The 72089-nt window shown below is 39.5% G+C and overlaps 1 protein-coding gene across 2 annotated transcripts; it reads right to left on the minus strand.

Annotated features, from left to right (window-relative positions):
* Positions 1-9230: 9230 nt before the first annotated feature.
* On the minus strand, positions 9231-29038 carry PTGFR (prostaglandin F receptor). 2 transcript variants are annotated; one of them, XM_054286011.1, is made up of 3 exons: positions 28951-29038; positions 27328-27854; positions 9231-11462 (listed from the first exon to the last, which is right to left on the minus strand). In XM_054286011.1, exons 2-3 carry the CDS (start codon positions 27793-27795, stop codon positions 11157-11159), a joined length of 774 nt encoding a protein of 257 aa, XP_054141986.1. In that variant the 5' UTR covers positions 27796-27854; positions 28951-29038; the 3' UTR covers positions 9231-11156. The 2 variants fall into 2 exon arrangements, with proteins under 2 accessions (XP_054141986.1, XP_054141985.1); XM_054286010.1 differs by having other exon boundaries at positions 27007-27854.
* Positions 29039-72089: the final 43051 nt, after the last annotated feature.

The raw sequence follows: 72089 nt of genomic DNA on the forward strand, positions 1-72089 counted from the left end.
TTTTTATTACATACTACTTAGTTGGGACTGAATAGCAATTTGTGCCCGTTACTAATATTTGGGAAAAGGGGGTTTTTTTAAATAATAATGTTAATTTTCATTATTTTTCAAAATCTCTTAAAGCTGCCTAAAGAAAATGTTCATTCTGTCTTGTTTCTTCTACCCACTCCATAATTCTACTTTTTTCCTTCTGCAACACTATTAGCTAGAAAGTTAGTTACAATTCTTATGCAAAGAGGTTTGAATAAATTAGGAAAATATGCAGTCTGTAGGAATGAAGATTTGTATGTTGGCATAACAACATCCAGTTTGGGCACTGAAGAAGGCATCTGTGTTTTGTTGTTGGATGAAAGACAATAAAGTCTTCTAATGGGCTCATTTACAGCCTTGGGATATTTTTAAAGAACCAAGGATCTATTTTCATGTTTTGTCATGGTGTGTCAAGAGGACACTTGTCAGATTAGTCTTTTAATGCATATGGGATTTTGTTATAAAATTAATAATTTTAGAATAATTTCAAAGATTTTGATGAGTATTTGTTGGATCTCTGTAACTGTAGGGAATTTTTAATTAAAAATTATTTTAAATATAAATTAATTGTGCTCTATCCAGCCAAAAAAAAAATGAGCCAAGTCAAAAAAAGGGGCAGAGATGTCCATTTATAATGGTGCACAAACAGCCAGAAAACTGTGGAGTCTGTGTTTTGTGACTGCATTTTTTCCTGCAACCTCCTAATTCTTTTGGTGAAGAGTAAAAGAGTGGCATGTATGTCATACACACAGAGCTATTAGCAAGTACTGAACAAGTTTAGCAAAAATTAATACACTGGGGGGAATGGGGTCGCTCACTCATCTTCCCCGGATAAGGAGCAGCTTCCCTCATAACCATAAGTGAAGAACTTACTCAGACCCTCCTTTCCTCTGGATGACACAATTGGAACATAGTGTCTTCCACACAAGAGACATTACTGAGCATCACTGTCCTAACCCCGCTGGCACATTTATTTCATCCTGGGCAGGCTGTGCAGTTGTGGGCTGTGTTTACTCGAGGCATTAAAGTGAGGCCAGCAGACACAGGGCACTCATGAGAGGCTCTGATGTGAATCATCATGGGCTGGTAGCACTGGAATCCAGCACAGTAAATAGAGCTCATCCCAAATCAGAACAAGCCACTCGAAACTGGTAGCACAGTTTATGACAATTTGAAAAGACTTTGGAAAAGCCATTTTTAGAGCATGACCACTATGACTTTCTCATTTCGTCTGCAAGCAGCAATAAATGTTTGTTAATACTGGAGGGGGAAGAAAAAAAATTAGTTAGCAAGCACAGCTCATAAAAGTCCTTCAATCAGGGGTGCAGTCCTCATTTCCCCTCATGTTCTCACTGTAGTTCCCTGTGGTAAATGCAGAGGAAAATCAGCAAAGCTGTTCCCCTCACTAGAAGGGTCTGCAACTACAGGCACTTTCCATGCTCCCCCAGGTGAGACTTACTTCTGTCCAGCATTTGCCCTCCAAACAGAAATATTCTCCAACAGGTGACAGTCACAATCCCTGTCTTTGTCTCCCTGGTGTGCAGAGCAGACAGGCTGAGAGCACAGCAAATGTGCAAATGTGCAAAGAGCACCCTGCACTGTGTTACACTCACTGCTCTGCATCTCACTGATTGTGGCTCTCAGTCTGTTTATCCTGCTGGAATCAGTGGTTTCACATCACTTCTCATTCTGAAAGACAGTGTGCATTGATCTTGCTGCTCTTATAGACAAAACAGTGAAGATGAGCGTTTCATCATCCCAAAGATAAGCAGTAGAGATGGACAACTGGGGGAAGGAACTAGGGCACAAAAGTGCACCAGAAGGGTAATAGGGTCAGTTCTCATTGCTCCCACCATAAATCCCCACCAGTGACAATGCAAATACAAAGCAATTAAAAAGGAAAAGAGGTATAAAAATAGAGCAAAGATTAAAAATATAAGACAGTTTGGCAATAGGAGTGCTGAACAAACTGCTAGGGGTAGCTTTCCTCTTTCTAATGGATTGCTTTTGTCGTAGTTTCTTCTGCATAAGGCTAAAATTAACAATACTTTTTTTTTTCATGTGAGTAAAAATAATTGATTCAGCCCCAATTGGGCAACATTTGCATTTAATAAATCTTAATTTGAAGGGGCATTGTTACTATATTGTTTTATTGAACCTGAGGTCTCCTCAGAATGGAGTCCCACTTTCATAACAAATGAAATGAAAAAGAATATTTCTCTCCTATCAGGTAGAACATAACAGAAGAAATATCATCCCAAAATCACCCAGACTTTCTTTAATTTACCTTCAAATTCACAAAAGTAGCAGTAGTACTTCCCACAGAAAATGTTAATATCCCTTGAACTGTTGTAGACTTTTTACTCGTGTACTCAGCTCTTTCTGACATTGTTACATTCTAGGTGAATTCCTTGACAAGAAATCACTGACCATATTGCAGGATGATTTTATTCAGTCATCTGGGGCAGGAAAACCAAGTGCCTCAAGTAAATAAGGAATTCCTGATCTGCTCCCAAGAGCTGTCCCTGCCTTCCATACTGGCTTGTTTGAGAAATTTCTTTGTTCTGACTGCACTTACTTGAGGTAAGTAGGAACATTTATAATTAGTTATTACTCTCAAGTGGCCTCAGTCTCCCTGAGGAATGAGTGGTGCTGCCCTCTGGGTAGCAGGTTCTTACAGAACTGTATTTCAAATGAAATGTTTTACTATTTAAAAAAAAAATCTATGAAGTCTTATTGGCTTGGTTTTGCCTGGAAAAATCCAGGATTTTTCCAGATGTTCTGTGATCTCACTTAGAATTAACATATCCAGGATCCAAGTCTCACACTAGCACTGAGGTCTGGCTTAGACATGTATTTTCAATAGTATGACATGATTCTTCATTTGATTTACATTTCCTAGGCCTTTCCCATGTAAAAATAAAAAAGGCATGCAAATAATAACTTTGAATATCACTGGCAACTCCTAATCTATTTCATTGCTAAACCTTTACAAAACAAATGTATTGTAATTCTGTATTTTCTCGGAAAACACATGGTGCACAGACATATACATCCTGGGTTGAGTCTCCTGTTATTCATAGCTCTAAAATTAAAATGGCATTTCTAATTTTTGTATCTGAGAAAGACAAACTAAGTAACACATGCATGATCTTACAACACTAATTACTCACTGGCAGGAGCCACCAGCACTCACAAATGACCTTACCAAGGCTTTGACTCAGGATGTTATTTTTCTGCAGATTACCACCCTAAACTCAGACCATTTATTATGAACTGCTGACATTTCAGCACTAGCAGGACAATACACAGCACAAACTGCTGACCAAAATGAGTACAGCTTTTTGACACAGCAGATGATAGCTCATTATTGGGAGATCCCTGCAACAATAATGCATCTTCCCTTGATAAAAATATCATCATCTAAAATTAGTTAGAGTGAGTTGGATAATCTTAATAAAGAAGAGGGACACAAGTTGGAAGAACCACCCCTGCTCAACTATAGCAAAAAGCAGAGTTCATGCTTGATGACCTGAAGTGTTTCAAGAACAAAAGTAACTTTTTAAGTATGAAGGATGCAAACTTTCACTTGGCAGGGTTTTTTTTACTTTCTTTGAAATCAGAACTTTTTGAAATAGCTTGGAAAGACTCTGGGGAAAAACCTGGTTGTTCTCTATGTGTTTGCAAATCATATAGTGCATTCCCTTCAGATCACTGAAAGCATGTAAACTATTTCCTGGGGAATAAGCTATTTTCCAAGATGACACTTATGGAAGAAGAAACCCACCAACAAAACATGGTGAAATGCGAACATATATCTGGGAGTGCAATGAAGCAGTGAGTGATATTTTGTAGAATTATCTTGTGTCAAGGTGTAAATTATCTGGTAGAAGTAATTTCAAAATGTATCAGTATTTCTTCAAGCAGTGAATGCTTTGCTACAGCAGCTCTGTCAAATCTTCTACAACTGAAAACCATTCCACCAAGGTAAATGTGAACTCTGACAGTGGTTACAAGAGAAACAGGCTTGCAGTAGGCAAACCACACAAAATGTAATACTAAACATAGCAAATACTGAAAAATTGTTTCATTGCTTCCATGGAACTGAACCAGCAAAACACCAGTCCCTCCTTCAAGTGGATTAATGATTCCTTGGAAGAGGGGATTAATATACAAGGACTGATATTTCTGTCCAGCTTTGCAGGTTAAATCATGCAGACCATTTCCTCCTTTCCAGCCGTTAGTTCCTCCCCAGACGCACTGGATGGGTTCCCAGGAGCTGCCAGGGACCTGCGGCTCTGCCACACCAAGCACACCTGGAGCTGCTTGCACTTGGCTCCTCAAACAGGCAGGAGAGAACAATGAGCTGCCATGACCTTACGCAGTTTGTAACTACTTTTTAACAAAGTAATTTTACTTTACTTTTTTTTCTTTCTTGGAGATTTTGCCACATATCTCAAGAATCCTCACCATTAGCACAACACAAGTCCCTGCATGATGGCTGTAAATGAGGGAGGCAGAGGAACAGTAAGGTGCTATACGTAAGATTCAGACACCTTAGACTATTTTCAAAATTACTCAGAAAGAAAATGAGGGGTTTTTCATTTCAGCTTTTCCCAAAAAACTTTTACCATTGTTCTTCCGTATGCTATTAGTCTGCAAGTTTCTCATTCTATGGACTGCAGTAGAGCCATAAAAAGTGTCTCCAGGTTAAAAATATTCACAAAGAATCATGTAACACTTCAGTGCATTTGGAGGAGACAAATCTGAAGGAGATATTTTATTTTACGTTGTTTAAAATTTGATACTGCCCTCACATCCTCATAAAAGTGACCATTCTCTTCTAGGAGATGACGTAAAACAATAAAGGAGCAACGTTAATGTGCTCTGTTAAATGTTTCAGGATGTGCAGTCAAAGAGGTTATTTGGTTCGGACTGCTCAAAGTTAAAACTAAAGGGGATTGTTGCTGAAGTCCCACAGTTGCAGGCAACACAGCTGCAAGAAGAGTAACCACAAAAAACTTACCAGAAATATAGAGTGCGCCAAAGATTTTGTCAGAAGGCACAAGTAATAAAAGTAAGCACTGCAACAATAAGTCAACAAGTAAGCACAGCAACAATAAATTCTGTTATATCAGCCACAAGCACAGATTGGAATTAGCTGCACTGATGACAAGTCTGATTTCGGATGCATGGCTGAGAATTCATGCAAGAAACAGAAAACAACTTTCCACCACACCAAGTGGCTCAGAATCCTACCCAATCTGATCTTGAACATTTCCAGGGATGGGGCACCCACGTTTTCCTTGGGAACTGTGCTAGTTCCTCACCACCCTCACAGGAAAGAATTTCTTCCCAATATCTAATCTAAATCTTCCCTCTTTCAGTTTAAAGACAAAACAGAGTATATTCAACAGAGATTAAAAATCTCAAATTACCATTTTAGAAAGCAGGGGTTGAATTGTTCCAGGCAATCTTGGATTAAAGTTCTGTCTTCTTCATGTTCTTCTTGAGCCTGTGTCACACAGACCAGGAGCAGACAGCATGTAATGTTTCAGGCATCTGGGGAACTTCATGCATAAAAGGTATCCTAGAAATTATTGGAAGTCTCTGCTTTTCAGGAATTATAAAAATAAATCTGAATCCTGAAATTAAATTCAGACTTTCTCACTTGTCCAAGTGTCATTGCAAAGGTTCCACTCCAGGCTACCAGGCTGCTTTGGCATGGACTGTTCCACATTCCCCTGCTGGAGCACTCACTTCACACAGCTCTGCCTTCAGCATGTCTGAAGTGAAAATAGGACTGAAAGATGCAATCCAAAAAATAAATTGATTCAGATTACAAACATCTTTTTTTATGAATTACAACAGAATTCAAAGTATTTTTCTGCTGCTGCCTTCAGAAGAAATTAGATATACACACATAAATGTCCGTGGGAAGGGTAGCTGCTTCATAGAGATGTTATGCTGTAACAATTTTTTGCCTCAAGAATTTTAAATTGCTAACCTCCAACTGAAAGTAAGGTTGTTTAAAAAAAAAACTGAAATGGATTTATTTTTGTAAACTTCTGTAGAAAGTATTTATTTTGCAACCATGGTGCTGAAATTAAACAGCTAGATAGATACATGTTTATATTCCTGCAGACATAGAACTTTTTTTAAAGACTCCATGAATGTGTTGCTAAGAAACCAAGTCTTTCATAGATCTGTCACTCTTTAACTTATCCTAATCATAAACAATTTTTTAAATTGCATCAATTATATTTTGAATATTTAACCATTGTCCAATCACTTCAGACGTCATTTTGTTTACAGGAGGCAGTAGAAAGGGACAAGTGGGTTTGTTCTTAAAGCATCATCACTTGGAGTTCCTGAAGTGTTTACAGGAAGCTTTTCCCCATACGAGGAGGGCCAGATCTATTACAGCAAGCAACTGTCATTGACTCAACCTTTGGCATTTTTGTTATTAATTCTTCCTGTAACTTGCTGCAAATATTGTGTTTATTTGTTTTCTGTTTCTTATGAATAAATTGCACTGAGTAAGACCTAATGGTTTAGGGCTTGCACAATTTTCAGGCTCTGCTCAAATCCCTGTTTGCACCAGCAGATCTGTTCCTCGACTGCACTGCCTACCTCTTCTAAACATAAACCACTTCTGCATTTCCCCAGAGCCAGATGGAACTCCTTCCTATGGCAACCCTTAAGGGAACAAAAAAAAAAAAAAACCCAAACCAACAAACTTTGTACTCAGAGTCAGCATTCAAGATACTTGAGCCAGAAATTGAGGACCACCTATGTGTATTGCATCCATCTGCACAAAAGCTGAGCATCAGCTACAAAAGGGTCAGACTGCAAACATGCTTTGATTGCCCAAACACTGTCAAAGTGAATTGGAAAACAGAAAAAGTATGGATTAGTACTTATCAATAACAGATGATAAAGACATGCAAGTGTCATTGCTTTTCAGCCTTCACCAAAAAAAATTGAGACCTAATGAAATAACCAGGAAAGCTTGGGAAAGCCTGAAGAAAGTATGAGTTAAGGAATCTGTGAGTTACATTCAAGGGTCTCTAATGATAAGCAAGCGTAGGTCCTGCTCACCAGCCTGACCTCCTCCCACCAAGGCCATGAGGTCCCAAAACCAACAGCAAACATTTTGGTGTAGGGAGAGCAGTTTACTTGATAATCTGTATTGCTCTGTTTAGAACATAAGGTGGTCTCCCTCCAAACTATCCCACTGGATGTATTAATGGTCACCAGAAAGCAAGTGGTGATAGTGGCTGTTCCATGCAGAGAAGCAAATGTGATATTTCAACCATTGTTTCCCCAGTTCCAGTGTCCAAGACAACAACCTGTGAGACACACAATACCTGCCACCACCACTCACCACACTGCTGCAGTCACTGGTAAGGGGAAACACACCTATAAACACTCACTTTCATGAGAATAAAAAGCATGTTGTTACTGAACCAATCAGCACAGCTTTAATGGGCAATATTTTCCACCTGAGATACACCCTCAATACAAGTTGATGGCCAAGGGGTGTTGGAACTTATGATTGGGTTTTTTCCTTGCAGCTATTCCTCACCATAGCAGTAAACTTGAGGTTATCACAAGAACACAAAATGCATTTTAAACAGTCCCTCTTTTATCTCACTTTTGAAACAGCATTACACTATTAGCATTTAAAAATTTCCTAGTAAGTATCAAAATTAACTGACATTCAGCAGGAAAACATTGTCTGTTAAAAGAGAAAATACTTTCCTCAATATAATGCAGCAACCCTTAATAGAAAGTTGTTTGCTGAAATGAAAGACCAGTTTTGCCATTTTTTATGGTGGCAGATTGCAGAAGTTAAAACTGAAAAGCAGCTGATTTTTTTTATGGAAGCAATAAAAGTCACCGGAGGCATTGTAAATTCCCTTGGCATTTGAGCATTTTCCCAAGAAAATTAAATCTCATTCCAATCTATGCTGTAATTCAGTAAAGTGCTGAGTTACCTGTAGCATCCTGGAGCAGTGCATTGCCAGGTAAGGCACATCTGAAAGGTCCCAACATCTTGTCCTAAAGGATCACCATGGCTACAGAACTGGTACATATTGCTATTCCTGAAATTGTTGCTCACATATCAGACTGAACTAATAGGAACACTTAATACACAGAAATCTGATAATAAACCCACAAGGTGAACCCTTTGTCTCAAGAATCACATCTAAAGACCTTGAACCTTGCTCTCCATCTTTGTATCCAGGTAACAAACTACAGGTATTTGCATAATCCCTATGATGAGCAACTGGTTACTGATGGTTTCTTTCCTCAGCACGTTGGCTCAGCCCAGGCTAGGACTTCATTTCAGGATAAAGTGCTCCCTTATATAGCCTGCTGTTGCTTAAAACCCCAATTATATTAAAATATTCTCCCACCCTGAGGATTTCCTCGGTCATTAGTCAGAAATGAGATTCACTTTCTTCCCACCAGAGCACTTATTGCCCCTGCCTGCTCTGGAGGCACTAATTATTGCCTGCAGTAATAAACTGCAGTAAACAGGCAGTTCACCACTGCTCGCATCATTAGCCAACTTCTGAAGAGACCTCAGCACATCCCTGAGCACACTGTCCTTTGCTCCCTGCCTGGGCAATGCTCACATCCTAATGTGAAGCCATCCCACTGGTTTTTTAATAATCTCATATTCCATAAAACATATAACTTGCTAATCATACAGCACAGCACATTGCTGGCTGCTCTGTGAGATGAAATGAAATGCAATGACAATCCAATCACTTTCAGGGTAACAGGTTCTTGGGTGACTGTATCCTGAGCTGCCTCTGCAGGCCACCACATCACCGAGCAAGGCAAAACAGAAACAGCAAAACTCACTTTTTTTCAGTATTCATAGTGTATGTGAAACACAGGCAGATACTTGGATAAAACCACTTTCATCCCAAGCACCAAACGGCCTCAGTTCACTTTTATTGCATTTTCTAGGCATGGGTAATCAGAACTGCCTCAGACCACCCTGCCCTGGCCATGTGCAAGCACTGGCACCTCTCACCTGAATTCCCACTGGTCCCCCTCTGCCTTCACACACAGGAATGGTAGTGGTTGGCTTGAGTCCAGCGTGATGTTTTTTGTCATAAGCATTATTTTTGATAACTCAGGATCATCTTTTTGGTTACACAAAAACACCTTAACTCTCAGGATACAGTTTGGTTACTTTAATGAGGCTTTGCAATTTACATTCAATGTGTATCAGTACACAAAATATCAGAAATCACATATACATATAAACTTTGCTCTGTTGTTTTACAAGCCAACCAGAGTGAACAACACAAGCTACATTTATTTGTTCACACAACAAAATGGAACATTTTCAAGCTTCATTCACTAATCAAATATCTCAACAATTTACAGACAAACATTATTTTGCAGCTGCTAAAACAACAATTTTCCATAGGGAACAAATAATTTATGTCAACAGATACACTGACATCACATTCTATGAAATAAAAAAGCTACGTTGAGCACTGACTGAATGCTTCCAGATTTCAGCAGAACTCACATGAAGCAATAGTGCAGAACTTACACCAGCATCAAATCTGTCCACCATTTATCAGCCCTATGACTGAGAAAAAAAAATCACATACAGAAATTTTTTAGGGTAAATAAAGCCACTTTAGTACAGGGTTATTTAACCCACTTATTTTTCAACCTTTTTAAAACAAAAAGGAAATAGCTTTAAAAAATAATTAAAAAAAGAAACATTTAAACCTTTTGGGTTTTTATTTTCTGACTTGCAAACTATTCTCACATACAATATGAATTTGTACTTTGTGAATAGTTTTGGTCCCTCAGACTGTCTTCTTAGTGAATCTGTTTTTAACTACTTTGCTCAAATATACCAACACTTCACTAACGTAGTTATTTGAAGTTAAGTAGGTAAAAATAACACAGACCTATCTTAAAACAATATCTCTCATTTTTGGCTTCTGAACAGCATACAGTCACAAAAACCAAAGCTTCTTTTAGCAGCATTAAAGGTGAAGGGCCTTCTGTGTGAAGCTGTCCTGAAAATTTTCCGGTACCTTCAAGTTATTGAATGCTCTCAGCTCTTCAGACACAGACCCTGCAAAAACTGAGCATTCCGTTTGCTCTCACAAACTAAACCCTGCTCCCAAAGCAGCTCCCTGCAGAGGCGCTTATTTGGTCGCACACATGTTCACGGCACACGTGTGACCTTTGACAAATGGAGCAGATGTACCACATGGGTATTTCAGCACATGCACCAGGGGAACGCTGCCAGAATCATCCTTCAGTTTGGGAGGGAGGGGGAAACCACAGTTTTCACAGACTAACCACTGCTTTATGCCTGCTAGTTTCAACAGAATTGCTGAAAGGACTAAAAGCTCACCAATACACCTCAAAACATAACTGTAAGGAAGCTGAGCTCATCTGCTTCTCTGCTCCCAAAGGGAACCTCAGGTTTTGTCAGTGATTTGAAAGGAACACTAACACTGATGCAGAGTTCACAGCTCTCCCAAAAACTCATGGAACAGTAAATAATTAAGAGATCAAGTCAATGAACCAAGCACAGTGGATCATTTAACAAACTGGGCATAAGCAACATGTCTTTTATATATACAATTGGTAAATTCAATGCCTAGAAGCATAGAATACCCTTATGGAAAGGATGCTTGACTTCATTCTAGAAAAAAGTGACTCTGCAAGGGATTTGAGGGTATCTCTGGTAGGAAAAAATCTACCCCTCTTAAAAATCACCCTGGAGATCACTTCTGCCCTTTTAAAAAGCCTGTTAAGGTGAAAGGCTTGGTGGGGAGTGTTACAAGGAGCCCTCTTCACTTTAGAATACATCCCTTCCAAATCTGGTACTGGAATGTTAAATCATCTATATTTTTCCCTTCCGTTCACTGAAGTGAATTAAAACATTCAAGGGCATCTTTTGGAGTAGCAATATCAAACTGGTGAGCAACAATAGCAAACCACTGACAATTTAAAACAAATGCCAGACCACTGAGCCTTGGAACCCATTTTAAGGTACTGCCCATGTAGGAGCGTTGCCTCCATCATCTCTTCATAGTTAAAACTTTAGTTTAACTTTCAGTTACACTTCATTGTCCCATGGAGCTGAGAGGCTGGAGGTTTATCTGTTTGGAGCTCCCTGGTGACTCGGATATCGCTGCGACCTTCAGAGAATTCTTGATGGAGCTGAGCTCCCACATGTGCAGGTTCACGCCGTGCCCGCCGCAGCAGCCGCTGGTGATCTTGTAGAGGTTCCTGAGGACAGCCTTGCGCAGCAGGATGTACACCCAGGGGTCCAGGATCTGGTTCCACGTGGCCATGCGCAGCGCGAACAGCAGCGTCTCACACGTGTCCTCCGAGCGGCCCTCCCTGAGCCCGATCCTGGCCATGGCCACCTGGCAAAGGGCAGGGGTTTACAATTATGCATCAAAAAACACACATTTAAACACACATTTAAATCTGAAAATCAAGTATTTTAGATTTACATTAAAAAACATACAAAGAGAGCATGTAAATGAGTAAAATCTTTTCAGCATTGTGTCTAATCTTCACACCTTCACAGCATCAGCGCATCCCAAACCGCAACGTAAATACTTTCAGCTATACAGGATTCATCATCCTAGAAATCCTCTAATGTTTCACAAAGGACATACACGTGCCTCTCCTGAATTACTTTTGCTGAACTTTAAGCAGAGGATGGCAACCAGCCAGGGAACATCCTCCAAAACAAGGGATTGATCTAAGCAACAAGCAAAAACTTAATCCAGAATTTGATCTAACAAAGCGTGCCAAGACTGTTCCAGAAATGGATTTTCTCAAGGACAGAATCCACTTGTAGGTCAGCGCATTTTTGTAACAGCTATTTATTTTTTCACATTTTCCTAATTAAAGGCTGCGTAAGGAACACAGTACCTTGACTTCAACAAGAAGATTCACGTTTTTTATGCTGCAGCAGAACACAATTTATTGACACCAGAGGATTTAGAGGTCTGCAGGAAAATTTAAGCCATGGTGACAAAAGCCACTTGTCAGTGGAGACACAGGAGGTTTCATTCACCTCTGGAAATGCTACACATGGACAGACCTCCACCAGCAACAACACCACCAGAGCTAATAATTCCACATGGAGGAATTCCAGACCAGCTCAGCAGGGCAGCATCTGGCAGAGGATACCCAAGGGCCACACCAGCCCAGCAAGGTGTGGCTCTGGCCCCTCTGTTCTGCAGGGAAACCGCCCCAGGGAAACCCAGGCCACTGGGACTCCTGCCCCGCAGACACCTCCTTTACAGGCTGGCTGCCCCTGGGCGTTTGCAACCTGAGTTCTGTGTGAGGAAAGCCTGATCTGCCAAGCCAGGAATCTGCCAGAAGGTGGTAAATTATCTCTCCCTCTTAGTAATGTTAAAACCGCACGAAGACTTTTTTGGTAGAACGATGAAACACTGTAAGGCTTTTTGTTCCAAAGCCTTTAAAGCACTGCAGTTATTTAACTAAGAAAAAGGATATTTTACAACTGATGCTCTGAGTACTCTAATTTATTGGGCAATGAGAAGAAGGGTCAGGCTGTCCACGCGCAGGGCTGTAGTTTCAAAAAGATGCACTGAAAAGAGACTCAACAGAAAAACTAAAAAATAATAATGAACGAGGAGAGAAACCTAAAGCTCAACATGCCAGCAAACCTACTTTACTTCTTTTAAATGCTTCTCTCTATTTCCAGACCTATATTTCCTATAGCTTGCAAGTCACCACATCTGAGTATAAGCTTGAATGGCACAAAGTGAACACATAAAAGGACACTGGGACTTGTTTGATGAAGCATCTGATGGAGTGTTTCTGCGTGGCTTCCATGGGAGCGGCAAAGGAAGCCCCAGGAACATTGCTGGGGGAGCTGGTAGGACTGGCAGGAACACAGCTGGGAACTGGTATGGGGAGCAGGAGGAATGTCTGAGCACCAGGCCAACACAAACACAAGCCAGTTCCCTGAATCTGCTGCTCACCCACAACCGCTGGGCACATTCCTCTCTGACATCAGCAGCCCACCCAAACTTGAACAGCTCCCCTGGCTTCACATGGCATGCTTGTCCAGGGCAGTCTACATTCTATTTATTAGAGGTCCAATACCACAAGGCAAACTCAGACAGAATACTCCTTACTCTGCAAACAGGACTGGGCAGAAATGACAGCTCACAGACCAATGTCCTTATCCCACTCAGCATGTCTGACTTAATACAGACACACAAGCCACTAATCTGATGTACTTAAAAATTCATTTGTTGTTCTTCTCTCACATCCTCTGAAGTTAATAAATGCCAAATCCAATGCAATTTCATGTCCAGACAAAAAAAGCACTAAATGTAGCTAATAAGGAAAAATAGCTCCATCCAGACTTTGTAAAACTTACTTTCTCATGACACCTAGAACACTTGTGAGAAGTGTTTGCATTTAGAAGTAATCTGCATTTAGAAGTAATCACCTCTAAGTGAATCTATTAATTTCCTGTTCAAAATAAATGACTTCTGCTTTGATAATGAATTTGCAGGAAGTAAATCAGGACAACAAAGAAAACTGATACATAACGATGGATTCTGACTTGGAGAAGGCTTCATCCAGAATATTTCAGTTGCCTCTTCTGAACATCAGACATACAAAAAATAATCCATCTAAATTCACAAGAGCAAGTAGAGCTTATGTACACAGACACTTGTTTAAACAACTCAGCTGTAGGTCCCTGGATCAGAAATAATAAGATAAAATATAATTATCTAAAAATTTTGTTTTATAAGATTTTCCTAACCATATTACTAACATTATTTGGGAGTATTATACAGAAATTAAAAAAACATTTTCTTTCCTATATCTCTAAAACTAATATAAAAGCTTTCTGAAGTTTTGAGAGGCCAAGATTTCCATAAGAAATAGAATAAGACAGAGAATCTCACTGCAGCCCCGAGCAGAAGCATTTTTATGTTTAAGCACTTGTGGCAGAGCAGCAGGACATGTTGCCATCAGTGAGTATGAAGTGAGAGAGATTCTCACTCCTCCAAAGAGACTGCTCTGTTCTGGGGGCTCATCACATCTTCAGAAAAATCATGTAAGAAAACTGCAAGCAGCTGTGCAATGAGGAGATTTTGTTCTGGAGCCTTTCTAAAATCATCCACTGATTTCTAGAACAAGACTTAAACTTCAGCAGAAGAGGGGTGGAATGGAATGAAGTTAATATAAATTATTATTTCTCTCACATTTTCATAGTCTATTTATTTAAATTTGAATTCTTGAAATACTGTTCCAAAGTCAAGTTTGAAACCATAGCTGATAAAAAGGAAAATACACTACCAGCTGTTTAATAAAGGATTTCATTGAAGCAAAACACACAGACAGTCTGGATTTTCTCCCTGGGTGTGAGAAATTCATGTCACTGAAATGGTTCAAAGTCATCAGCTCAGAAATTGCCACCAGAACTTGGTGCAGCGCCAAGTGGACTTTTGAAAGTGGGACCACCTCTACAGGCACAAAAAGAACACTTCAATTATTCTTATTTGAGTATTAGAGGTCAATAATTGGTTCAAAGTCAGGGAACCAATTCAAACCCTTTTTTCCTTTCCCTGCAGGTCCACCAGGCTGGTATGACAAAGGAATTCTGTTCTCTGCAGGCAGCAGCACCCAAGTGGGGAAGAGGCAACACTATTGCATCATATCTAATCACCTTTGATCTCCACAACTGAAGTTAACATTCATGCACATTCAGCAGCATGACTCAAAAAATTAATCCCCAGCTGGTAAATAATACATGTAACTCATGGCATTTTCTAAGATATTTAGAAATGTAAGAGTCCAAGTAGCACTCTGCTGATTTATACAGTGTTTACATGAAGACAGCTGTAGTATGTCTCCCTGGTTTGCAAAAAAAAAAAAAAAATCACATGATGTAACTATGACAATTGAAACTTTCTTTATAAAAGGTACTAAAAAAAGTACAACTTTAAAAGCAATTTTTTAAACCAAGGGTACCTGCTTGAAAGATATAAAGTTATTCTGACTCATACCAGTCCTTAATGGTTTAAGAAAGGACCTGAGAATTCAGTGTTCCTAAAAATACAGAAAATCAGATTTGTGTTAAGGAAGGACTTGGCACAACACATTAAACTTCTACATCCTTTTTGTCCAATTTTAAACTTCATTAAAACCAAAGCTCACTTTGCAAGATCCAGAAAGTCTGATGGAAAATTTTTTTTTAGACATTTTGAAATTGTTGACTTCTTCAATTCCGTACCTAGCAGACAGCATCAGAGAATTCCCATTTCCCTTAAGGGCAAAGCTCAGGGCAATAAACAAAAAAATTGCTTCAAGGCTTCACACCACTCTCCAAACATAAACAGCACTAATTTAATTTTCCTTCCAATTGGATCTACATGAGAACAACCAATAAGCTCAAAGGCTGTGCTGCTTAGTCACATTCCTGTCAGTACCCAAGGACAGCCAGTCAAAACAAGCAGCTGACTTCAGAGCTAGTTAAGAAATAAGACAAAAATGAGACTTTGATGCATTTCTCCTCACAGGCTCTAAATCCAGGTTCTATCCTTGACTTCAGGAAACTGGGTAAATCCCAGTCACCAAGAGATTGACATGGAAAGCAGAACAGACAAATATCGGAAATTCTTGTCTTCTGCAGCTCAGCCCTCAGACTCCCCTGTGGGAATCCTGCAGACCCTCCCAAGCCTCTTCCTTGGGATTTCCTCACAAGCCATTCCGAGGATTTCCATTAATGGAAGGAAGTCCATGGATTTTTCAGTATTTGCAGAACACTTCTATTTTGTCACTATTGTCAATGTCAACCCCTGAGGTGCAAATCCCCTTTATCTAAACCACAGAGGTTTCAAGGCAGAACTTTACTGATTATGTCCCAATCCACTGAAACAAAAAATATACACTTATTTTGAATTCCTAGAGTTTTTGAACTTTTACTTCTCATTTTACAAAAGCAGCTTCAGTCTAACAGGCAAGGGATCTTACAGGATGACATTTAGTAGTACTCTATAAACACAGACCTTAAGAAAATAAATTTACAAAATAGTGTGAAAAAGAAATAAAAATGCATATATCTTCACGTTTTATGTACCATTTTATATCTCCCAAGCAGAGCTGTTAAAAAAGAAACACTGACAGCAAATTGCCTGTACCATTGCTACACTGATCTTGCAGTATAGAAGCCAAGCATTTGTTGCAACAAAGCTGAGCATGCTTCGTTTTATTTTTTATGTGATTCTGTAAGTCAGTTCAAAAACAAGAGCTTCCAAGAACAATATGCAGTGCACCACTTCTGCCATCAAAATATTAGTACACACACTGTTCTACTTATGCCACATAATGCTTTTTATGTTCTAGATCTGCAAGGTTTTCTCCTAATGTTTTCCTTTCCTTTTCTGAAAAAAACCATTAACTATATCTTCAACTTTTATATACCAGATGATCACTTAGCTTAGCAATTAAATTCTAACTGAACATAGTGATTTTCTTAAAAAATGCCAATTTTAAAAGGTATTGTAGACAACAAAACATATGAGCCAGCTTTCCACCTCATAGGAGTCCAGAGGGTACTTTTAAGAGCTTATGTGGTAATTCCTTATTTGGCACGATCAGCTCTTGAGAAGCAGCAGGAGAAAAGGGGAGTCTCCTTTTCTCTCATGTATATTTCTGTGATAAAATAATAATGCCACTAAAAATTAAGAGTGGATCCACTGGCTCACTATTTGCCCCCCTTAAAAAGGAACTGCATACACATATGGAAGGTATTGTTACACCTACAGAGGTGTGAAAGAGGTGGGAAAAGTCCAAAAAGTAGAGAGAAAATCGGAAAAGACAAAATTTTTCACAAAGCAAATGAAAATATTTTCTCATATTCCTCTCTCAGACACAGCCTAGTCTGTGACCAGGCAATTTCTCACTGAAGTTGGCAGGAAAGAAATTATGAAGTAAGCCTCATAACCAGAGGGCAGGGGCAGGTCTGTGTGCAAGAACTTGCAAACATTAAGTTAAAGTGAAGTTTTTATTTTCTGTCAACTTTCCCCTTAGACATTACCTATCTTGCATCAGTTTTTCAGCAGGATAAATTCATGTTGGGCTTGAATAAAGCATTCAGGGTCACCTCTTTGTTTGCCCTAAATAATCCAAATATTTCTATCTTGGACTGGCAATCCTTGATCTTTATTTCCTTTCCCTGCCATCAAAGTAAGAAATACTTCAGTTCAACCAGCTAGCAATGTAATTACTCTCACAGCTTAATTGATAACTCATTTGAAAGGAAAGCATTGTGGGTATGGATAGAAAAGATTCCAGCATTGGAAACAGAAGATGACTCACTTCATAATGAAAAGACATAGCGTCCATACCAAAGTCAAATAAACAACCTGTTTCCTGAGCTACATGCTTTAAAGCTGCAAGAAAGGCTGTTTCCACAGCAGGAGGAATGTATTCCTGCCTAAGAACAAAGCCTATATCAAAAAACCTCTTGCACAAAAAAAATTATTTTATAGATAGAATTAAAATATTCTTTACCCAGCAATGCCAGAGAAGTTTTACACAACAATTTTAAGGACCAGAAAACAACAGAGTATTTCTAATATCTATAATAAGGACCGTCCTTAAGCATTTAGGAAGGCAAGGTCCATAAGTATTTGGGATTTATTTATTCTTCCATTAGTGTCAGTTGGACAAAGCTTCAGACCCTAGAAATTGTCTATTACTTCTGTGTTGTCGCTTTGCTTTTCCAGGTTTTCACAATCATTTGGGAAAAAAAATCATATTTTTAATGCTTAAATAAATATTTTAATTTGTTCAGGAGTGACAGAACTTCTCCCACTAATACCCTACAAATATCCCAAGAAAGAATCACAAATAACATACGATACTGGGGAGGAAGAGAACTGTCTGAATGAATAAAAAAGTGACAATATACAGACAGCCTGGGGGAAGAGGAGCTGCAGAGGTCCATAACCATAGAACAGGCTGGAAAAGTTGGAAGAGACCTCTACAATCATCAGTTCCAACCATTACCCCAGCACCACCACACCCACGACAAAACTTTTTCCATCTGCCCAAATACCACATCCACATGGCTTTTGAACACTTCCAGGGATGGTGATCCCAGCACTTCCCTGGGCAGCCTATTCCAGTGCCCCATCACCCTCTCAATGAAGAGATGTGTTCCTAGTTTCTGTTTAAACCTCCACTGGTGATCCTGTCCTTGTTGGAGATGGACTGGAGTCACAGTCACCCAATCACTCAGTACCGTCTGATCTGCAGTGTCTGAAGGAGTCTGACTGGAGGCAAAAGAAGACACAATGCATTGCTTTTGTGACATTCTTTCTAGATCACCTTTGTTAAAGTGACTTATTCTGTGTATCACTCTGAAGGAGTAAACTAAACAGCTCTGATCAGAAATATCAAAACAAATGAATTAGCAATATATCTACCAAGTTGAAATATACAATTTGCAATTACCTTTTTCTTTTATGCTGGCAAATAAATTGCAAGGGCCTATTGTGTTCAACCCCCTTTCAGGAGGAGGATGGAAGAGAAAAATCAAGTCTCCATTTTATTTCTCATTACTTCTGCAAATGCACGCCTCTGGTAAAAGGTGGATTCAATCTTATTTCCAATTCACTAATGAACTGTAAATACTAAAACAAACTGCTACCACTTACTCCATCCTGCTTCTCTTTCTCTCTTTCCATGCAGTGAAGCAGATGGGAATACAGCTGGCCACATCTCTCCAGCACAAGAGTCTTCCTCCCCTCATACTCATGTCCTGATTTCAGTCATCACCAGGTAACCCCTGAGCAGATTCACCACATCCTTTCCATCCTACCCCACTCCTGTAACTTTGGGAGCCCAAACCTCCTGAGGGGCAGCACACAGGCCCAGGAGAGCAGGAGATGGTGCAGAACCTCCAAAGCATCTCCAGTTCATTCCACTGTTCACCTATTTCACCTCACCCAATTCCAAAATGAATCCCAAAGAGTCACCACTGCTAAAACTTCACTGTCAGCCCTGTTGTTACTCCTCTCTGCAGAGCTCTGCTCCCTGAGCTCTGCTGTTTCCAAAAACACACCCAGAGAATCTGTGCTGGGCTCCGCACTGTGGGCACACAGGGAACCTCCATCCTCAGGGAGCCTCAACCCAAACTGCAACTCAGCAATTCCTCTCAGACGTGCACCAATCCTACAGCACCAGAGACACAAGCAACTTGTGCTACAAAGCACCATGCCACACTTCAGATTGTGAATTTACACCATAATAATTATAATAATAAACATTCTCTCACAGAACACATGAATGTGTGTTACACCCTCATGTCTGTCATTAAAAATGGGGAGGATGAAGGACCTTCTGGAGTTTTTCCATGTGAGTGTATTACTCCCTGAGATTTTTCAGCAACAACTTTACCATTTAAAGTGTTTAGATAGCCAGGAAAGACAGCTTTCCTAAAATAACCATCCAAAAATGGTTATGCCATGTATGACATTTTCCAAAGATGGTTATGCAGTGTATGATATTTTCAAGTAAGAAATGCCTGAATAAGTGTAATATCTAGGAAACAGGAAGAATTCTCTTATCTCAAACAATGGAATGAATGTCAAACTGACTTACTTTTTAGTATCATACACAGAATCTAAAAACTTAACCAAGTAAAAAAACAAGGAAAGGTTATGAATGGCAAATTTATTTTGGTGAAGTTTTCAGAATTTGATTTCTTGAGATGGCAACTTCAAAATTGAAAAAAAATAAAACCAATCCACATTTTCTATGAAAGTCACTGATACCTATTTGAAACAAAATATTGTGTTTCACAGTTTAATTCTGTATGTAACATCTAAATTTAAAAATCAAGAAGCAAATAATTATGAGAGAAAACCAGAAAGTCATTATTCTGAAAATGCCATTTTCTCACATGACTGGAAACCTGCCTTCCTTACTTTTTCTCTCCAAAACAAACAATCTTATTGTCTTCTGATGGCACTGCATTAATAGAAAAGCCTTTACGCAAATTTTTCCAAACAGCACAAGTAAACATAGATAACAAAAACTCTATTTATGCTTCCCCTGAAGCCTCTGGTAAAGGGTAATATGTCAATCTCAGCTCTCTGCCTTCCTTCCCTGGTTCCTACCATTACTGCCCATTTCTTCTCCAGGACTTTCCTGTTGAGAGTATCTCAGCTCCCTGACTTCTGAGAGGGGGAGGCAAACACTTGAATTACAAATATAGCCACAATTACTATAGACTCTCTAAGCCCTCTCTGATGTGCTGGCCCATGCTTATAAACATTTTTGTTAAAATGATTCATGTTTCTCAGAAAGAAGAAGGCCTGTAAGATCTCTGTGTACTGCAAAAAGATGACAATAGGAAGAGACCAATTCTGAACACCAAAATAGTACTTCTAAAATCTAAATTCAGTATCATTTTAGGTAGGTATAGTCTAAAATTAATGTCATTCCAGTTCTCATGTAACCTGGTGGAATTAGGCAGCTGTGCCACTTAATACAAAATTAAAGAAAGTTCTCTACCATCAATACTAAGAACATCTTACCCAAAGGTTTCATAGAAACACATCTGAACAGGTGGGTTGGACTTTCAAACACATTGTATTAAACTTTGTTACTCTCTCTGCCCACACGTGCAAATTCTTTCGAGGACTATTTTCTGGGGGACAATCAGCACACTCAAATTATCTGAGCTGCTAAATAATCCTTATTCCATGGGAAACTAAGCTGGAAAGAAACTTCTGTCTTGAGACTAACAAAAGCTTCCATCAAAATGAGTGTTCTCTTTCCTCTTAACCTGTAAAATGAGTTATGTATTTCAAAATACTGTTTGGATCATAATATTAGCAAAGACAGTTTTCAGCAATTTAACTGTGAGTTATCAGATGCTAAGAGAAACTCAAGCAAGAACAGCAATTGAATTTGCACAGAGTCAATGCATCTACTGAGAAACTCAGCAAGCAATCAAAGGATCATGATAGGAGTGGGAGCCCTTCCTCTAATTTGGCTCAACAAGACAATCAGACTCGAGAATTCTTTTTTGGAGGAACCTAAGGAGCATTTTATTCATTCAAACTGGCACTCCTGATCTCCTCTGACACAGCAAGGTCTGGAAGAGAAATAACCACCTACAGTCAACAACAGCTATCCCTGCATCATTGCTGCAGGCAGAGGTATGGAGGTGTATCCAGCAGGCCTGCTGCTGGCAAAAAGCTGTTTTTCCTTTCCCCACGACACTGGTTCATTTATTAAAAGCATTGTGACAGCAGTGGGCTCCTGACATGGGTCTGCACCCAGCCTCAGAGATGCACTGACAGTGCCCAAGAGTTCTCTCTCCCACCGGAGACCTGCCCTACCCCAGGCAGGTGAGAGGTGTTCCCACACCCCACATCAACCTCTCCTGCTGACAAGGCATCCTGTCTTTGTGTGGTGTCAGCACACAAACCTTCCAGCAAGAACTCAATGACAAAAGCCAGCACAAGCACAGTAATTATCACTGATTATCTTCTTTAAAATCTGAGCCTTGAAAAGGACAGGTAAGTGTTGTTTTCCCCTCTGAAAGCCTTGAAACGGCACTGAAAGCTGCAAGGTTAGCTGAACATATTTAAGTGTATCTCCTTCTTCACTCTTCAGAAACACATCTGTGGAAACTGAAAGCCTAATTTAATCTTTTTCAAAAGAAAAGATCACTCTCCCTGTTGACAGTGCCTGTGCAGGCACAACAAGTTCACAGCTACAGCTATAGCTTTGACTAATAAATAGTAAGGTAATAACACACTTCTACAGCTTTGACTAATAAATAGTAAAGTAGCACACCTCTGCAGAGCAGCCCCACATGACAAGCGAATCCTCACATGGACCTGCATCTTGGGACATCTCCCTGCTTCTCCTCAGCTGCACTTTTTGATTCTGAGAAATCACCAGTCACAAGAGCACAAGGGATAAATTTTTAGTAACTCTTAAGCTGTAGGGACACTACAACAGCAATGAAGGCATACAAACAGCATTAATAAAGCAACAAGTTCATATCTATGATGTCCATTGCACATATAAGGCAGCGCAAAAGAAATTAAACTGCCACCTTAATAAAGAAGACAGAAAACAGGAATGGAGGGAGAGACTTCAAGAGTAACACAGGTATAAACGCCTGACAAAGTGTATACAAGGCTATACATGCAAAACCAAAGGAGATGTAGAGGATTGCCTTGTACATCCAACTACCTTATACTGGACACAAGGACGTGGCCCAGGAGTTACTTTGTGTAAAACCTGCAACAAACTGACCTCCCTCAGCAGATGCAGCCCTGAGCCTGGCTCTGCACCCAAACAGCTGGTGGAGCAGCCAGGCTGGGATGGGGTAAGGGCATTCCAGTGAAAACCTCCCTGTTAGTACATCAGCTTCTCACCAGCTCCAGAGCACACTGGAAGGACCACTCTGAGCAGCTCCTGCAGCCTCTGAGTTGCAGTGATTCAATAAATCACAAGCTGAACACAGCCCTAGGTGCACAAAAAGCAGCCATCAAGCCCCACTGCATGAGACAGTCTGAGGACAAGAAAAAGTCAGAGCGAGTTCAGGGAGACACAATTAGCATAACAAATTGGAAAGAGAAGAGATTACATGGGAAGGGGCTGATAAAAATTAATCTCAGCAGTAAAAAAAGCAACTGAATAACAGTTGATTTATTCCTATGAAATAAACAGAGTTCTTTCCAATAAAAACAGGAATGGCTATTTCCAGCAGTAGAGGGGAGGTAAAACTGGAATGAAATTAATCAGTTAACTGCATGGAAAAAAGATCTTAACAAGAATAATTTGAATGTAAAAGTATTTTTCTCAGGCTGTGTTTCACACATGAAAAAGATTAGAAATTTCTCCGTATCATAATAAATTCACTCTGTAAATAAATTCACTCTGAAATAAATCTCTCCTGTCCATAGTTACAGACAGTTCTCTTTGCTACTCCAAAAAAACAAATTTTATAATATGTTTATCCCTTGAGCCCTACAGAATACGACACAGGGATCTCAGAATTTGCTCATACAAGCACAGCTCCAAACCAAGCTGTTTCATGACACGCCAGACGTCAAGTGACAGCCAAAAAACAGCTTTATATAACAATGTATTTCATCAGAGGTGTAGTCACAAAATGCTCCTGCCAGCTATTTGCTTTGGGAATCCAACCCCTAGGGACCAAATTCATCCAGCAAAATTGGCATACCCTTAGCAAATGAATGAAGAAAGCTGAGAAGTTGAAGTTAGTATCTTCAGAACATATTTACCTGGAATTATCCACCACAAAACAAAATTATTTGGACTGTCAGAAAAAATGTGCCTCTGCAAACCACTGATTACATATATTATTATAAAACTCATGAATTTTACTTTTGGGGTGGTTTTTTTTTGTGAATTTTCTCCTCCTCTCACTCCTCAAAAGCCATCAGTGCTCCCCCATAAGGGAAGAAGCAGGGAACACCTCTCATCCTTCATTAGGGGAAGATTGTCACAGTGGCAGAAAATGTGAAAAAGCTGCTTATTTTTGAAAAACAGATGAGAAGAAGCTTTGGAAAAGAAATCCAAAGGAAAAAAAGAAATCAGAAGGAGGTCCCTGGCCAAGAGCCATGGGGAGAGCTCCACATTGCCATGCCATGGGCTCTGCTTTTGAAAAATGCTCCATGCATGTCTTCAGGAATCTTAAGACAGAGGTGGTGATTGATTAGAATACTATATATTATTTATAATATTAAGTGTTAGCTATTTAAACATTTACACACATATATAAGCAGGCATCTAAACTTCACTGTCACTGAGCAGATGCAGAAGTCAAGTTCAGCTCCACACCAGACACCATAAAGGACAATCCAGGGTCTCATCATCTGAAAATGATTTTATCACAGGACAGTGACAATGTCTGAATATTAACTCCACTTGAAAAAAAAATAAAATTAATTTAAAATCTAATAGTGAAATAAATCTGCAGTTGGATTACAGCATTGGACAGACTCAGTCATGGTAGCCCTACACATATGTCAATGGACATACCAGACTAGATTGAAAACAGAAGGGAAATAAATAAATTAAACCCCCCCCAACACCAAATGAATCCAAACTCTTGTATCTGCAAACCACATGTGCTATAAAACGCATTGCCTTCCTCCACTTTCTCTTCCAGAAGTTTGTTTGGTTTCTAGTAACTCTGGTTTACTTTGAGGCAATTGACTCTCATGAAACATTTTGTTCTGTATACTCTTTGGGACAGAGAACATAGGTAGAATTCACAATTCAAACACTAGACTTCAAATTCTGACTTTTAGATTTAGCTTGGAGAAAGAAAATGAAAGAAGCAAATCACAGAACAAGAACGTATTTACGTCCTCTTCCAGAGAACTTCACCTATGAACATCTACTCATATTTATGTCAAGAAATACTTATTTTGGTATATGCTGATTATATTATAGAATGTAAACCACTCTTTTCACAAATTAAAAGCCCTGAGACCTTTCAGAATCAGAAGGTTTGAATCAGCAGTTAATCATAAAGCATGTAACTTGATAAACCCTGGATCACTTCAATGTAGCACATGAGCAGTATGCTCCTGACAAAACTTTATTCTACTGCAGGCCAAAAAACTTGCTAAATTAACACCACACGTGTAATTCTGTTTGTAGTCTGTTGCTATCAAAACAAGCAATGGGTAAATAAATCAGCAAATTAACTGGTATAAACTCTATGATCCTAACAGCTACAAAAGGAAATACCCACAAAGGACCCTGTCCCATTGCATTTCCCACTGAAACTCTCTGGCTAAAACACTGACTGTTCACTTCCTTGAAACTTTGTTCCAAGAATCTAATCCCACACTACATCTACTTTTTTTATTTTTTCAAACCTTCCTTTCTAACCTAAATTTGTCCACATGGCAGAACTATTTTTCATAATGCCAGGCTGAGTTTGGCTCACCTCATTTCAAAAGAAATGCAGAGGCAAAGCATCACAAGCCCAGCAGGCACAAAAGGCACCAGTAGATTTGCCACCCAATGAATCAGAATTCCTTGTGAACCAACTTCCCTCTGCAACACAGTCCCACAAAATACCAAGGCCAAAATTAAGCAAGACCTCGTTCACTGGCCTGCATCAGCTGATGCAAACACCAACTCCAAAAAGGGTCTGAAGAAAAAAATTCCTGCTAAACCAATAATTCATCTTCAACAACCACTTACATGAAGTTAAATATTTTAACAAAAGTAGTGCTGTGATTTCATTAGATTGCCACAATTTCTAAAACTATAATTTTATATACTTTTAATATATATCATAATTAAAACTGAATGGCATAACAAAATCAACCATAGTAGTTGCAATTTAGTGTTCCTTAATGTGTTGAATAAATGAAGTGTCTCTTTTGTAAAAAAGTTTATAGCTTTTCTGATACTCAAGGGTTTTTCAAAACCAAATTAATCTCTGCTTTTAAGAACAATTAATAAAAATTAAAATAAGCGTCACCAGAGGATACTAATGCTGCTTTTTCATGGAAATTAAAGTCATCATATGAGATCCTTTTTTTGAAAACCATTCTGTGGCATGCCCCAAACTTCAGATGGTGTCTGAAATAACTGTAAAGAAGTTCCCCACGAAACTTGCTCTGCTGCTCTGATAACTTTGTTTATGCTCCACACACTACAGGCACAACACTGACAGAAGTCAACATGAATTTAAACTATGCTGCAGAGCAAGACTAGAAAAATTCTCCATGATTTGAACAAAATTGAAAGAGTTTTTGTGCATTTCAGTGATTGCAGACATTCATACATATACTCACCTTGAGGCCGGTGATACTGGATTAATTAAATGCTACCTGCCAGACACCAAACTGCTGCAGCCAGGCCAGTGTCAGTATCTAATTTTAACTAACTCAGGTAACTTCAGACTGTACCATAGGCAGTGAGCAGATGGAATACAGCTGGATATGATACAGATCTTAGACTTAAATGTCAGTATTTGTTAGTTCAATCCAGAATTCCTCATTTATATAATTGGAAAAGTAAAGGACCCTGCTTCTAGGGAAGAAATTAAGATTCCATGTTACTTGTGATTTAAACCCTCTAGCAAAAAACCTAAATTTCTTCAGACAAGTTTGCTATACTAAAAGCTAACACCAGCTTTCTAGTGCTATGATAGAGCTGGAGCTGTCAAATTCCTTCCCATACCACAATCCCACCTCCTGGGACCCTGCTCACTGACAGAGCAGGCACTACCAGCACTGCTCCATCTCACAGCAGGGACACTCCCATACCAGCTCTGCTGCTCCTCTGTCCACATTACAAACCCAGCTTGCTTAGGTCTAAACCACATGTTGATTTCAACCCACTGCCAACCACTGGTTTTCAATACGACCCTAAAGCTAAGCCCTTAACACCCTGATAATGGAAGGCAGGATTTTTAGGTTCTTAACTGTTACCTGCCCTAACAAAGTTCACAAGGAGCAGTAAACTGCAGTTGAAATAACAGCAAAGAGACTGCCGTAAATAAAAAATTATTTACACTGTACAGAGTAAAAAGACTTCCCAATCCTAGATTTCACTGAATTTTTGGAAGAGCTCAAAATGTGTTCTGAATTATTTGAGCCATGATTCTTCCATCACTGTCTGCTCCACAGCACTGGAAATGCAGTCCTCACCATCACTATATATTTAGTTTAGTGTATTATTGATCAGAAGTGGAGAATAACTACAAGTTTTTTATAGATGCATAGGTACATACATTATGGGCAATATGCTATAAAACGAATATCACTGAGTGGGTGGAGCTGTTATCACAACTTAAGTGCTTTAAAACCTGGAGACAAAAAAGTATAACTTTTATACAGTGATGTGCATTAAACATTGGCAAATACATTATGCTCTTACCAGGAATGGGCTCCAGCAAATGCAAGAAACACACATTATAGCCAAGAGCTGAATGATCATTTCAAAATGATGAGATCTGCCTTGTCTTTGTTGACTTTTAAATTTGACTCTTAAGAGGGTAATTCCTGTGACAGCATTGCACAGGAATGAAATAGCAAGGGCCAGGAACCCAAGGCAAGAAAAAAGTAAGAGATAAAATCTGTCTTCCCAGTCCTCAACATGTTCTGTTTTATAGAAGCACCAGGTCCTCGATGCTTGAATTTGGTAGGCTCTAAACCTAAGAATAGGCAGCAAAGCTATAAGAACAGCAAACAGACATACCATAGTCAACATCATTTTCACATGTCTAGAAGTCATTTTTGTAGAGTGAAATATTGGCTTGGTGACTCCAATGCACCGTTCAACAGCCATCACACTGCCCAGGAAGAGTGGGCACAAACCAAAGAAAACCATGCAGATGCCAAAAACACTGCACAGAATGTTGGACTGGTTAAACCGAATCCAGTCTTTATCTGAGGCATACACAAACACTGCAATGGCTCCATTGATGAGGTGGCCGAAGAGATCTGTGACAACCAAACCGCTGGCAAGAAGCAAAAAGGAGGCTTTGGATTTCTGTCTGAACCTCTGGTATGCCTTCATGAGAATTACTATTGCAAGACTGTTGGACAAAATTCCCGCCGTCATGAAGATTATTGAGAAGAAAACTGAAATCTTTTTCTCCGTGTGGCACGTTGTGTTTTTCAAGACTCCAAATCCAGCCAGCCCCGGTGATTTTGAACTGTTCATGGTTAGGAAAGGAGACGCAGCCCTCAAAGCATTTCAGCACTCTTGCAATCAAAAGGCATCTGCAATTATAAAAACAAATATACACAACGCTGTAAAAGGCATACCACTGTTCAAATGGCATTTCAAGCAGAAATTCCATAATATTAGTCTGCGGTACAAATCTAATTTTCCGCTTTTCTGAGTGATATGATATGGCACCACATTTTAAGTTCATCACTCACATGGTAAAACAATTATCCGCATGCATTACACAATGCAAATATAGCCTACAGGAAATTCAGAGTTTCAGCATGCATAATACATACAAAACAATGTATACAATATATCATGTTTATGTACATATAGTAAGATAAACAATACAAACAATTCTGTTGGTTAAACCAAGCTAAACAAATGTTTTTGCAACAAACTCCAAGAATGACAGTACTTAACCAGCCCAACCACAAAAGTGAAATACTGAAACTGGAGCATTTTGAGATCATAATCACGCTCCACTTTTAAACATTTATTTTCAAAACAATGTCTTAGTACCTCTAAACAATTCTCCTCCCACTAATTCATGCTTCAAAGCTTTAACCTAACCAGCACTGAAGCCTTCAAGTTCCCAGCGCCCTAGCTGAAGCACAAACTTGGTTTTCAGACGCACCGTAATTCAGAAACCAATTCTGCAAGTTACTTTATGCTTTATCTCCCATCTCTACTCCAAGGACATTCCTAATACCAAAACCTCCCCACGTAGGGGGGGAAAGAAAAAAGAAAAAAAAAAAAAAAAAAAGAGGGAGGATAAAAAAAAAAAAGCGGGCCTGTATTACAAACTGCCGCTGAAGCCCCTCGGTTCCTGAGCTACATCGGGAACGGGGCACGCCGGACCAGGCAGCTCTGCCGCTCGGGAGCGCTCAGCGGAGCGCGGCCGGCCAGCTCCTCCGACGGAGCGGGGCAGCGCGACCGCACCGCGGGCACGCACCGGGGGCACGCACCGACGGGCACACACCACCAGCAGCCCCGGTGCCGGAGCAGCGGCGCTCCCGCCCCCCGCCCCGCTCTCCCTTAAGCGCTGCCGCCACCGGGGGCGGGGCGAGCCCGGCTCGCCGGGCACAAGTGCCCTGGTGCCCGCCGGCGCGGGCCAGCCCCGCCGCGCCACCGCTCCTTCCCTACCCCGGTCTCGGTGTCCGTCCCAGCCCTGCCGCCGCTCACGTTCGCGTTGCCCTGCGGGGCCGGAGAGAAGCGCAGCGCGGAGCTCCGCTGGCCGCCAGCGCTGCCGAGCCCCCTCCCGCCGGCGCCGCCCGCGCCCGCCCTGCCTCCGCCTCCCCACACGGCCTCCCCAGCCGGCCTCCCGCCCGCCGCCCCCGGGACGCGCTCCGGCTCCGTGGCGGGGCCGCGGTTCCGATGCCCCGGGCACACGCACCTCGCCCCGCCGTCCCGGCAGGCACAGCCCGCGCTGTCCTTGCCGCCCGCGGTGCCCCCGCAAGGAGAGCCGCGCTGCCGTGTCACATCACAGCCACGGGCGAGTTCCCGCCCGCCGGGCTGCAGCCACAGCCGGAGCAATTCATGGGGCAGCCGAGAGGCCACATCTGTCCTCAGGCACCGCTTCGCCTCCTCTTCACTTTCCACGTGCTCCTTCCCAACTCTGCCCGTCAGCAGCACGCAGGGAGCTCGGGAAGGGATAACCCCAGGAATTCTGTCAGGGATGCGGCTGGCACAGCCCCAGACACACGGCCCTCGGTCTCCCGGGTCAAGTAGAGCTAACAGTGCTCCTTGGACCATTTCTCTACTGGAGAAATACCGTGAGAGCACATCCAAATGAGGCATTAATGGTACGACCCATAGGCTGGAAATTCAGAGGTTGTTTCCCATCATGCACTCAAGCTGTTACAAGTTGAAGTTATACATGACTTTCAAGTTCTTTCATCCATCATTGTCCAGGACTACCAAACAGGCCTGAATGGGAACTTTTAGTAACAACTCTTACTGTAGAAGTAAACCAAAATATAAAATCAATGTCAAATTATGAAACAAAACTGTAAAATACTACAGAATTTATCGTAGGCTACAATGATGAAGAACTTAAATTTGTTTTCATTGACACACAGTCTTGAGTGGTACTGTTCCTGGCGCCACAAGACAATTACTTAAAAATTAACATTCTCAAATGTACTAGTTTTTGCTTCCCTTCATATCTTGAATAGTACAGGTACAAGTTGCCTTTCTGTAATCCACCAGTGAGGAAATACAGGCTAGCTAAATCTATTCAAACAGCACTTAAAGTCACTTGCATAAACAGTTAAGAGCACCACAGGATGACCTTCTTCTTCAAAATGGTTGTCAGATTTTGGCATTTTAGCATACAATGAGCAAAAATGCTCAGTTTGGTCTGATTGGGACCTATAAATTCCCATAAATTCTTTTTTAAGACAGCAGTAAAACGTAAAAATATCTCAAAATACATTATTACCTATTAAAGATCAGAGAAGGAGAGTTTATGTTCCCCCGCCCAGGAATAAATGGAGATGGAGATCACAAACTACAAACAGTTTGCTCCATGCCTTTCTTCCCTAGCCAGATTTCTTCATCCAAAGATCCTGAAATGGGGAGCAATTTTGCTTGAAAAGAAGCAATGAAGTTCATACTTCAAGACTGCAGCCTGGGTGGTAGAAGCTGAAACAGCATTATCAGGTAGATCAAGACTAAGGGAAGAACAGAAAAACCTCAAGACAGCTGTTTCAGTGTGCTTGTAAAGATGTAGTAAGGGAAAGGCAAACACCCTGAGTAAGCAGTAGCCTGCCAAAAGGAGGGGCAGCATTTCAGTTGCTGCAGAGATGGAGAAAAAAGGCAAGAAATAGTGTTAGGAAAGTAGGTATAAGCTTCCATCTTGCTTTTCAGACAAGAGGCATTGAAGAGTGCTCCTGCACCTGTGCAGCTGTAAGAGCACAAAGTGCCACATCCCAGTTTTGTGCTGTGAGCAAGCAGCTTGTTAAGCACTGTCATAAGCAGGACAGATATGTCTGGTGCTCAGCCCTGTACACATCTGTGTGCTCCTGATACAGGAATAACTTAAATAGTGACTTCTCTGGAAGGGGATGGGTTTGTAGGATTATGACTGAGTAGGATGGAGATTTCAGAAGGTGTTGGAGGGGTGAAAACTGGCAGTGACACCAGCAGAACCAAGTTTTTCATACTGACCCATGGTCAGCTCCTTTCATCTCCTATTACTGATGAAAACAGGAGTGACCAAAGTTGTCCCACCACAGCCTCTGCTGTGGGTTGTGAATGGGCAGCCACTGCTTTCTTAGGGGCCAGCAGTCCTTTCACAGGCCAAGAGCTGTGGGAAAGGAGAGGAAGGATTAATGTAATTTTCAGCAGGGCAGTGGCTTTTCCTCTCAACCATTTGACAGTCAACCATTATGGAGCTGGGTTTGATTCAACTCCTTTTTATGCCTGAGAACAAAAGCTGCAGATGCAGGAACCCCAATGGAGTGCTTCCTGACCCTTTCTCATTCTACCTATTCAAAGACTGCAGAGCTGAGGAGGTGCCTTGGCTTAGCTCACTGACTTCAGCACTTCTTGATGTGTTGGGCTGCTTGTGTTTGTTCCAAAGCCCTTGACTCCTGTGTACACCAAGAATCAGGAGGGTAAATACACTTTTTGCCACAGGTTTCAACTTGAATGAAGGAACCAGAATTCCCTGCTCACATTCAGTGAGTTTAAATCAAGAGGAGTAGTTTAACATATATAGAGAGAAAGAGATACAGAGATAAAAAGACATCTCTTGTTCTGTGACAGAGTGGAAAGAAAATGTGACAAAGTCTTCTGGATGGAGAACTTCTGGATGTTGCTGGTTTGCAAATTAAGTGTACAGTAATCAAGTCCTCAAAGCCTCCTGCTGCAAATCCAGGAACCTACTCAAGTGTTGAAGTGATTTTTCACTGAATACCAGCTTCAAGGACCTTGCTGTAAATGAACAGGTAGACATTTCAGAAGCAACAACAAAGTTGGTAGAATGCAAATAAAAACAATATCTCTTCATCCTTTTTCATCAACTCATAATTTCCTCATGCAGCCTTCAATGATAGTTACTGTATACTTTTATGATATTCACAGTTCCTGCTGCAAAACATTGGAAACCTTTTCCTTTTTGTGCATAACAACAGCTGAGTGCCATCTTTCCATTTAGTGAAATAGCAGTGATATAAAAGCCTTTAAATTTCACAGACAAAAGTAGTAAATCAAAATAACTCTAGAGGGAAACTGTGAATATAGGATCAGATTTGGGGCACCTCAGTCAAATAAAGCTGTCAGTGAGAATCCTTCAGTTAAATGTCACCTTGTTCAGCCCATAATTGTTTGAGACAAAAGAGACTTCTGAGGCCATAGACACTGACAATGAATGCTACAGTACCCATCCCCATAGAGAGTTAGGGTTACTGACTTCCATTTCTCCAAAACCAGCAATCCTTCAGGACTTCTTTCTCCTCTGGAATTAGTGCCCTGCCACCCAAAGAACAGCTTCTATCAAAGGTCCAGCTGTACATGATGACTGAGCTATTCAAATTAAAAAAAGCTGATATCCAGCTGAAGGTACCAAAGGAGATTTAGACTAGGTGGGATTTACATCAGAAAGACTGCACATATTTTTATGCATATATACCATTCTAAGTATTATATGGCTGAGAAGAAAATTCATGGAAATGATGAGTTTCAAAAGGTTAATAAGCAATGCTGAGGTTGGGCAGAGGCTTGCTATGTTCTGAAGTTAGCAATAGTCAGACAGAAGAAACATGGAGATAAAAAAATTATAGTCTTGGAAAATCTGAGTCACTTGTTAAGAACACCAGCATTACTAATTCTTCTTGGATTTTTAGTAGTCTTTTTTAGTATTCTCATTATGAAATGGGGAATTATTCCCATGTCTTTTTTAAGGTTGTTAACCTGATTTTACAGCAGATTTTCAAAGAGACTGATTTTAAATCGTATAGTAGTGAAGGACAATTTGCAATATCATTTCATTAAGCAGTTAAGACTGATAAGGGCCAATTTTGCTTGAGAAATTAATTATGCCTCCTGTCTAGAAAATGCAGTCAGAAAATTAGGTCAGTAATGTGGAAGGTGATCATGTACATATTAAAATGGCAGTAAGTGCACAATAAAGGATGTCACAAATTCCTAGCCTCTTAAAGTCTCATATAAATTTAGCAAATAAGGCTTCCTTTAAGTGTTATGTGACTGCAGCATATCCTCAACATCCTGGCTTGATAGTGTTAAGACAAAACAGTAAATTTCTGCCCAGGCTAGGAAATAGATTTTGTGAGAACACATGCACAGTCATCCTGGTGTGCAGTCAGACCATGTAGGTATCTGAAACAAGAAATGGAGGTCAGAATATGTCTCCTTAAAGATGTGTCTCAGGATCCTGGGTTTGCTTTATTCTTGAGGAGGGTGCATAAAATACTTGCTGCATCCTGTCATATTCAAAATATGCATTTTAAAATATGTTAAGGCAATTCACCAAGGTAAAAGAAGTGTGGTTCAGCAGAATGCAGCTGACAACTCACCCATGGCTTTGTCATTCTGATAACCACCACTCTGACCTTCATAGCTCACCATGGAGCAGTAAAACAGTCACAAATTGTGGCTTAAGTGCTGCCTGAATTGGGACATAGCCAAGGCAGCTAAAGGAGGAAATTCCTAGGTAGTTAAATATAAATTAATGGTGTTTTGCAACAAGCCCCAGATCTGTTCAGGAGGTTAAAACCACCAACATGCCAGTAAGCATTCACTATCAAAGCAAAATAAAACCAAGAAAGGTCATCAGGAATCATAACAACAAACATGCATCTTCCTACTGAGATTTCCACCTGCTGATATCTGAGCAGGGACTGTTTGCTCTTACTGGAAGTACAGCTGTGAATAATGGTGTTTTATTTTCTAAACATCCCTATCAGCAAGGAAGTTAAGTTCTTTGCTTCTTGATAATGAGACACAGCTCCTGGCAAATGAGGTAAGAGTTGCTGTAGACAGAACAAGGAGGAAATATTCTCAATTTCCCTGGTGAGGTTTGCAGGTGGGAGAGGGGACACAGAGGTTTGCTACAATTTGTGAAATATGTTTGCATTATAGTTCTTTTCACTAGAAGGAGCAAAGACAGATTTTCTGTTTTAATGTGATCTCACAAAGAGGGTCCAAGAAGACCATTGAGAGGCAATCCTTTAACCAAGGAATTGATCATCAAATGGCTCATGGTACTATTGATACCAAGCAGATTGTTTCTGAGATACCAGCAGACCTGCAAAGCAATTCCTTGATAAGCAAACCCAAAACTCAGGTGCTAAACTGCTGAAACAACTGCATCTGACTAAGTCATCCTTGCCAAACTGTGTTAGCAGAGGAGGAGAGAGCTCAAGTATCCTTCATCCAGCTATCAAAGACAGACAAAATTTCCAAATGGAAAAAAATTACTAAACCCAGAAGTTTCTAGTCTAAGAACATTTACAATCTGCCAGGATATTCAAAACAATCACCAAAAAAAATATTCTATACTGCCTTATTCCCATTTGTTCTGAGCAATGTTTACATAAGGATAAAAATTAAGATGCCTCATATTGGTCAAATGATTCCCTAATGGACCATGACAAATGCTAAATATTAGAAGTGGCTACTGAAACCTTTCATTACATCAGTTTATTGATTTGCATTTATTCCTGCTTAGAGCTACACTTTCATCTTAATCACATACTGTTGCTCTAAAATTATCTGATTGCTACAAATAGTGACTAAATTGGCTGTATCAGAAAGAACTGCAGGGCAGTAATTCCCTTTTCTCATTTGCAAACCTTGTACTTTCTTGAACCCTTTTTTTGGTATGACAATACAAGGCATACATGGGAGATCATTAGTATCCTTCAGGGTGTGGGTTGATTCTTTTTTATGTACAGTTTTATGCGTTACTTTGTACAAGTACAGCCCTTAGGAGTGAGGGAAGATGAACAGAATAATATCAATGTGATTATAGAGCAGTGTGTCACTGAGCATGTTCTTCCTATAAACCTATGAATTTGAAAGCATTCCCTTCAAGAATTTATAGGAAGCTTCATGTGGCAGTTCTGTGCCCATTTATCTGGATAATGGGATAATGAATAGCAGATTAAACGTTTTTAAACATATGTTTTAAAGTTAAATTTGATGTTTCAGAACTAAGGGTTGGCTCCTTCATGATTATATAAAGTATCCATTTTTTGTACTACCATAGACCCAAATTTTTAAAAGGCCAGAGGAGACACATATTGCCATTACTGACTGAATCTTGCCTGTTCAGAATGGAGTAATTTGTAGTAAGTGGGCTTCATCAGGAGTGGAAGTACAGTTCTACACATAAAAATAACAATGTAATTTTCTCTTATTTTAAATATATAGGACAGAATGTTCTCTTTTATTACTTACCTCTTTAGTATTTGGGGACATAAGAACAAGCATCCTACAAATTATACTAAATTAACTGCTTTTCTTCATAGTAGCTCCTTTTCTCTTCTTCCATACTCCAGAATGGAGACCATGGAAAAACAAGCCAGAAGAAGTCTGTCATCAAGTATTCTTTTTGATGAGTTTGCTCAAGTCAAATTAAATAAAGAAGTAATTTCCTTCAAATTATTGCAACCTATTTTATTTATTTATTCCTCGAGCAATGCTTGATACCCCAAATTTGTCAATAACTAAATCTTGTGGAAACGTCCATAAAAAGATGCTTGAACTTGGTGAGTCCTGAAGTGGTCAGGCAGTTGGACTTTATGATCACTTTATGCCCCTTCCAGCTTCGGTTCCATTCTGTTCTGTTCTGCTGAAATATTTAATTCCATCCTGTTCTGATATATCCTGATAAGTTGGAAAGTTCATTTGGTTTTCTGATGGTTTTTTTTTTTACTCTGATTCTCCTCTTATAATTTTTCATGTTTCAGAGTAAAACTACTTCATTGTTATTCTTTAAGTGTATCATAAAATACAAATCTAAAGTCCATTTCAAAGCAGTGGGAAGCTTTTAAGTAACATCATGAGGTTTTGGGCAACAAACAAAGTAAATGCCATCTGGTTAGCAGTAAAAGCAGCCCCAGAATAGCCAATGATTACATTTCAAATAAACAGTTCTCTCCCTGAGCCATGCCACCACAGCTAGAGATTGATACAGATACAAAAATACACGATTGCTCCAGATAAATAATAAAAAGTTATCTGAATGTCTTATCATCTAAAAGTGAGGAAAAATAATTTTTATGATATGCCAAAGTAAACTAAATGAAATTAGAGTAAGACAACAACTTAGGCAAGCAAATCTAATTTTAGAAAAGCTTCATGTTTCCATAACATTATTTTTTCCCTAGAATCATACTTATCTTAAAGTGTAGTAGGAGCTTTAGACTCAACAACAAACCACAGCCAGAAGCAGGAATTCAGCCTCAAGGCTTTCAACTAAGTGAAAGTGTTCAAATTTCCTGGCAGAAGATAATTTTTTGATGAAGAAATAAATTCACATTAATGAAAAGGAAGAGCACTCATTTATGATGTGGAGAGGTATCTCTGTGGAAAGACTTAATTGAGAATGATCTAATTTTTTGTAAGTAGTTCTCACAGTGCTGGCTTACCACAAGTAATATCTGTGCTAGAGAAACCTGGTAAACAAGTTTATATCCTTAATTAGAATATAATATTATGATGGGCAGCCATGTAACCATTCAGCTCTTACTAAATTAATACAATCTGTATAGATATAGGCTTGAGCCAAGCAGAATTACCTGTGAAATCTCAGTAAGCCAGTTACTCTTGATAAACAGCAGGATTTGATAAGCAGAGAGCTAATGGAAGATAATGATATTTTCAGTAATTTCATTAGTGGAGTTTCACTGGAGAGAAGAGAGAACAAGAAGGTGCTTGGAGAGGAACCAGAGTGTCAAAGCCTGAGAGCAAAGGGGAATTCACATGCAGTACATGTCAACACACTGATTTTCTTCGGCTTTGTTTCCTGAAGGGCAGAGGGCTGGATTTCTAAGTCAAGGAAGTGTTCAGGTTCAGTGAGGAACCTCTACACAGCAGGACTGACCAAGCAAATTTCAGATGCAAGGATTTAGTAATGATTGTGGAGCCCACGTGCCTCTGAAGGTCCGGGGGCAGAGACAGAGCATCTGTGAGCCCCAGATTTGTGACCACGCTCTCCAGGTACAGGTGCTTGATGAGAAACTTTGGCTTTAGGGACTCAGAACAAAACGTGGCCTAAGGGTTCTTAGAGGCCAGCAACACAAATTTGTACATAGATAGAAGTGAGAGCAAGCACAGAAAGAGTGAGTCTGACTTCTGACTTTTAAATTAGTAACTGGCCTTCTTCAGCAGCTTGTGAGTCCATGAGTAACACTACAGGTTGCAAAAATAAAAGAGAAGGGTTTATTTATTTAAAATCTCCGATTAGGAGCAAAACAATTAATAGCATTTTAACATTCTGCTTGCCTGGGGTCACAGCTGGTTAATAGTAAACCAAGGAGTTAGGCATCAAACTTCTACTTTCTAGCTCAGGGAACTGGGCTAGGCAGGGCTGTTTACTTAGTACATGTAAAACAGTAAAAACCATTTTCCTTCCAGAATTAAAATGAAAACCACTACAGAATTAATCCATAATACTAGCACTGTGCAGCACTGCTGTGGAAACAAGACAGCCATTGAACAGCCTGATTTGGGTTAGAAAAGTAACCCAAATGGATCCTAAATGGATGAGTCTGTAAGGCTGCTGGACAAGTCCCATTTCTGCTGAAATTTGCCTAAGTAATCAATTATCAAGACCTTTATAAGAGGACATTTCCTCCCATCCTGAGTAACAGCTTTGATTTTACTTTCCTTTTTAACTTTCCTTTGCCAGTGTGAGATCAGAGTTGTTTCCTTCTGAGTTACTCAGCCTGTAGGATGAAGGGGAAACATTCACCCCTTACTGCTGTGGGTCCTGGTGCACCTGAGCTGTACCAAGGAGTAAAAACTGATCGTGAACCTCCCTGTTTCATTTTGAATACTTCCCAGACTTTGATTTATTTTTCAAGAAAATCAGTTTTTCCTATATTTTTTTCTTAGCTTTCACAGCTCATTATCCCCTCCCTACTGAGGTCTTCTGAAGATCTTCCATTATTTCTGATAAAAGCTGATAAGGAATTATTTAGGAAAATATGTTACTGTTTCCTCACATCTAGAAAAATTTAGATAGCTCTGCCTTGCTACCACAGGAGATAAAGAGTTTGAAAAGAATTAAGTAAGTATAGGAATTAAGGGGTTGGACTGAAAAATGTGAATTTGGACGGAATGCTGTAAATTAATCAGACCTGGCTAAGCAGAAATTAAGTGGGAGATGAAGTTATATTCTACATGAGCCTAAATACCAAAATAAGAAAGAAAATGTTAAGAGTGAAGCCCAAGGAGACAAAACTGGTGCTGACTGGACTAGATTGAGCAATAGGAAGTATCAGAAGAATGCAGTAAAATGAGAGGTGGGTGGCTGTGATGCATTCTGGTGCTGATGCAACACTGAACAGGAGAGCCAAACCTGACAGCCCAGTTCAACTGCACAAATTTCATTTCAGTGGTTTTTTCAGTTTATTTAATTAGGAGAAAATATTTTTTACCTGATGTTTCCCACTTTCTGAAAACAAACATTATCAGTTTTTTTAAATCTACTTCTTAAATAAAAACAGCTACATCCTAAATTAGAAATATGAAATCACCCATAACAATATTATACTTTTAGATTGATTACAGAACTTCTATTTTTTCTAAGAGCTTATCAATTTTAAATTGGCTATTTGTTGTTCATTGAATATATTAATGTGAAATATTTTTCCTTGGCAGCTCTGTTTTTCAGATGTGTTGATTGATTGATCACAATGAATGAAATCATGGGGCTTTAATTTAACTGAACTGTTAAGTCTCTGGGACTGAACATCCCCTGAAAACATCATACTTCATACAGATCAATGAGTAATAATTCTTTTCAAAATTCCATACTTGAATGAAATAAATAAAAATGGAAAACACATGGCTGCATGAAACCACTGACTCTTTTATGATACCTTCAATGATCAAAGGCCAGGAAAAGTTACTGTTTTCAAATCACATTTCCATGTTTTGCTTTGAAAAAAAATTTTTTATAATTTGAATGTGAAAACAGAATATCCCAGCAAGGCCAGTGCAGTAAAAGTCACAGGAAGAGGAGCAGGTATCATAAGGAATAGACAGTATTAAGAGAGAAAAGGCCAAAGGGACTCAGAGGTTTGTAAGATCACTAGCACAGTGTCCTTTGTTTACCAGAACCTACTCTTGGATGAAATTCAGTGTGATCTTTTAGTCAGCTGTTTGCAGCAAGTAATATTTAATGTTTTGCTTAAGTTCTCTGTGCTTGGTTTTGGTGAGGCATATCGACAACAGAATAAAATGTGGAGGTAAATTAGGTAAATTCCTGAAGCCCTAATTAGCTGTGTAGCAGATTAGCTATATTCAGAGTCACATGTGAATGGAATGCATCAATATCCATGAGTTGTTAACACCTTCATAAAATGTATGTTATCTTTTTGGGAGCAGATAAATTGTAGCTGAATCCATGAAGAGAGAAAAGTTTTCCTAACTGAGCCAACATTAAAAAAAATAAATCAAACAAACAAACAGTCTAATAGTAATAGGTTGTATCTTCTTTTTGAAAATTCAGCAATGACCCAAAACATAATGATCCAAAAAAATGGTCCTGCTAATGCCTCATTATCTTGAACAAACAGCAAATTAGTCTGCACTGTCTATAAAGAGGACCCCTAATTGCGGACAGAATTTGTGCTGGGACACGTGGTGACAATCTTCTGTCTGTGTGGCACGGCCCTCTTGTCACAGACTGCCACACTGTCATACAGCTGAGTCAGGCTTTCAGGTTAACCACTGCAGGTTCAGACATGCTAATAGAAAAAAAAAAATCTATTAAAAATACTAAATTCTGTTAAAGAACTATTTTTCTTAGAATTAGTGGTTTTCTGAGTCAGAGGGAAAATGAGTTACAGATTGGAGCACAGAGTATAACAGTGCAGCAGCAGCATCACCATTTGCTAAAGGACCAATTAAGTTATTTACCATTGCACAATTAAGCCCTCAGTAAAACAGAGGAAAATCATATTACGTTTCCCTAGAATGTTTCTGGGGACAAGCTGTACCCAAGAGCCTTGCTGGTGCAAAAGGCAAAAGAGAGACGCTATGATTAAAACTTGCTTCATTGAAATACTAGCAAAGTCAGCCATGCTGCTGAATTTCAGATGTGGATACAGGCAATAAAATGGGGCCTACAGAAACAATTCAATTTAACAATGCAGGACATCAACAACAACTTTCTAACAGCAGAAATTTAGGCAGTGAATCAGCAATAAAATTATTATAGCTTGTGGGTCTTATTAATTTAAATGAGAAATTATGGGCATGTAGAATCTGTATTTCACTCTATTGTTGAAAGAAAAAAACTTGCTTGACATATTTCTGTACAGGGTTCAAGAACTTAATCAGCTATTCTCTAGAAAAATCATACTCCAAGCTAACGGATATGGGCTAATGAGAACAATTCTGTAGCAGAGTATTTTGTTACATTTTTCATGCTTTCATACATAATCAAAATGAGGTGGCTATATGCTAGTGACTTTATAAACTACAAGATTGAAGTGTATCATTTTTGGCTAGATTTAAGGCCAGGGTTTTCCCAAGGAAAGTGTTCCAGCTGTGCAGTTCAATTTCCCCTTCCCTGGGCTGACATCCATTTCCCAGCACTGGGTGGGTTTCCCTCACCCATTCCAAAGGTGCTCATTCAGTACCACCATTTCCAGCACCACTTCTGGCTCTCATTTATTAATGAAAGTATTTTCTTCAATTAAATCTTCTAGGATCAGAAAATAAGAAAATCCTTCTACCTGCTTCTCAGCATAAGAATTCTTAGCAAAAGGGCGGGAGAGTGCAGGAATAGAAAATCAGGAGTGATACAAGTGTGGGAACTGCTCCTTGTGCTTGATTTGAATGTCAGCAGTGCTACTGGGTTCTGTGCAGACTCAGCATTTAGATCAGCTAGGTTACCCCCAGCTGTAAACCAGAACTGCCTCTAGATCCCTCCCTCTGGATGTTAAAGTCGAGCACTTTTGACCTCTTAGAACCGTGCTCAAGTTCTCCTGGTGACCAGTTAGACATAGCAGAAAGAAAAGTTACCAAATCTGGGGAAAACTGTAATACTAAGAAACAATTTGAGGTTTATTTTGTGGGAGAATTCAGGCTTGAACATCAAAAAAACAAACAAAACCAAAAAAAACCCAAAATCACTTGTACCAAGCAATACACCAAAACCCCTCCCCTTTTGAGAAAACGGATCTAAAAATAGAGGCTGAAAATATATTACCTGCTTTAGTAAACTTTAAGGGGTATTTCTTCATTAAATATTATACCTAAAGCAGCTCACGTTTGCAATTATGCTGATATATAGTTAATTAAAGCTCAAAGTCATGCTACTACATATTTTTCTCATGTGTATGATGTTGACAGGAGCATATCTGCATCAGAAATTTGATTCTTTTTTCCAGTGGGCTTGAATCTGACTGAGTAATTCACTCAGGAAGGAATTAAAATTCTAACACAGCATCAATTTTTTCTACAGCCAGACACTGTTACAGCTGACATTCATATTTCATGCTCCTTGTCTTCTTGTACTTCACACAAAACCTTATTCTTAGAATGCAAGAGCCCTAAACACTTGAATCACATTGAGGATGTTGTGAATCAGACTCTCAGCAGAGAGCCTGATTGCATTTGGAAAAGAGTGATTCCAACAGGTTCGAGCAGCTGTGGTCTACATCTCATCCTTTTCCCTGGAATTCTGATGAAATGTCACAGAGTGCACTGTGCCTGGTGCTCTGCACTGAGCACAGAATTAACCTCCACCAGGGCTCACAGCTCGGCAGGCTGAGGTTTTGCTGTCTCCAACACTTTACCGCGAGACATGAAAGCAGGATCAGGACCCTTCATCAATAAGTGCAAACAGTGCTCACCTCCTGCTTCTGAACCCTCTGCCAAAAGAACTGCAGGTCATCTGGGTCAGACACATGTCTGGTTTTGTCCTTTCTGCAGGGAAAAAAGTTACATCCAATGCTTCGCCTTGGCCACAGACTAATAAGAGAGCAAACAGTTCCCATGGATCATCTGACTCAGCCATTTTTATTTTGTTTAAATGTCCAGATTGCCTCCTTGTGATCACTTCAGACATAGTCCTTGAGACAGCCTCAGAATAAATACTATACTCCTTATTTAACAAATTCATTCACTTGACTATTTCTTTGTTGCAGTTCAGTACTAGACACACATCTTTACCTGGTTTTTTTCTTAAAAATTTCCTCCCCTGGATAACAGTAACAATCAATGTTGAGGCATGAAAGTATTCCTGATTCTATCTCAGCATTTATTTCAATAGATATTAAATGGTTCTGATCAACACCTGCCTACTGAAGTAATCAATGTCACAACTGCCTTTGGAAAAGCTGGTTGAATCTTATGGAAACTCAATTGTTTCTTTAAAATAAGTGTGTCTCTTATTGTTTGCCTATCCAAAGCTAAAGATGTTCTTCTTTCTAATGAAATCTCCATCATTTCTTGGATGATCAAGAAATGGTACATGTTAGAGCTACAGCAGCCTGTTTTACAGTGCAGTTTATTCTTCCATTAACTCCTCTGTCTCCGTAAGTGGCACTTTATTCTGCTGAGAGCTGATGAGAAGTTCGTCTTCTGTGAAATTATTTCTGACCAAGGTTTTGTTTTTTTTTGAAGGAGGAGAGAATAAAATCCTTAATAACAGCCTCAGTGAAGCCTCTTTTCCCATGAAGGTTCTTTAGAGCCCACAAGAATACACAAGTACTGAGACATCAAACTGCCTGGATTGTGGTGTGGATTTCTTGTGAGTTTCTGTGGCAATCACTTAGAGATTCCTTATTTATGTTCTTTGAGGGGGAAATTCTCCAAACTGACTATTCACTATCTACCTGAAAACTGCACCACCAAATTCTGAGAGATTAGGCATGAGCTCAACCTTACTTTGACTATACCTGAGCAGAATCTCAAATCTCCGTCAGCAGCACAGGACCAAGCAATAGGCACAAAATCTCCAAAGAAGTCTTACCAGAAAAATTGAAAGTAGTCTCATTTTCAAAAGGGGTCAAGTAAACCAAAGACCTGGCATTCATCACAGTTGATAGCAATAAAGCAGTGAAATCATCGAAACACTTGAAAAACAAGCTAGTAATTTGCCAGTGCCATTCCAGGGAGAAAAATCCTGTATATTTACTAAAACAGGGTTTGCAATATGCACCCCCCATTATCCCTGTTCCCAGTTCTGGGAAGTCAAATTGCCTTACATTGTGTGGGAACTCACTGAGCTGAACAGCACGAGGGAGGTCACTGCTGGGAGGATTTTGTTGGCCAACAAAAACTGCAGCTTTCGGATTCCAGCCCAACCTGTTTGGGGCCAGTGTTGCTTTGCAGGTTCCACAGAGCAGAGCCCTTGTGTGAGCTGAGGTTTCCTGCCACAACTGAAAACAGACTATCCAATTACAACATCAGCATCTTGGTTGATAATTAATCTTTATCATGAGCTCCTGTTTTGACCTTGTCAACAATATAGAGAAAAATCTGATTAAAGAACAGGTATGGACATAGGTTTGGGGTTTATTTTTTTCCAACAAAAAATGCATGCCATTTTCAAGTATTATTAGAAATATCACGTTTAAACACAGCAGAAGACTCATCTTGACAGATGCAGCAGCACTGTAAATTATTGGAAAGATTGATATAAAAGAAGATGATGGGTAAATTGAGAAATAATATTCTGATATTGCAGCCTATATTAGTCTTGGAGATAAATGATGCATGTCAAGAATTCTTATGCTTTGTTCAAGAGCTGGGAGAGAGAAATTGTGTAGGTAGCAAAACTGTTGATAAGGAAATAGGGAAAAGAGCCAGCCTAGAATAATCACTGTTCACCTGCCAGAAGACAAAACAGTATATTCCTAGGCCAAATACATCATCCTGCCTTTCCCAAAGGATTTGTAAGAATTGCTTTAGGATAAAGCTGTTCCCCTCTGATTTCTGTTCAAATACATTTTTTTAAAAAAATTATATGAAGTGATAAGTCTGAAAAAAAAAAAAAAATCATTCCCAAAGGAAAGAGAAGAGGGATTGAAGGACAAGTGACCACATTAATAGGATAGGAGGGATGCAAGGTGGTGTTTAACTGAAGAGTAACAGAGAACAGGAAGGTTACAGAATTTTGGGAAGGAGGGACATGGGTGGCAATAAAGAAAGTTATTATGGGAGCCTTAATCCAGCTTCACTCTTCCCTATGTTCCAATGTTGAATAGAAAGGAATGTATGCAAATCTAAAAGAAGTTTAATATCTGTATTTACCTGAAAGACATTAAACAAGCATTTAACGTTCTTTTGAGAAGCAAGAGGAATGCAGACATTAATTTTTCAAACAACACATGTTTTCATGATTATGAAATAGCAACAAGGGCCCAGGCAAAGTACTTTTTCAACTGTTTCTTTATGCCTAGATTTTGGCTGCAGAATAACACAAAAAAAAAAATTGAACAAAAAATTTATAAATGGTTTAGATGAAGATTATTATTTTCCATTGCAGTCAATTCATGGACAGTCCTGTGTTTGGACAAGTGGATGTGGCTGCCACTGGACACCAGAAGACACATTCAGACACATTCACCTGTCTCATCCCATGAGCAGAGCTGGCTGAGTTACCAGCAATGCCAGTTTTGCAGACAGATTTAGTCACATCCATGGCTTTAGCTGCTGTCCCTGGGAACTTTCTGACCCTATTTGAGGCACAGGCTGAAAGTCAGGACTCATGGAAATCAAAGACAGAGCCGCCATTGACTTCAGCAGGATTGCACTCAGGGAAATAAATGAATGGCTGTTCACTCACAGGCAGAACACAGAGCAGTCTGTATGTCTGTCACTGCAGCAGAGCACAGAAGGAATAATGCTGGCAAGATGTAGGCCTAAATTTAGTGCAGCTTAGAAAACCTTCATTGAAAAGCGAGGAAAAACCCAGAAATTATTGTGGAATTAATCTGGTGGTAACAGAAGTATATAAGTACCTAGGAATAAAAATAATAAAAAGAAGATTGAAGACAAATTGTGTCTGTACAGTCACTGTACTGAAAATGTATCCTGACTTATGTCCAGGAGCCGTTTGTCCTGGAACCAAGGTGAGGAATGAACTGTCACTGTAAAAATGAAGAAATCACTACAGTGTATTCAAGGTGTTAAACAATACTTACAATCCAGTAAGGATCCATAATACTAAGCACAAACAGTTTCATTTTATTTGATTTTAAAGTAGAGGTTTTTTCCATTACTTACTTGAACAACATCTTTTGCAGACGATGGCAGCTCAGCGTCACTTGGCTCTTGCAAAAGGACAATCTCTGTAAGTTTAAGAATGTTGCAGAAAAGTGGTTTCTTTATTTTCCTTTTTTTTTTTTCCTTAAGAAAGAACTGAGAAATGAGGGAAGTGAGTAAAATTTTTAACATTAGCAGATTGTTTGCTTTTATGTAAACAGCCTCGAGGGATTAGTTGAGATGCAGTATTCAAACAAACAGATTTGGTTTCATAATAAATGGGCTTTTAAATTATTCTGACATATTCAATCACACAAACAAGTTTTTTCCCCAATTCAGAAAAGCTTCTCTGAGTTTTTTCAATTCATTTGCCTTACATCAGCAAATAACCTTACTCTTTTCCTCAGAAAACTTGCTTTTGTCCTGAGTCTTGTGATCTCATTTTCATTTACATGAGCCAATCCTATCCTTTGGATTTAGAGATTTATAAACATTTCATGGTAATCTTGATAATGTATTTGTGATGTATTGAATCCAGTCCTAATGAAGGTTTGTTTTAAAGAAATGTAAACAGGGACTTGTTCTCATCTAATGCAATTTGGCAGCAGAGTCTCCTACAGAGAGGAAATGAGCTGTCCCATGGTTAGTGTCCTGGTCTGGAACTCAGAGATTCCTGATCTGCTCTGTTCTGCTGTAGATTTCCTGAATGACCTTAAACAAATTTTTCTCTAGTTTTGATCCCCCTGTATAAAATGAAATAATAATAATAATAATACCTGTTTCCTGGTTAACAGATGAAGGAAAATTAAACACAGCTGAAAAGCGCTCGATGTCTCTCAGCCCAGTTTGTGATTGCTCCATAACAGATCCAATCTTGAGAGACACATACTTTGTTCCATTCTAGACTTTGGTCCATGTCCACAAATGATGAGTTTTTTGGGATGTTTTTAACATTTCTAATCCCAGCTTCAAAGCCTCTGTGTGTGTTAGATCTGCCAGCCATGTACCAAAGGCTGTACAGATGGTTACTGCCAACAGAGTTCACAATTATAGTGGAAAGTGATGACTCAGACCAAAGGTCAATATTCCAATCACAGAATACCAGGCTGGAAGGGATTTTAAGGATCATCTGGTCCAACTTTTCGTGGCAAAACACAGTGTAGACAAGATGGCCTAGCACCCTGTCCTGTTAAATCATAAACTATCCAAATTTAATTAAAAGTCCTAGGTAATTATTTATATAGCTTACCCTTTAAGCTGTTACCTAGTTTAGATAACAGGTAATTAGACAAAGTAGGAAGATAGAAATTTATACTGTTTCCTGTTACAGATGCTGAGAAAAAAATCTCAGTTAGTTATGGTAGAATAGTTACATTATTCTATTGACATTTTATGAAAAATGAAGTTGGACCAGTTAAAGAGAAGACATTGGAAATATATTGGAAAAAATATCATATTTTTACTCCCTCTGTACCATGTTTGGCCTCCTAGTCAAGATTTCACTTTTGTCTAACAGCGAAAATAGGAAATAAATCAGAGACTGATGGACTTATTGAGTTACAGCAGCATAACCATAGGGGAAAAAATAAATAAACTAATCGTGCAATTTACTTTGGGGATAGAAAGTTTGAGAAGTAGGGCTGAGGAAATCATAACTAAGGAAGAGGTGATAAATTGGTATTACTACATTGCCTTGCCAGTTGTAGCTCCCTCTCACCACACTGCACTGTAAATGTCACAGCACCTCTTTAAGCAAAGCTGCGGGAATAGGGAGGCAGAGGAACAGTGGATAATGCTGCATCAGGACCTCTTATCTTACAAACCAAGTGTGTACACAACCAGAGTTAGAGCTGTGAAACCAAGGCCTGCCAGAGTTCAGCTCTGGATCCAGATTAGCAAAGCCATCAGACAGGCAGTGCTGTGCCCCTGCTCTGGGGACACACCAGACACAAGCAGTGCCTGCAAACATTTCCGTGTGATCATAAAGCCAGCACCACAAACACACTTGCTTAGAGAAATTTCATTTCCTTACAGTATAAGATTCTTTTCGCTGACTAGTTTCTCCTTCTTTCATTTACAAAAGCTTTCCCAGAAAGTGCAGCAACTCACTTATTCACTATTTTCCACAGAGCTGAGTTTTGTTTTGCTTCAGTGACATTCCAAGCCCCATTTGCTGTTCACAAAACCTCAGTGTGATCCGACACGCTGAACTTGGAGACGGACATGAGTGGGTCTGACAGGAACTCGTCCAAAGTGTAATTGAGACTGTTACATTTTGCAGTGTAGCCTTTTCAAAGATATGCAGCATTGAGTAAAGAAAAAAAAAAAGGTTGCTAATTTACCAAAAGCAACCCCTGAATTGACCCTAATCACATACCTAGCCTACCCAAAACATCACCTTCTAACTTTACCACATTCTTCATATGAGCTACTCTTGGCAGCTCTGTTTACCTAATCAAAGCTGTGTTTACTGGGTAACTGCTTTAACATTGTTCCTGTGACAGCAATGAAAATAACAGTAGTTGTATGTGTTAAATTTGGTGGTCAGCATATCAAATGACAGATTGAAATGACAAAGTGCTTGAAGAGGAAGGGAAAGGAGAGAGGGAGAGTGCCCTCATAGCCAGCACCTAAGTGAGCTATTTCCATTTCCCCAATGCCACTGCAGACAAAGAAAATTAGAGTTATTTAATTTGTGCGTGGACAAACAAGAATGGAATTTTTTTAATTCTTATTTTCCATCTGAGAGCCCAACACTACTGACGCAGATGCAGCAGAAACCACAGCCTTAGCTTTGCTCCACAGGAGAGGCAGCATGGGCCTCCAATCCCACCTTGGACTGCTTTCTGCAGCAACCAAAGGTCTTGTTCATCTCTCTAAATCCTGTTTGTGTTGGGGAGTTTCTAACAACATTATTTCCATTTCTATTCTTTACCACATCATTGTAAGACAAACATGAAAACTTATTTCCCTGTCTTTCATGCTGTCTCCTTCTCCACATGGTGTTTTACCTTCACTTGAGATGTAGCTATCTGGAGATCCCAATGGAAGATTTTGAAGCTCATACTGTCTGGAAATTGTAATTTTGATGATGACATAAAATATGAAGCCCTGGTCCAGAAAAACCACTGATTTTAACAAGTTTGAAATCTGTCATTATGTCCTGATCTAAACCACCTGCTCACATTATACAGTGACAAGTGAAAACTATCCTGAAACAGAACAGTGCATCACCTGTAGCTCTATTTCTATACCCAATCAAAGGAAATCATGAATTCCCAAATAATATCAACTTTAAAGATATTCCAATATTAATTCAGTTTGAATTCAAGTTTTTCATGAAGAAAGAAATACACCTGAAAAAGCAAAGTACTCTGTCTTCTTTATCCCGATTGTTTCTCCCAGTCTGCTTTGATTCTGATCACATTTCACATTGATTCTCAGGTTCAGATAAAGGCATAATCCTACTGAGTTCTTCTGCAGCTGATGTTTAAACAGAAAGCATGCAAATAATTGATTTTTTTTTGTTGTTCAGTAGCCAGCAGAAAAAAAAAAACCCAAAACCAACAACAACCAAAAAGAACAAGTTTGTGGTTATTGTTTTGGGTCTGTCCCAAACTGAAATGTTTCCACATACTCAGCCAATTAAGACAGATCATTTGAGATTAAACAAAACATTTCATTCAAAGAGGAATAAATCAGACGTACTTACTAATGCCAGCCAGCCAGAGTCAGAGAGCATTAAGAGAAAAAGCCCTTGTGTGGCAGAGGTGCTGATCCCGTGGCTCCCGGGTCACAGAGAGCCCACAGGCAGTGCAGGGACCATTCCTGTGCCAGCCCTGGCTACGCAAAGCAGCAGGGCTGGGATTTGTGGGAACGTGGTGCTGTGTCCTCCGAGCCCTTCTCTGGAGGAAAGGAGCCAGCTGTGGCCAGCACTCTGCCTGGATCAGGGACAAGTGACATGCTCAGCCTCGGGGAGCTGTTGTCACCTCCTGCCTGTGACCTTCTCAGGGTTTCCTCTTCTCAGCTTCTGAGTTGCAGCATCTTGCTCCTTGATCAAGCGAAATGAGGAGCACCACTCACAATTTTCACCTTTTTCTGTTGGAAAATCATCCAAAATGTGGGTTACTTGAGCATTAACACTGCCCTGCACACTCCTAGAGGAAATTTCACCCATCCCATGAGTAGACCAGAGCAGTAGGTTGGGACATCATGCGAGCAAACTCTGGTTAGCATATATGCTAGGACATATTCTTAATCTTGTACTTTGAGAAGTAAATTGTTCACCTAAAAACAGTAGGTCAAAGGTATTAAAGAAAAATTCCTGTATGTCTTGAACTCCTTTGGGGTTTAGTGTGGACCAATGCGATAGTCCAGATTTCCTCCAGAAGTTATAAAAAATTTCTAAATAATTTCATGTTTCTGCTTTTTTGGAAAAAAATCTGTTCATTTTGTATCTCCTCCCAAAAAAAAATAAACAATCTTTAGGCTTTAGGAGAACTATGGGAACGATCCTCTTCCTATGCAGCTTTTTCTTGAGGAGAAAAGCCTTGAATTTTAACCAGTAAATGAATTACCACATAGACAAAAAGTAACACACGCAGTAAGAGCAGTAATGGAACCACCATCCGCATGAGGGGTACATGCAGTACATCTGGTTTTTCAATGTGATAAAGGACACCATTCTTTACTGGTCACTTCTTTCAAAAGTACTTTTGACAGCCAAGTTTTGTCAAACTGCTGAATTTAATAAAAACAGAGGGTACTGCATTTTCAAGTTTCACTTTATGCTTGAAGTGAAATGCAGATGTTCAACTCACCACAAGCATCAATATTTTGTTTATTTAACAAAGAGGTTGAGGAATTCACGCTCCTCTTCTAGAGCCACATTGCACAGTGCTTTCAGAGACTGCTCCTGCTCGTGTCAAACCCCCCTGGCTTGTAAATATTTGGGTCAACTCTGACTGCACTGCAGTAATTGCAAGGAGGATTGGGAAATTGCAGGCCTGTGAACAAAACAAGGTGTGCCTTCACAGTTGTAGGTAGCAGCTGCCTAAATAAAACACAGCAGGGATATGAAGGAAAGAACCTGAATTTCTGCAAGAGGTTAAACAGAATTAATTCACTTTTCCCCCCTCAGGAATAAAATTCAATAGCAGAGTTCAATTCAAATTCAGAGTTGTATAATTAGAATTATCTAGTATCAGGGTAAGTCAAAAGTCACAAAGAAAAGATTAAGGTTTTTGAAAGCAGGCAAATTTTCCATTACATTTCAGCTGTTGAAGTCTTTTTGACCCTTTTCTCCTGTAGTTTTTCTCTTAAAACCTTATGTAGGAAAAAGCAAGTCCTACTCACCTGCTTCCTTTGAACAAACTACTTCTGTTCAGAAGATAAAATGTGTGAACCACATATCATGGAACCACATCACATATGAATATCACATATTCAGCCTGGAACATTGAGCTACCAAAATAAATACTAAGTCAAAGGAAAATGTTAGTGGAGTTTTCATCATTTAAAATCAGTGATGGCCCCTGATCAGGACAGCCTTCAACTACCCAAAGTATTTCTGCAGTGAGATACCACACTGGTTGGATAGCAGGGCCTCAGTCCTGCTGAAATGTATGAAAACCCCTAATGAGGTGATAATGCCACTTCACAAGTGTGAGGATCAGTCACAGGATTGTGACCCTAATTCACATTGACCCTACAAAGCAGTAACCTCACACAGCTACACCAGCTAGGGAACGCACTCTGGAACACTACAAGCTTTTGTGTTGGCTTTGCATATAATGGAAATGTTGCTTAAGAGCTGTTGAGCAATCTCCTGCAAGGAAATTTGTAATTATGAGAAACCTTTTCCTAAGGGATTTTCTGTTTTGAAAGATGTTATGCACTATGATTTGTGAGGTGTTTGAACTTGAAAATCCTTGGGGTTGGGAGTAAAGGCTCTTTGTTTGAGAGCTTGGTTATTTGAGGGTTTGTTGGTTGAGAATTTTTCTGCACTGTAAGCCCAATAACCAGTTAATTCCCCATTTTCTCCTCAAACTCTCTTTGTAGCTTCTGTTTTGTTATCACCTCCTTGATTGAACTGATAATCCAAACCCAGCATAAGGTGCATGTTAGTGCATTGCACAACTCCAGGCCTTTTGGCATGCCCCCAGACAGCAGCTGATTCACACAAAAGTGGAGTCACTGGGAACCTTTTGCTTGACCCCACAGGGCTGCAGGAAGGCCTGAGAAGAGCAGCTCATTAATGCAGTCATTTCCGTGGTGAATGTCTCAAAGGGAAAAGCGCACAGACAGCAAGGTTAACTCTAGAAATCACGGCAGGGTCACAGTTAAAGGGTAACACACACACTCACATTCTTGCACACCTGCTCACACTCAGGCACACTCTGGCACATCCAGGCACAGTCTTGCACACCTGCTCCAAATATTGTGATATTTTCCAGCATTGATTTTCTCTCAATAAACATTGGATGCTGTTTCCTTACCCAAGATGAAACACTTCTGTGGGAATGGCAGCGAGTATGCCCTGCATGGCTCCTCATCCTGTACCCCAGCTGAGCACAACCCCTGGGGACATCCCTGAGCCCAGGGCTGAGCACACACCTCCATCCAGGGACACCCACCCGTGACATCCCTGAGCCCAGGGCTGAGCACACACCTCCATCCAGGGACACCCACCCGTGACATCCCTGAGCCCAGGGCTGAGCACACACCTCCATCCAGGGACACCCACCCGTGACATCCCTGAGCCCAGGGCTGAGCACACACCTCCATCCAGGGACACCCACCCGTGACATCCCTGAGCCCAGGGCTGAGCACACACCTCCATCCAGGGACACCCACCCGTGACATCCCTGAGCCCAGGGCTGAGCACACACCTCCATCCAGGGACACCCACCCGTGACATCCCTGAGCCCAGGGCTGAGCACACACCTCCATCCAGGCACATCCAGGGGGGGCCTGGTTTTGTGTTTTTTGTTGCTATAGAGTGAAGTCCCATTTGAGAATTGTCCAACATGAAAGCATTTAAACAAAAGATATTTGTTCTTAGTCTAGCAAGTTCTTCATCTCAATATCATTCATTCTCTGCTTTGTTTTCCTACATTAGTTTAAAAAAATTGCAGAGTATTTCTTTACCTCTCAAATTGTCTTAATTACTTCCTTTCCAATAGGAAATAGAATCTATAGCGCCTTTCCCTTCCCATAACACAGCAGAGTTCATAAAAATGTAAATAAACTGTCTCTTGTCTGCTTGGTAGAAAAAAATATTGGATTGCTGCCATCTTTTGGTTGTGCTCTAAGATAACTGCTGTCAATTACATGCTGTTTTTCTAAACCAAACACAAGAATAAAGTATTCTAAAGACATTTGTGACTTTGTGGTAATAAAGTGAATTCTCTTGATAAATACAAATCCGGGAACATTTTCTCTTTCATCACTAAAGTTTCGGAAGCAACTTAAGTGTATTCGTACAAGGATCTGTGGGAAGGCCTGCTTGAGGCAACAAAATTTCAGGATGCTTGAAAATAGTACATTTTAGATTTTCTAATTACAGACTTATCATTAAATAACTTGTGATCTTTGGTTTTTGAATTTCATTGTTTGTTTGAGAAGTTGTTTAAATTTCACCACAGCCATGATTACACATAGCTGTATTTTCTGGAGACTTTACCAATTTTTCCATATAATTTTTGGGATTTAATATGCCCCCACAGACCTGAATTATCAGAAGTTTTGAATAATGACTTCTCTGAGCCATCCAAATTAAATGGCAACACATTGGCATAATTAAAGACTAGAGAGCATGTAAGCACATGGTCTCCGTTGGTTTTGCCTTTACGTCAGCTGATGAGCAATGACTAAAACTGCAGACTTCCATCACTGCTCCAGCTTTGTCAGGCTGTAAATACATGCACAGCTGTTTCATTTAGGAGACCAGAGCACAATGAATGCAAGGAATACAGTTGACAAACAATTTAGCAGCTGAATTTCAGGCAAGCTGAATAGCTCACAAATTATCACGCCAGCTGGAATGTTTCAGAAAGTGTTCAGGAAGACGTACACAAACTACTTCTCTTAATTTCAGTGAGAAATCAAGATGAGAGCCTCCTACTTCTTGGCAGTCACTTGATAAACAGCAGAACAGACAAAATAAAATATTGCAATGATGCTGCGGTTTCTTGAGGTTGTGTGTAATTCCTCAAGTCCACACTATCTGCAGCTGGAATTTCACAACAGAGGGATAGAACATATTTGTCATGCTCAAGGTGTGGAATATTTCCCACTTAGCCTTTAGTCCACCCTGCACCCAGCAGGCAGCTCTGGCTAACCCAGGAAGATGTGAAGATGTGTATCTGGTTCCTATAGCCCAGCTGAGACAGCAATGGCCCCAGATAACTGTGAGCACCTGTGGCCACCTGAGACACCTTTTGCACCCAAAACCAGCAGGACAAGTTAACACTATTCAGTGCAGAAAATCATTTATATCATTATGGAGCAATTCAAAAGAGCTGATCAATGCCAAAAGTATTTCCAAGCTGCCTTTTTAGTGTGCCTGGAATATGATGGAGTTAGTTTTATCACTTTTATCAAATTTTTATGTTAAGTTAGTGCCCAATCCAATCAGTTGTAGAAATGCTTCTGTTTGGTGATACATAAACACACATTACCTGCATCCTATATCCTGCCAGGCTTACAGTCCTGTTTGATCAGGACATGTTTATTTCATTCATGAAGCTATAAAATTTATATTAACTAAACCTTTATGTCACCAATGGGCAACCTGTTGCACGCAGGTCAGATGTGACAAACAGTGCTACAGTCAGTGGTACACAAGCACAAATAAAATGGCAATAACTGTGGAAAAGCTTCTGAATGCCAATAGAAGCAAAGGTACAGAAAATGACCTTGAGGAATTAGGGTAAGAGGCAGAGGAATATTTTGCACAGACATAAAAAGTCTTTTCCATCTCCAATTAATTCTCTTACATCTATCTGGAAGCTTTCCCAAAACTGACATTTCATTTCCAGGCTCAGAAATTATGTTTCTTCCTAGGTAATTGCTTTCTCTAGTAATAAATTTAATAGTAATAAAATAAAACACAGCAAAAGACCTTTAAATATCCCAAAAAATTAGCAGGAAGCAGGCACTAGATACAAAGCACTGCTCTATCCCAGCCTATGTGGAGATATGGAACTCACTCAAAGAAAGGTGCTGCACAGAAAATGCCAACTTGCCCTTACGAAGACACAGACTGAAAATATTTGCAATGTATACTACAGTTCTATAATGTGTTACTTGTAGTTATTTCAGTGTATATGAACTCATGTATTTAAAATGCATCATCTACCTGACCCATTTAATGGCTCCATGTGCCCCAGCCAGAACAAGGTGGCTGCTGATGAACTGCAAACAGGAGAGAACTCCAGATCCAGATGTTCACGCCCAGCAGCAACACCAGCTGTTTAGAAAATAACGTCTTTGCCCCTTTGAACTGGACAAAATATGTTGTACGCTGATCAAGGACATGAAATAAATGTATTTCATGAGAAGTTTTCAGTGTCACTTCCCAGGATATAATTGTGATTTATATCATTGAAAAAAGTTCTACCAATGGAAGAACAGAATTTTGAGATGGCAGCTTGTGATGCTACAGAGGAATAAACAGTCCATGCTCACTGTCAAATGCAAAATGATATTGCATGGCATTGAAAAAGCAGAAAGCAGACTTGCTGCTAATTTCAAACTTAAAGAAGGAGTTGAATTTATCTCGATATGGAATAAAGGCTTTGATGATTTTCCTCTTTAATTTCAAGAACAACTTCTATGAATTTTCATGTGACAGAAAAGAAGCCTTTTGATATCAAAGTGGCACTTAAATTGAAGTATTATCTAACTTTAAGCATAACTCAGGCAGAGATAATGCTTGCTTCAATACAAGAGTGTGTGTGAATTTACCAGATTGTGTTGTGAGTCTCCTTGTAGTGCACACCCACAACACTCACTGGCCACAGCTGGTGCAATGGCCTATGCCCTCAGCAGGGAAATAAGTTTGATGTGTGTTGAACACTAGAAATTAGATGGTTTATAATACAATTTTCACTACTTTAAACTATGCAAATATTGCCTACAACATCCTAAGTCTATAATCAATCGCTGAGTCAATAAAACAGAGTGGCTTTATGGTATGTCTGCAAACAGGGCAGGCTTGGCCACTGTTTTGAGTAATGACAGCTGACATTGATGGCATTACTGTGAGGGAAAGCTACCCAGACCCACAGGTGCAGGAAATGCTGAACACAGCTTAGGATAAAATGGGGAAACTGGAGAGCCATTTGCAGCTCTCAAATCTTTAATGTAGCCTGATTTGAAGTGGTGGCTGCATTCCTCTCCCTTCCCCACAGACCCCACACTTAGTTCAGGAAAAACATGGTTTAAGGAAAAATATTTTTGTTATTATTGTGTGAACAACCTGTTATCCCTGTTGGGAGGACTTGTCAGTGTTCCAGACCTCAGTGGTGCAAAAGGACTGGCTGGGGCTCCCAAGCATATCCTGGATCTGTATAAAACAAACAGACAAAAGCAGAGCAATACACAAATATACAATATTTTCCTTCTCATATTCATATCCTCTAGACCAAGTAAAGCTCTGGACACACAGGCACTATTCTATGTTACAGTGCTTTTATTTGGTCTGCTGCTACTCATGGCTTTGCTGCCAGTGGCTGATCTAATATTATCTGTTTAGGGGGCATATAAGCACTAGTTTAACTCCTTCCCAACCTACTTTTCTCTCTCTACATCTAGAATTCACAGGTTCCCTTGAAGATTTTGGCTCATTTGTCTGCATTTATAATAGAGCAAATACAAGTGTCCATCTGTTATATGTAATCTAGATGAGATTTTCTCTTGCAAAAGGGATTTGAACCTGTTTAATTTGTTTCCTCTAGAAGCTCTATCTTGGAGAAAGGAAGTCCAAAGTAAGCACAAGTTTGACTATTTGTAGATTGGGGTACTGGAGTTCCAGTATCTTTCCACTGACATGATAGACATAAGAAGCAGCTTCAGAATTTAACACAACCAGCAACAGAGCAAAACTGCTCCTGATTGTGACCCAGAATTAAAAGGAAAATGGAAATTACTCCATCTATGTCCCTCAGAGCACTTAAGTTTTGTGGAAACCTTTTCCTATATGAAATGTGTCCTGAGAGTAAACCACAAGCCGTGCTACAAAATCACAGTGATATACAATGATGTATGAACAAAAAAATTTCCAGGAAAGAAAAGCATCATGCAAACTTCAGAACCCTTTCTGACCACAAGTGAAACACCACATTTTTCCTGGTGACAGCAGTGTTATGCATCTGTACTTGCAGAGAAGTGTAAGAAACAACTGTCAAATGTGGCTGACACTGAAGCAAAGGTTCCAAATACAGGGGGTGGGAGGGAGGAGAGCAGAAGAACATCCAAACATCTGTAACTGTTGGAAGTACCAAAAAACCCCAGTTCTGTATCCCCCAGAAATATATGTCAGGTCTCAGCTTATAGGAAAATGGCAGAAAATGGAGCCTGGGAGGATCACAAGCAGCAGTCTAGACCTTTGTTCTGTTTGCCAGCTCTGCAGTGACTCATAGCACAAATAGCTGCTTCCTAAAGGTGTCCCAGTCACGGCCTAGAATTAGCAAGTTCTGAGCTTGCTAACTCTAAAATATTTTAAACAGAACTATTGAACTATAAAGAGCAGAATTACAGCCTACCTCTACCAAGCAGTCCTCTTTTTTTCCAAACCTCTGTCTTTTAAAAGATGAAGGCTTGCCAGCCTCTTTATATAACTAGCACTGATGGGGCATCATTCCTATTTTTTACTGATATAACTGGAAACCAGTTATATTGGAAAAAATAGGAATGGTGCCCCATCAGTGCTAGTGAGCACAGCATGTAGCCCTTTCACAGAGTCGAAGTTGTTCCCTCCATCATCTTGAGTGAACACAGGGTTTGTAACATATTAATAGTAGTAGACTGCACTGAAAAACTCAAAATATTGCAGAGAACACCACAGTTTCTAAAGGATGCCATTAATATGGCATTACAAGGGTACAAAAAAAAAAGGAAGAAAATTAAGAAATACAACTGCAAAAAAATCAATAAAGAAATATGGAAGAAAATTACTGTCAGAGAATGAAGTATTAAAGGATCATATTCATTCCCGCTTGCTTCTGAGCAAACCAAGGTCTCCTGTGCTCCTTTGCAGTGGTGCCTGCAGAACTGTGGTGCATTTGCCAGAATTGGGCTCCTTGGAGCTCTTGGGTGGGAACCAGCACAGCAGAAGGCAGAGGGGATCCGGGGCCTGAGCAAGCATCCAGTGCTTGATCCCTCTCACGCCAAAAGCTGCAGCAGCCTCTGGAGCAGAGCACAGGCAGCCAGAAACACCTTGGGTTTGTCATTTTTGCAGAGGATTGTCACACATCTTCCAAAAGCACACGAGGGGCTGCTGCTCTCTCTTGGCGCTGTGTGGCAGCCCTTGCCGGTAATGCGCCGTGAAATGGAACTGCTCTGAGAGCAGAACATTGCACAACAGCATTCCTCTGCTGTGGTACTGGTTGGGTGCCAATTATGTATCATTAATATTGTGTTTGGATATCAAATCAGGCAGACTCAGCTAAAATAACACAGCTTGTTTTACTAAGTCTTTGTGTAAATAGAACTATTGTACTGTTCATATTCCATACTTATTGCTTCTCCCTGTGGGCCTGATTCTGCTTTTCCTCTGCTCAGTAAAAACCAGTTTCATAAGTTTTTCATTAGTTTCACAATGTATATTTCACAAGATACAATAGTCACAAATTTGACCTTTCTCCAGCCATTTTCTGCAAAAGGTCTCTCATTCCCTGCAAGATACAACCATTTGCTCATCACTTTCCTTGAAGGCTGAGTGAAAAAGACAGGGATCATATGCCATTTACTTCTGTATATACAAAATCCTTCCCCAACTCCTAAAAGCAATGCCATGGCACCCCAGGGATCCAGAAGGTCTAGTGGTGCTCTTGTCTGTCAAGGTGCAAATGGAGTCCAGAGTCAGAGCAAGATGAAGATACATAATGTCCCAACCAATTAACAACTGAACAATTAGACATCAATGAGGAAATAAAAAATCTAAGTAAATTTAAATTATGAAGTCACTCACTAGTAACTATTATCAAACCAAGAACTTTGTCATACATCGCTAAAAAACCAACAGGCATGCATACCTAATGTCTGTACTGACCATTTACCCCAAATCTGGACAGAGTAATAAGCATAGCTGGCTTTTTGGAGGGGCTACCTGCAGGTCAGTAGGCTGGATCAGCCAACCAGCACAGAAAATATCTTTTGACCATGAAACCTGCCTGTGCATATTTCAGTAAGTAGCATCTACAGACAGTTCAGAAGGTGTGCATTATTCTTGCAGAATTCCAAAAGGGAACAAGGAACACAGTGCAAACAAATCTAATATCAACTGACTCCAATCACAGAGTTAGCACACTCAATAACCGTGAAGAACTGGTGACTACAAATATTTCAAAAATATTTGTTAAACAGACACAGGAGAAATAAACAAACATTGCAGAAACAGTTTGCCTTTGTCCTACAGCACACAGAGCGTTGCTGATCATGTTCCCACCTTGTAATTTGGTGACTGTTGTGGCAAGAGGTGATTAACCTCTCACTGCATGGGCACTGCTTTCCAAAGGGAGAGTTTGCTGCAAGGAGTTTAAAGATGGGAATGCTGGAGGTTGACCATAAAGCACACAGTGAAATCCTTCAGCACAAGCATAAACTCAAAATTGCAAACCAAGTGGCCACTCTAGGGAGTGCATGGGACTTGGCAAGAGCAACATTTATAGTTGTGATATAAAATTAGACCCCAGGCAGACTCTGGTTTGTATCAGGAATCATTTGTTCCGCTTTTTTCCACTGACAAGAATTGAAACATAAGCATTGAGTCAGGCTTGCTCAATCAACTCCCAAATCGCACAATATACAAAAAACTGAAAACCTCATTGAAAAACTCAAATCAAAACAATTTGAGATCTGTATTGGGGTGTCCCCAATACAGCCTTGGATGTACTTACTGTTCAAGCAAGAGTGTGGGAATTTATCTTGCCTAAATATGATTAATGAATAGTAATGGAATCTCCCAAAAAAACAGTCAATACACAAAGTTGGTCAGACTCAATGGACATTAATCTAGAAAAGAAAGAGATGAAGAAAAGAAATGTCATAATCTTTAAAATACCAAATTCCAAATTATTGTGCACCTGTTCAGATTTAGCATTACACATTCATAAACAATGAAGAAAAGGATTGTTCCTAACTGCCGGATGAAAAATGAGATTAAAATGATGAAGTAAAGTAACAGAAAGGTTAAATTTAAAAGCATCTAAAAAGAAGTCAAAAGAAAGTTTTAGCAGCCATTTATGGCTACTGGATGGCAAAGCATAATCTATATAGGTAATTATTGCAGTAAAATTTTTCTCCTGAAAATACTCACCTGTATGCTACAGAAATTAGACTTGTTCACTGACACGCCATCCTGAGCAACATCCTGAGTAGATATAAAAAAAATCTTCTGTCTAAAGTTTCATGTTGAATTTGTCTCCTGTGTCACAAAATTTATTCCAGGAGCCTACAGAACACTGGAGAAGTCTGTTTTTTAAATATGCTTTAATTTTGTTTGACAAACATAATCCTCCTGCAGTGGCGTGTTATAACACACAAATGCAACTAGTGAAGCAGAAGGAGGCTCTTTTCATTAGGAAATGTGGGAAAAAAGCTCAGCTGAAGAAAAATACTCAGACAGCATGTTAAAATCCATATTCAAAGGAAAAATAAGACCCAGGAACAGAAAAGGTTAAAATGAAGTTAAAATCTAGCAGGAAAATTCAGCATCTCTACCTTCAGGACATGTGTTAAATATATACGAAATTCAAATGCATTTTTTTAATGACTATGTTAACTGTATGTAGGGAATTTTTAAGTTTGGTTTTTGTGTGTTTTTGGTTTTTTTGTTTGGTTTTTTTTTTTTGGGGGGGGGGGGTTTGTTTTGGGGTTTTTTTGAGTGGAACATTTGTAAGCAAAATCCCAGACTCAGCAAAAAGATCCATCTGGATCCCACACTGCCCAATTTGCCTTCTCAAATTAGACATTTGCTTCTAATCACAGTTGTCAAGCTGTAATAAAGACAGAAAAGTAAGAACTTTTAAACAACACATATGGTCATGTAAGAATTTTCTTTTAGCTATAGAACCATCCCTTCAGATGCTCCCAGGTAAGGAAAATGAACCTGGAGTTTTTGGTGGCCTCTCAGAATAACCAGTTGTGTAATTTTTGTACCACACAACTTAGTTTCTAAATTTGTGTCTCTGTTCCCCAAGTCGTAGCACCCTCACATGACATTTGTGACAGATCTGATGAGTTTTTGTGTTATTTAGAGTTAGACTTGATGAACAAAGAAAAGGCACAGGACCAACAAGCTCCATCCATATGTAAGAACAGGATGCAGCAGTGGATGGAGCTCTTTCATGGCCGTGAAGAAGCACAGGTTAAGGAAATTATAATTCAAACTGAGCTACACTTTTGCTTCGCATATCTCTTGCAGTGAGAAGGACAAGTGTAGCTTGGGACCTTGGCATTCTGTCACATTCTAGGAAGAAAAAGGTACTAAATTATGTAAAAGGAATTAAAATATTAGGTGCGGGACTGAGAAAAAACATGTTAATATTTCCTCAGAAATACTGTGGAATATTAGCACTTGTGGCAAAGCAGAAGTCAGACTATAGTTAATTTGTTTTTAGTTGTTCACTTCCATGGCTTGTAATGGCAGAAGGATTCAATCTAGTGGACACACATCCTAAAATTTGCAACTCCTCACAGTATCCTTGCTACAGCCACCTGAAGAATAAGCAGCAATTTCCTTGAACATGGCACAATTGTAAATTAACATATAGTAGCCAAGCACAGCAGTAACACAGCAATAACTACCTCTTTCCCCATCCCAGTTAATGAATTCCTGAGGGCAAGCAAAATAGCTTCCAGCTGATGGAGTTCTGAGGGCTGGACGTGAATCATCCCCTGCCTCATCAGCATCCTGACTCATCCTCATTGTGCACAAAACAATGTTATTTGTTTGTTGCCCCTCTCTGCAGCACATGGGTGCCAGTTTACAGTCGGTGCTGGCAGGCAGACCTGGACAGGCTCTGCCCATGTCAGAGAGATGTCAGATGTCCTTGTTGTCAGCACCAGCTCCTCCTGCTCTGCTTTGTCCTTCCCTCTGCTGCTGCCACTCTGGCGGTTGCTGTGAGTGCCTGAATTTGTCACTGCTCTGCCATTGTTCAGGACTCTGGGTGAAGTCAGTAGCGATGCAGAGTGGGAGCCCAGCCTTAGAGATAAGCAGCAGGCAGGAGGGAAAATGGGATGGGATTTGTGGGTAACAGCTCCAAATGCTCTCATTGTTATCAGCTACCAGTTTTGTATCATCAAAACCAGTTTCTTTTGTTTCTAGGTGTATCACTCACATGTATTTTACTGGGAACTGGGCTTTTGAGCCTTTCCAATGCATTTACCTTTCACCAGACAATTGCATTCTGCATTAAACCATTCACATAATTACTACTCATAAGTAGTTAGAGGGCTGCTTTCTCTCTGTACAAATCCTTTTCCATTTCCTTTGGCAATGCTGCTTTCCTATGTAAACAAAGATACCCACAAAGAGAACATTTTACTTACTAAAAAATGGGCAACACGCCCTACCATGACTGGATTTCAGGCCTTTTCTACAATTTAGCCTCTTTTGTTTCGTTTGGGTTTTTTTGAGTTAAGCTTCTCAGCCTTCAAATTTCAAATCAATTGAGATACAAACTTCAAGGTAGAGATGTCTTGAATAAACATGCTAAGTATCTGAAAAAAAAAAAAAACAAAAAAAACCCCCAAAAAAACCCAAAAAAACCCCCAAACCCATGACAAGAAAACAGGCAGAAAAGGACAATAGAAATAATAAAATAATTTCAGTTGGGAAAGACCTGTAAGATCATTGAGTCCAACCATGAACCCAGAACTGCCACATCCTCCACTAAAAGTGCCAAATCTACGCATCTTATAAAAACCTGCAAGGGTGGTGACTAAACCACTTCCTAGGCAGCCTGTTCCAATGCTTGACAACTCTTCCAGTTAAGACATTTTTCCTGATATCCAATCTGAAACTCTTCAGTAGCTCATATTCTTGGGGTATCTGAATTTTGGAGTGCTCTGCATAAATAGTTCTGATCTGTTTCTAGACCTGGTAAATCCTGCTGAGATTATTGGAAATCTTTAAGCATCACATTCAAAAATCTCAACAGATACTGTAGTTAGTCACACACATGCACATTAAAAAACTCAATACACACCAGACTGGAGGACTCTCAAAATTTTGGATGTAAAGTCATCCAGTCCTTAGAAGAGACACTGACAACCCACAAATATGAGTTCTCTGGAAATGGTGTATATGCAAGTAATTATTTCCCACATAGAAAATGCAAGAAATCTTACTGACTGTTCTCTGTGATTCTGAAGTCTGGAAATGAAGCAACTATTTGAAACTGTTGAACAAAACCAAAATTTCAACAACAAAAGAAAGAATCCTGTAAGATTCACTGTGTGACATTTTTGCATTTTTTTCTTTTCATTTTCTTTTCTCCTTAGTTGCTTCAAACAGCATGGCATCAATTCTCATATTTTATTATAAAAAACTAGAGCCAAAGGGATATTCTAGTTATCTCAGCTAAAACATTTTAAAGGGCACCCAAAAAATACCAGTTGGAGGAGCCCTGAAATTCCTGTGGTGAAATGGCAGCAATCTGGAAAGGGATTGTATTGGCAGATAGCTCCATTAAATCTCTCTGGTCCCCCATCAATGCATCATTATTTCATTTCTCCCACAGAGGCAAGTACATGGCTCTAAATGTGGAATTTATTTGTTTTAAGAATGGCTTCTGTCTGAATTTAATTACTTTAGCACACAAAATGTCCTGTCACCTGGAGAGTGTCACCCTATCTGCTGGTCCTAAAGGCAATATAGGGAGAGCTGTTTGGAAATAAACATTTCTGCAGCAAGCTGTTAGGGAAGGACATGGGAAGTAGAGGATTCTCAGGAACACAGTTAGGTTGTACAGTCTCTTCCATCCTTTTTCAATGTGTCTCACATGAAGGTAAAACATTACAAAGGGAACAAACACACCAAACACCCACAACCCCACAAGAACCTTCTGACTTACAACCACTCACACTGTGAGCTCTCTCTTATTTCCAGAGCAAGGGACCCCACTGGGACCCTAATGCCAGAATTTATAGAGCCAATTTCTTTGCAGCCTTTCAGCTGTCTCAGCGCTTACTGAGATATATCCCCAATACCTGCCTGATACTTTGGAACAAACAAAAACTGACCAGGAAGTTTTCTGACCACAATTCACAGTCACGATACAATTTAAAGGTAATCTTGCAATAAAAGTTTAACCTACTCCTTTTCAGCAGGAGGCAGACTGTTCTCTCCCATTCAAGCCACTGGCAAAATTCAGAATTCAGAAAATTAAATAGCATTTAAAAGAGTACAATTTTTTTCTTCTTTTCATTTTTTTTTTTTTACTATTTTTACTATCATATTTTGGTAATAGGAACATCACAGAAAAAAAAAGTACAGTTATAGCAATTTAAGTTTGCCTATTGAGTTACTACTGGTTCAGAGCTACAGTGTTATATACACAGTGGCAGACAAAAATTGAACCCAGTAATCCTTTGCAATCTTCAGACACTAAAAAAGGTTATAGGACTCTTGAATCAACAGTTCAAAATCTATTTTTCATTGAGTTTCAAGTTCAGGTTAATGAAACCTCCTATTTGGGATATCACAAAGTAAATTTCTTTTCTTCATGAGTAAAGAACTTCCTGTACACATTAAAATATGCCATAACTCCAGTAACTCATATATCCTATTCCTGAAGTTTGGAGAATTTCTTTTTCTTACTGTTGTTTAGGAATGTGTTTTCTTTCAATTGTTTAATTACAACCAGAGGAACCACATCTTGGCAGTTTTAATTCCCTGTTTTCTGCAGTAATTTCTTACATGACGTGCCAGTGGAGAGGAAAGTAATATTTTTTTTTAAAAAAAAAAGCTAACATACAATTATCTGACAGAAGTTAATTCAAAGTAAAGGCACAGAATTGCTGTGTGTCTAAGTGAACTCAAAGGCACAGACAGAGAAGTTCATGTAATGAGGCATTATTAAAAAATACAGATGGTCCTCAAGAGCTTAACAAGAGTCAACAGCTCTTACCAATCTGAGGTGAAGCTTCAAATGAAGATTTATTGAGCAGTTTCTTGGGGAAAAAATTCCAAGAGCCAGAGAACACAAATATTTATTCCAATTTGTGAAGATAAACCAATGATTTGCTTATTGTCCAAAAAAGTGATTTCCCATCACATGAATCATGCTAAAGTATTCTAATAGAGACAGAGAGGTAAAACAATTGTATTATTTCACAGAATAAAATTTTAAAGTTTGAGGTTGATCTAAAACATTCAGTTTTATTTTCATCCATTTTTACTTGGTAATAAATATATTCCTATTAGCTGACAAAAACAAATTTGGAATGTCCTCTTTTGTGAATGTTAAGAAGGTGAAAAGCATTCCAAGCTGTGAGTTTTTGGGACTGCCTGTGTGCAGAAATGCTCAGAGCTCAGCAGCTCCAGGGTAAGGCGCTCAATCACTCACAGAAAAGGGCTGATGCAAATTGGGCTGCACGAGCCACGTGCTCCAAGAGCCTGGCTCAGAGCATTTCTGCCCAGGACTGTTTGTACTGGCACATAATTAGTTTGTTATATTGCTCCTCATCCCAACACTGTGTCTGCTGCAGAGTTATGCCCTCCACACTCAGGGTTTCCTTATCTGCTGTGCTCTTGTTCCTCATTGCCGAGTCCTGAGCGCTCCATTCCATCTGCCAGCACTAAAGATTATTTGTGTTGTGTAGACCATAAAAGCAGGTTCAGTCCCTTCTGCACTCAGTGTCTGCCTTCACCTGCTGATCTATGGCTCCACTCAGAAGAGAATTGCTACTGAAGAGGTTCCTGGCTTGTGCTGTAGCACTTATAAATATATGTCTAGCTATATACATGCACTACATATCTATATATACATATATCATGCATCTTTCAAGGTATCTAGGTGGATATTTCAGTAATAATTTGCAAATATTAGTTATGATAAATTATGCAAGATGATTACTTCTTTTAAAGAGGAATTTTAAGAGTATTCAAATGCAAAAATTATAAACAACTATTTATATTTTAGCCATCAGCAGACAAAAGAATTTAAGCATAAGGTGCTGGAAGTGTTTTATCCGTAGAATTTTAGCATTTTATGTAAAATATCATCCTTACAGGATGTTACTTTAAATTGTTTAGGAAAATTAATTTTATTTTTTAAATCACTGAGTATTTTCAAAATTATTATTTTTTGCTTTTTTTGTATAAAAAGGGCAACTTTGACATAGTAACACATTAAAAATTTGGTGAATGGCTTAATAATATAAAGGAAAGCGTGCTCAGGATTTTGTACTTCTTTACGTTTGATATTGCGGATTTGAAATTGCCAAAAAAACTAAAAAAAAGCTTCAGCAAACAACAGAGAGTTATGTGTATAGAAAAAAACTAACACAAGGTCACATTTCCACTTGATTTAGTCAGACCATCTTTAAAAGTCACTTGACTTTCAGTTAACAAGTGTAGGCAGTGTATGGTCACTTAATGGCACAGGAACTGAGCAGATTAGCATTGGCAGGACTTGATTATGAAACCAAGTCATGAAATAGCATTAACCCTTATTGAGTGCTCTTAAAGAAGAGTGGAAAAATGGGTAGTTTAGCCACAAGGCAAATGCCAGAGAGATCAGAACAGATCAAATATTACAGACAAATATTCCAACAGTCCATCATCAGCCTTTACATTACCAGGACTGTGCAATCTAGGAGGAATAGCCAGTATTGGAAAGAAACAATAAAGGTTTATACACCTATATAAAACTGTTCTGCAGCATCTCTTTAGACATTTGCAAATAAAAGCCAATAGTAGTGAAAAGTTGCCACAAGGATATTTTTGAAATTCACCTGGAACCGACTCCTTAGTAAGTGAGGTAAGTGAGAAAGCAATAAAAAAGGCAATGAATTCATTTAGAAAATGCATCAAAATTTAAATGATTAATTTAAAAACTGATGTTTCTCTGTAGGTTTCCTAATTTAGTCAGAAGGATTTATAATAAAAGGGAATCTGGATTGTGAAGAAGTCCCTGGCAGTCAGAGGTTGCAAGGAGCACTGTGACACTGTTGCCCATCCTGTGCTTCATTTTGCATTATTTCAGCTTAAACACGCAAGTCATTACTAAAGCACTAATAATGAAAAGATGTCTCTAAATTGTAATGTACTTCCCTCTGACAGAGAAATTCCATCCGCAACCCTAGCAAACCACACTATGAAGGCCAGCTGCCCTGCAGCACCCTCCCCAGCCAGTCAGCGCGTCTGGCTCTTACTCATACTTAGTAGCTACTAGTTTTAGGGGGTTTTTTGCACTCTGATGAAAAAAGTGCTTCAGCACTCAGCAGGCATCCCCCCAGACAGAATTCTGTTAGAAGAAAGGGACCAAGTTTTGCTTTTTGTGCTAATCCTCTTGCACAGCTGTGTCCCAGTGCCCAGGCTGGCACCAGTGTGCTCCCACCCATGGGGTCAGCTATGCTGCTCCACCCAGCCCTTCCTCAGGGCTGGTTCCCCAATTCCGCAGCTCCCTTGTCACAGGTGAGTACAGCACATCAGTGCTGACTGCTGCAGTGGCCAGAGAATCAGACAGAGCCAAGCTGGATGTCCCTGAGAGCTGCAGAGAGAGCTGGGTGCAGGAAGGAGTAATTCTGCAGCGGAGGAGCCCGAGGAGGAGCTGTGGCAGCACCATTCTGTGCCTCCCAGCAGCTCCCAGCTCTCTCAGAACCAGGATGGTCCATCTGACAGGATGCCTACAGCATTATGCTGCACTGCTGGCCACTGAAAATCCACAAACTCCCTCAAATCCACAAATGTATCAACTTACAGCCAAACATTTTAATTTGGGCAGACCTTAGGAAGGAATTAAATCCAAAGATTACACAGGATGAACAATTACAGATTTCTTGGCTATTCACACTATTCTGCATTCAGGAATTTTCTGCAGGAATAGTCAATTTAAACCAGTGTGTCGTTAATAAAATTGAACACAAAGAAAGAAAAACAAAACCACAAGAAGGACAGAAATACTTTGCTAGCCTAAAAATGCATGTATCCCAGACTGACTGGCTAAAGCTTCTTTTTCTTAGCTTCTGGTGTGTCATTAAATAAAAAGGCATCCGTCTTTTTGTGTTAAAAGGAGGATTGCCATCAGGAGAAGCCACCTGGGATGCAGCTATCACATAATTGAAGATGTAGCCATAGACATCAGTGTGTGTTGGCAGCTCTTAGATGACATAAGCTCTCCAAGAATAATGAATACATAACCTTGGTACTGGACATGTCAAAACCCGGGTTTTGCTCTTATTTTGTAAGTTGGCTAATTAGATGAAACTACTCTGTGTACACAAAGCCTTTTTACCTCACCTCGCATCATTGTTTTACTGGGTAGACAGTTCAGATTATGTGTTTTTACTGCCTGAAACAAGAACATTAGCTGATATTCCTTCCCTTTTCCCTGTAACAGATCCCAAGTATCCTCCTGATACTATTAACGTTGCCTCTGCTAACAGCCACAAAGAGGACAGTGGAAAATAACCAAGTTGTTTACTGGTTATAAAAGACTTGTTGGCTCTGTTTTGCTTGTAAAAAAAAGAGAATTGCTTGATCCAGGCATGGCTCATCATTATTTTATTTTACACACAGGCTGTGTATGTCAGAAAATCAAAGAGGTTTGCAAACCCCAGCCAGAGCTCCCATCTGACAGGGGCAGCCTAGTTGTCCTTCTGGACAGCTTCCCTCACAACACTTGGTGTGAAGAGCACAAAAGAGAAAGGTTTTACTTGCCACATTTTGGCCGTAATAACAAGTCCTCTAAGTAGCAGCTTCTACCTTGAAATGATAGTCTGGAAATGGAGCAGGTGTAGTTTTAGCAGTTTATAATGTCTCTGGGAGAAGGATGATAGCAGAGACATTTGCTCTGCACAGATGCCACCTCCTGAAACAGAAGGACAATGATGGGGTGGCAACCTCTAGGCTGACACGTGTCCCATGAAGTCCATTAGCAGCCACACAGCCTCTTTAGGAGGTGCTGCTCTGGTTTCTGGAGCAGACCCCAACATCCCCATGTAGTTTCATTACAAATGGAGCTACATAAAAACTGTGGAGTGAGTTCAACCTCTGAAATCACTCTCCTCAGAGTGACACGAAGTATTTGCACTTCAGCTTTCCAGCAATATCATTCAGCATTTCTCATTCTCAGTGATAATGTTTAGTGGTTTAGGGGTTGCAGTGATAGTGCTGGGTTGTTGGCTGCACTTTATCTTAAAGGTCTCTTCCAACCTGATAATTCTATAATTTTATTATGCTCTCCTCACCTTTACGTTTGGTTCTTCTAATTTCTGGACAATTTGCCTGTCTAAGCACAAATCAGATTATATCTCACTATCACAGCAGTTTCCCATCCCCTACCTGAAGCACAGATATTTCTTTTAACCTTTAAAATTTTAGAGAAACCTCCTCCTTTGATGCCTGAAAATTATGTAAATTCACCTTTCCCAAACAAATGTGAAGTTTCAGTGAAAAGACACCCCACAAACCGCAATTTTCAATACAGTTGGGGATCTGAAATAACAAGATGAGTACACCAGATTAGACTACAAGTTACTATCAGCAATCTTCACAGTTTAGATCTCTACACAGCAAACCAAATGTTCAGCAGCAGGATGCAGACTCAGAGTAACTCCAAGAGCCCTTGGGTGCTGCTCCTGAGGAGCTGGCATCACACAGCAGCACTTTGTCACAATCCTGCACAAACTTTACACACAGGATATTTTCCAACAAAGACTTATTGAGAAAGCCTCAAAAATTATGCTAGCTTTCATCAATTAAGCACTTCATTTATGTAGCTAGTTTATCTTGCATGATGTAATAATAATGGCCATAAATTAAGTCAGAGGCCTGTTAAAGATAGAAATATCAGACTGCATGTGAAATATTGAGATAATACATTTATTACTACAGACTGGAAGCCTAGACAGCAGTAAAGATAGATTCAAATAGTACATCTCTCAAAGAAAAACAATGTGCTCATAAAACCTGTGCAACCATGGAACAAAGGCCTTTGAATGAGTTACAGAATAATACCAATAAATTACCAATAAATTTTACAGGAACAACAAAAAAAAGAACAAGATTTCACTAAAAGTAACAAATAAAGAAAAAAATAAAGAATTGCAACTATATTTTCAAGCAAAATTGCCACTTAAATCAGCGGAAAGTTTGTCTAGGGAAAAATTTGAAGTACTAGAACAAATTTAGTGGTTTTTTTGAAAAGCTCATTGAGAAAGCAGGAAGAAATTAGTTGGCATTTTCAAGGTACTAACAAAATCCTTACACAAAATTGTTTTAAAACCAAATTATGGGGGTTTTCCTTCATTGCAGAGTTTGCATAAGGACTTAGGGAAATGAAGGGCATAATGACTAATTAAGGGAAATGGAAGAATAAAAACAGGCTGCCAAAACCTTTTATTCCCAGTCTAAGTCATATTTTAAAACAAGGACTCACAACTGAATTAGAGTGTTATTAAGGTAAAGGGCATTCCAGTCAGGCAGATGTTTATAATAAATTTGGCCCTGAAAAAGGGTTGTCAAGTAAATTGAGTATTTCTCTGAAGACCAAAAGAGTTATTAGCATTGCTCTTGAACCACTCACTCCAACTACAGCTGTGGTACAATTCCCACTTTAATACAGACAATTGCCCTGCACTTTCTTCTTTATGGCTAGACCTTCCAGAAAATCATTGGGGTCTGCAGTGTAGAGAATTGCTGCTACTCCTAGCCCAGCCCAAACATGAGCTCCAACTTTGATCTTACACATGCCACAAATATTTTGGTAATTAACCTCTGGATGGCGTCATAAATAGGAGATGAGTGAGCCCCACCAGTACATTAATTAGGTACAGGAAGTGAAAGTTTCAAGAACAGACACTGCAAAGAGAATATAAAGATTTCAAAGTCATCCCTAAATCTTCAAGATACAGTTGACTTAAATGTCTGATGTGCAGCCCTTGACTCTTGTGATGAAGCCATGATTCCTCATCTTCTTCAGAAGGTTATTATTTTTTTTTAAGTCTTTCCTACTTTTCCATTTAAAATCCATGGGAAAAAAAAAGCTGTAGAAGTGTTTACAAACTGGCCTATCTTCAAGCTACTAAAAGTTGTCCCTTATATGCCTGAGGTTAAATATGTACTAAATGTCTGTGGGATTAGGGATTCAGGGAACTGCAGAACAGCTATAAAATTGTTTTAGAACTCAGTGAAAAATGAGCTTTAACAACAAGGTGGAAAAGAACATTCTAGATCGTGGCTTGCATTTTTGAAATAAGAGAAGATATTTCCCATTTGGAAGTTATGAGGCAATTATCTGATTTTTGAGCAAGGGTTTGACATTCTAAATCTGCATCATAAAGTCTCACTGTTATGGCTGAGAATTTGTTTTCATTTCTTTTCCATTCACATGTTTTTGAAGAAGAAAGGATTCTTACTTTAGCAACAGGACTACAGTATAAAATTTTAAATGTTCATCTGTTAGACTGTGTTGACAGCAAGTCACTTTTTATCTTTTATGTTTTCCATGGATCTGCAGTTTGATGGGTGCAGAATTTTTCTCGGGACATCTCAGAAGTACCAGTGGAAAGAATTACTGGATTCTTCAAGGGCTTCATAACTAACTTGTGAATTCAGTTTTTAAATGGTGATCTATCTAAAGTAAGTGTTCCAGCTGAGACAAATTACATCTTCTCAGCCTAGTGGTGAACATTCAAGATTAAATTTGAATTCCATTATAATTATCCAATATTTTAATCTGTAAAATTCACAGTCTATTAAACAGATATAGCTCACATGTGGAGCCATTTTAATAATGCATAGTTACAAAACAATACACAGAGTACCTAAGGCCATAAGTTATGAAAGGTATTTTTACCAGTATAAAAAATTAAATGTCTGATAGATTTGTGTAGATACATCCATTACACAAGTTTAGATACAATTGAAATGTATTTCTGTAGTCAATGATTAACAAAAATAAAACTAACAGACAGGAACATCAAATAAACAAACAAGCAAAAACTAACACCACAAGCAAAAAAATCAGTAAATTATCTATCTAGGGAGCTGGTTAAAACAGCTGAGGATATTGCTCCAAGCTAGTTTCCATTCCAGCACATCCTGATCTGCCATAGCAGGCTGGGTGAGCATTTCTTACCTACTTCACTGGAAAGATACCACTGCTTAAACAACCTGAAGATGAACTTAAAGGCTCTGGAGGCAAATTTAAGCAAAGCCATCTAAATTTGCACAGTACCAGATGAGAAGCTTTCACACAATCCCCTTGCCAAGGTGCAGTCAATAAGTGCAGTGATCTCCATCTGGCCATTTTATACCATGGCAGATGCTTCTAAGCAATTGCTTTTTGTAGTTCCCCTTTACAAACATACACCAAAATACTGTAACTGCAGAAGCTATAATTTATATCTTCTATTTTCCCAATGCAAGTCTGCAGATAAACATTTAATTCAGATTAACTTTAACTTTTTCC

The sequence above is a fragment of the Melozone crissalis genome, unplaced genomic scaffold, assembly GCF_028551555.1.
Source record: "Melozone crissalis strain CALT ecotype California unplaced genomic scaffold, PUWL_Pcris_2 ptg000045l_1, whole genome shotgun sequence".
Classification (NCBI taxonomy): domain Eukaryota; kingdom Metazoa; phylum Chordata; class Aves; order Passeriformes; family Passerellidae; genus Melozone; species Melozone crissalis.

What these genes read in the sequence shown, in the direction of transcription:
- PTGFR (XM_054286010.1), bottom strand. Translation starts at nt 27,795, where the DNA reads ATGAACAGTTCAAAATCACCGGGGCTGGCTGGATTTGGAGTCTTGAAA. An exon ending in TTTGCTGGAGCCCATTCCTG is followed by an intron (nt 11,463 to 27,006) that starts GTAAGAGCATAA and finishes GCCCTTTGCCAG; the next exon opens with GTGGCCATGGCCAGGATCGG.